This window comes from Glycine soja, chromosome 16 (assembly GCF_004193775.1).
Source record: "Glycine soja cultivar W05 chromosome 16, ASM419377v2, whole genome shotgun sequence".
NCBI lineage: Eukaryota > Viridiplantae > Streptophyta > Magnoliopsida > Fabales > Fabaceae > Glycine > Glycine soja.
The window spans coordinates 18,793,202-18,854,149 of NC_041017.1; the positions used below are offsets into that span (position 1 = coordinate 18,793,202).

The 60,948-nt window shown below is 34.1% G+C and overlaps 5 protein-coding genes, 1 long non-coding RNA gene and 1 pseudogene across 7 annotated transcripts; 3 read left to right on the plus strand and 4 right to left on the minus strand.

Annotated features, from left to right (window-relative positions):
• Positions 1-22,382: 22,382 nt before the first annotated feature.
• LOC114389826 lies at positions 22,383-23,127 on the plus strand (annotated as a pseudogene).
• A 6,776-nt stretch (positions 23,128-29,903) lies between these two features.
• Positions 29,904-31,192, minus strand: LOC114389236. The gene is made up of 5 exons (XR_003661728.1): positions 30,829-31,192; positions 30,674-30,739; positions 30,513-30,589; positions 30,156-30,356; positions 29,904-30,078 (listed from the first exon to the last, which is right to left on the minus strand). It is a non-coding gene; the product is annotated as an uncharacterized LOC114389236 (long non-coding RNA).
• Positions 31,193-31,644: 452 nt separating this feature from the next.
• LOC114389827 (protein MAIN-LIKE 1-like) lies at positions 31,645-33,120 on the plus strand. The gene is made up of 3 exons (XM_028350554.1): positions 31,645-31,797; positions 31,911-32,570; positions 32,674-33,120. Exons 1-3 carry the CDS (start codon positions 31,645-31,647, stop codon positions 33,118-33,120), a joined length of 1,260 nt encoding a protein of 419 aa, XP_028206355.1.
• Positions 33,121-34,443: 1,323 nt separating this feature from the next.
• Positions 34,444-40,742, minus strand: LOC114389123. Its single transcript, XM_028349724.1, has 5 exons — positions 40,635-40,742; positions 38,528-38,780; positions 38,134-38,236; positions 35,397-35,664; positions 34,444-34,853 (listed from the first exon to the last, which is right to left on the minus strand). The coding sequence occupies exons 3-5, from the start codon at positions 38,215-38,217 to the stop codon at positions 34,705-34,707; spliced, it is 501 nt and encodes a 166-aa protein (XP_028205525.1). The 5' UTR covers positions 38,218-38,236; positions 38,528-38,780; positions 40,635-40,742; the 3' UTR covers positions 34,444-34,704.
• Positions 40,743-40,848: 106 nt separating this feature from the next.
• On the plus strand, positions 40,849-42,585 carry LOC114389122 (protein trichome birefringence-like 3). Of its 2 annotated transcripts, none has more exons than XM_028349722.1 (4): positions 40,849-41,057; positions 41,182-41,434; positions 41,557-41,728; positions 41,947-42,585. In XM_028349722.1, the coding sequence occupies exons 1-4, from the start codon at positions 40,877-40,879 to the stop codon at positions 41,995-41,997; spliced, it is 657 nt and encodes a 218-aa protein (XP_028205523.1). In that variant the 5' UTR covers positions 40,849-40,876; the 3' UTR covers positions 41,998-42,585. The 2 variants fall into 2 exon arrangements, with proteins under 2 accessions (XP_028205523.1, XP_028205524.1); XM_028349723.1 differs by having other exon boundaries at positions 41,185-41,434.
• Positions 42,586-54,403: 11,818 nt separating this feature from the next.
• Positions 54,404-56,143, minus strand: LOC114389828. The gene is made up of 4 exons (XM_028350555.1): positions 55,601-56,143; positions 54,895-55,486; positions 54,465-54,823; positions 54,404-54,418 (listed from the first exon to the last, which is right to left on the minus strand). The coding sequence occupies exons 1-4, from the start codon at positions 56,111-56,113 to the stop codon at positions 54,404-54,406; spliced, it is 1,479 nt and encodes a 492-aa protein (XP_028206356.1). The 5' UTR covers positions 56,114-56,143.
• A 150-nt stretch (positions 56,144-56,293) lies between these two features.
• Positions 56,294-57,436, minus strand: LOC114389829 (U3 small nucleolar ribonucleoprotein protein MPP10-like). The gene is made up of 2 exons (XM_028350556.1): positions 56,918-57,436; positions 56,294-56,829 (listed from the first exon to the last, which is right to left on the minus strand). Exons 1-2 carry the CDS (start codon positions 57,354-57,356, stop codon positions 56,294-56,296), a joined length of 975 nt encoding a protein of 324 aa, XP_028206357.1. The 5' UTR covers positions 57,357-57,436.
• Between the last annotated feature and the right edge of the window lie 3,512 nt (positions 57,437-60,948).

Here is a 60,948-nt window from a genome sequence, read left to right on the forward strand (position 1 = left end):
TTGTCATATTTTCCTAGTTAACTGTGATTTATTATTTTTATCGTATCATGAATTGTGTCCGGCCTATAAATCATATATATGTGATTGCAATTAATAACATAATCAAATTCAAATTTAAAGCATGGGATAAGCATGATATTGTCTAACATATTTGTTATAGCTAATTGATGGAAACATAAATCTAACAAGGCATATTGCACTATGCCTTGCCCAACCTCCTTTCTTGGCCTGCTCTTCATTTTATACTAATTTTACTAAGCCCTAAATTAAATAGTGAACTTTTCTTCTAGCATTTGTATTTATATATAATCCATCTTAATGTTAAATCTTTAGAAAACAAGGAAAATGTATTTCTTTCCTTCTTTAGGTCTTTTATTTAATGTCAATGAGATAAGTCTCATAATGATAAGAGATTCAACCTATGAAACTTCCACATGTATGTTATTGATATCAATTAGATGTTACCAAGTATTGGGGATGTAAATTGTGTTGTATGGTTTTGCAAAGTGTCAATTGTAATGCATTCTATAGTTGTGTCTTCTCTACCTTCAAAATTTCCATAAACTTAATGTTTGTACAAGTGTTATGTTAAGATGTCCCACATTGTGTAGGAATATGGCTAAAGTAAATGGTCTTAAGGCTTGTTTAGTCCTCCCCTCTTGAGCTAAGTTATTGAAATTCACAAATTTTTTTGCAGGAGCTGCAAATAGAACAATGAAATTTTGGGATTTGGAAACCTTTGAAATGATTGGATATGATAGATGTGAGGTATCTAAACTTTGTGAATCTTTCTTATTCTTCTTGAAAGGAAATAATTATATTGATTTATGCCATAATTTGTGGGTGCATATGTATCAATTCTTCCTCTTTCATAAAATCTCTAGACATGTTTTATACTACTACTAAGTACTAACTTCCATGGTAACTCTTTGTCAACTTGTATGTTGGATCATCATTCTTGACACTTCTTTCCAATTTGTGGTGACATTGTTGTTAGTTGTAGATAACTTTTTGGTGAAAATTTATTAATGTAATTATGGACAAGAACATGTCTCCATTTTGTGCATTTGTCAGGGTTAAATTTTTATTTTTGTAACCTACAAATTGTTGTGTGTCTTGTCTTTATTATAAGCTTATATATTCTTAAAATGATCTGGTATTCTATATAGTATAATATACGTATCAAACTTATTGCTTTTGAAGCATACCTAATTGTCCACAATGCCAAACACGAGCACAAGTGTGGCATACACACATATTGTTTCATAAATAATAACTATGTTGCTTTTAATTTATATTACTTATAGTTCTTCATAGAATCTAAATCCACTTTTAGATCATCTAGTGGTGAAGCATCGCTATTAGAATCAAGCTATCTCTAAACTTTATTATGCTCATATTCCGAGCATCCAATGTCTATGCGCAAATAAGTTGTTTCTCAAAGTCATTTCTAAGATACTCTACTTTGATTCTTTGGCATTGCACTTTATCTTGCATTTCCCATAACTCATGTAGTTCTAGAGTAAATTCATGCGCGGCCTCTAGCACCCCTGTCTATGAAATTCTACTCATTATGTGATTCCAATCATTGCAAATTATGAAAACTAGTGGAGCATCAAATTGACTTGGAAAGAAAAAGGCAATGCCATCAGTTGTCTCTTCAAGTTCATTAGGAAGGCACCTTATGAGCCACTCATAGAAATTATTCACATGAGATTTTCGAGTCTTAACCCAATTGTTGAATTGATTGCACTAATTGAAAAACTCCTTTTCAACTTGTACAATTGCCTTACGACCTTCTTCTCATTGCAGACCCATGTTAATCTTTAGAGACTAATTTTTACTCTCCATGATAACTCCAAATTGTTTCTGGTGGCATTTCAGCATGGATTTCCACATTCTTATGAATCCATTAATCAATGCTGCAAGTTGAGGCTGCAATCGGTTATTCCTCAATTTATGTATTCTTCCTATTATAGTTTCAATAGTTATGATGCAAATATTGATTTTTTTTTTGCAACTTCCTTATTGATGCCCTAGTAGCATCAATTATACTTGATTTAACTCCTAGATTATCTAATGTTTTCAGTCTCTTGAACTTTATCTCATAAATAGCTTGTAACCTGTCTTCATCTTCAATTATACAATTTTTTCTTCCATGCATAAAGTTTCTCCAATGTGGACAAACGATTTTCTAGGTTTGTCTTGAAGTTTTTCCCATGTTCCCCACAATATGCTTGTTTCCATTGAATATTTAATCATGGTATACTTATATATTGTAAAATTTGCTTCAATGATATATTGAAAATTTTGAATTCTACTAATATAGTTATTGATTAACTGATATTTATGTCTCTAATTTGAAAGGTAATCAGTTGTTCATTCAATCAATTAAAAGCAAAAAGTGGCCATGAAATAAACAAAACAAATGCAGGGTGATAATGATGCTAACTCTAAAAAGGTATGTAATTAATGTTGTTAATGTGTTTCACTTAAGGATTTTATAATAATTTATCGTCATTTGATGATTGTAACAATGGTTTTTTTTTTTAGATACGCATAAGACATGTGGGTATACCAAAGAATTGGTTCACATAAATAGCAATTTGACCCCTGCTCAAAGGAAACGAATAAAGAGACTAATGTAGAGCCAGGGGATGTTTCAAATAAGAAGGATGACATGTGCCCTACTAATGTGGAGCATGAAGATGCTGAGCAAAGGGATGTTCCAAATGAAAAAGATGACATGGAGTGTACAACAAACTCGAATATCCATGTTAGTGATAATAATGTGAGACGATTGCCTATGATGATAAACAACAATTTTGCCAGTAAAGAAAACCAAATGACAAAATTATGGGACTACTACACCAAATACAAACGATTTTATAAGGACCAGTAAGAGTATGCTTCTTATTTCCAAACCTCATTTCTTGAACAATACTTAGTCATTGTCGGGGATGCTTGCCAATGAGTCAACAAGTTTTTTGGTGCCGTTGTCAAGGCCTTATTGGCAAGCATACCAAGTCGTTAAGTAGTATTCGATAAATAAGAGTTATCATTTCCACAAAGACTTGCACAATACTTAGCAAATATCACTAATTTTTACTACCTAAACAGACAAATAAAGAATGATGATTTGAACATAGCATTCAACCATAAAGATGAACCAGAACAAAGCTATAAGTTACAATATTTTTGGGATTTTTTATAAACACACAATAAAATGATATAAAATTCAAATGATGAAGGTTGTCGAGATTGGATTTCACCGAATCAAACTCTCTTTACACTAAAACATGATACTCAACTTGTAATCCAATGATAATACCAATCTCAATTCAAAGACAATATTCTAATCCTAATTTCTTAGGTGAAAAGACCTAAGTTTCTCCATTAAATGTCAATCCCTTGCACATTTAACAAAGAGACTTGCTTTAAGTTTAGTGACAAAAATAACCATTAACCACCATCTTATTCCTATCTCTGAGATTTAATGGGCATTTTACCACACTTTAAGATAAATAAGGTATTTTCCAATAACAATATCATCTAAAAATCAAGCTACTGGTGGCCAATACATAATAAGCATGAAGCATAGAAGTAAAAAGTTAACATTAAAGAACAAAATAAATATATAACACTATTTCAAAAGAAATACATGAGAGCATAAGGTTTGAATACAATATAACCCTAACAATGGAGGGTTTAGCTACCCATATCCATGAATAGCAAGCAAGAAAGATGGAAGAACAACGAAAGAAAAAAGTTGGAGAAGAAGAACTTTAGTAAAGGAGCTATTCTTACAAAGTGACAAACGTTCCCTAAAAAATGATCGTGAAAATCTATTTATATAGTCCCAAAAACCTACACTTAAGTGAGGGTTTGTTTAAGCCAAAAACTTCAAGCTTAAACATATAGTACGTTTGTGCAGTTCTGTCTGAATTCAGCTTAAGCCAAAAGCTATTTGGCTACAGTTGATTTTTCCTTGCAGTTTTTTTTCATCTTCTCCAAAAAGGAATTTCAATTTGGGCCCTCCAATACTAAATTATGTACATTTGAGCTGTAATTTCCACTTCAAGCTTTCACTGAACCTTGCTCCAATAATGCAATTCAATCCATTTCAAATTCCTACAAAATAATCCATCAATAAGCATATGAGATATAGCAAAGTGACAAGTTAAAGAGAGCAAACTATAAATTAAAAGTTTACATAAAAAGGGCATAAACAAAGTCCTAAATAAGAAAAAGATGAGATAATTGCCTAAATCCACATGTCTCAATTAAGTATTTTTGGAAATAATCAACTCCCCCAAACTTGAACTTTTCTTGTCCTTATGCAAAAGTAAAAAACTCACACTTTGACATAGGTTGAGATCCATCCTATCCTAACATATCTAACTCATTCATTTTTTAGAACCAAGATCATAAAAAAGGAATGGGACAAGGACTTAAATGATGTCTTCCTTAGGAGACCACAACAAAGATCCACAAGCTTAGAATTCAAGGAAAACAACAAGTGAGTAAGTGACAAATTGAACCTGTGATCAATGGTGAAATATATGTGTATTTAGATGTGTATATTAATTTGTGAGCCATGAACTGTGCAATCACACAACTGTAAGACCCTTTAAGGGTGATGAGTTTTTGCGCAATTAGTATTGTGATGGGATCCACTATGGGGACCCGACGAGTTTAATCACAAGTGCGACGAGATAAAATCATTGTGAGAACAATTGAGAAATCGTGTGTATTGCATAGTTCATAGGTAAAGTGTATATGATTCATGAGGTGTGATAACATACTACTTTGAGATTATACCATTGTGATTGAGATCAAATATATGTGATAAATTGAGTATGCATTGACTCGCAATACATATGTGCATTGGGATATTGTGTGCATTGAGTTGTGAACTATGAATCGTACAATCACACGACTATAGGACCCTTTAAGGGTGACGAGTTAATGTTAAGTCCCTTTAAGGGCGATGAGTTAATGCGCGAAAAGTATTATGATAGGAACCACTGTAGGGACCCAACGAGTTCAATCACAAGCGTGACGAGATAAAACTATTTTGAGAACAATTGAGGAGTCGTGTGTTTTGTACAGTTCATAGATAGAGTTTGTGTGCTAATATTTATGGGTCTTATCCTCACTTATATGGTACTCAACCTTCTAATTCCTATTTGATGTGAAACTTTACCTCACACTTGTCCTCCAACAATCTCCCCCTCAAGTGTGAGTTCACTACTAGAAAATATGTTTTTTACATCAGTTATTTAGGACTTTTAACATCGGTTATTAACTGATGTTGAAGATACCGACGTTGAAAATATTAACGTTAATATTGGTTTTCGAAAACTGATGTTAACAAAAAAATGATAATATCGATTTAAATAACCGATATTATATAATAAGAATTACACAAAAAAAGGTATCAATGTTCATAGCAGTGTTGGAAGTTGACATCGATTTTTGTACAAAAACCAATGTTAACGTTAATAGTTAATATCGGTTTTCTACAAAAACCAATGTTAACTAATACATTAACATCGATTTTCAACAAAAACCGATGTTAATGAACAACATAAATAGTTAACATCAATTTTTTAAAAAAATCGATGTTGTTATTAGGAATTTTTTTAATACACTATCTGTTTTTTCAATAAACCCAAAAATTAACTTACAAATATGAAATCAGATCACACAACACAACATATATCATTTGCATTATTTTTTGAAACATTTTTCGGCAGAAAGCTAGCTAGTAAACTATCAATTGTAAAAAATCAATTGATAACTATATATCAATAAAGAATTTATTAATAATCATGAATAAAGAATATTCAATTAATGTTAAAAGGTTACATCAATTGTAAAAAATGTAACGCAAGGTAGTAAACTAATTAATTAAACTAAAACTACAAAGTTGTCTAACATCCTAACTAAAATTACAAGCTAGTAAACTAAGTTTCATTTCTAACTTTGAGATAATAGTTTGCCCACTGGATGCGAAGCGCCTTCAATGTGTCTAATTCCAGTGGTCTAACATCATTAAAATATTGCATGATAAAATAAAACATAAGTTAATAATATAATACCAATGATAAGAAAATTAAATTTGTATGAAATAAACAATTACCATTTCCCAATTATTCCTGAAACTTCCTAAGATTATAGTTGACATCCAGTGCATCACGTAATAGCCACACTCAGTGCTTCCTTTTTGTTTATTACACTAAATACATAATGAAATTTAGATATTCAACGTTAACTACATATTAGTGTACACAGACATAAAATATATATAAGTAAAAACATTGTTTAAATTAATTACTTTAACAACAATCCACTTAGCACCTGCAGCTTTGGATTTAGGTTGTGGAGTATCGTTAAGTTCTTTCAAAGCACTGTTGAATACAAGGAACATGAAAATATTGATGTTGCTAACTAATACTAATGCAAATGTATTGAAAAACAACATTGACCTGTTAATTATTCCTTTCAGATAGTTGTCTGGCCTATTATGCAAGGAACAAAACCGGACAACAAGATTTTCCTTAGGCAAAATGATGACCATTTGCCAGTGTGCACTGTAGTGGAGACCAATATAGGTTATTTTAGTATTATACATTATTTAAATTCATTTATTTAGTTTTACTTACCCATTCAGGTAGGCTCCTAGGTAGACATCCCATTTTGAACTCTGCATCCAGTTCTTGATGTAACTTTCTGATTCAAACTGCGATTGCAAAGATTTTTGGATGCACTGTGGCTCAAGGAATCCATACACATCGGAATTCCCTAATCGCATACTTGTCTCAGTCAGATGCCTATTGTTGTTAACATAAATTAAATTATGTATGAATTTAAAACAATAACTTAGGTAATTAATAATAATCTAAATTGACTTACAGAATCCACAGCTGTATAACAGAGATGTTGAGACATTGACCACCGTGTGTTATTTCAGACAGATCTTCATGCTTTATGTACAAAGGGAAGTCTAAATTAAACAGCCCGAATAGGGAAGCATCCCACATAACCTGCAACGGCTTCAAAAAAAAGTTGTGGGATGGTCAATGTCATTAGATATAGGGGATCCTTGACCTCAAGATCCGGCCTATCTGTAGGTTTTGCTGGTCCCATAGCTCCCTGTTTATCCAACATAGTTAATTAACATAATTTAATTACATTGAACAATTCAATTGAAAAAAAGAAGCATATAATGAGAGTAAAATACCTATTCTGATAAACACTTGACGAGATGTGTCGACCAAACAAGGAAGGTGTTAAGTGTCTACCCCACTAAAATAACCTTGTCAGTGGGTACATGAATGGGAGCATCTGCATCTTTAACCTCCTCAACACCAACCTTCACTTGATCATGCAACAAAAGGATGTTGTGAACGACTGTGGATCCCTCATAAACTCTTCCTAAGGCAACTAGGCGAGGAGGATTTTCTTCGATGTACAATTTGAATTTGTCTGAGTCACCCGTGTCTGGATCGGTTGCAGAGGAATCAACACAACTCCTCAGCTGCCGAGTCACTTTTTCTGTGATCGACTCCTCTAGCTAGTCCTTGATTTGTTGAGTCAGCTGCTCTAGTTCTTCGGGAGCGATGGAGGAAGAAGTGCGGGAGGTCCGTTGAGCCGGTCCAAAGTATTGCTTGATGGTCACACCGGCTCCAGTAGCATGCACACGATCAGGGTGTTCTGGTCATCCAATGGCAGCAGTCAGGACATCCTGACGTCCATGGGGGACAAACGAACCTTGTGATGCCTGCTCCTCCAATGAATCCTGTACAGAACACATTTGCACGCCAAACATTGGGACAAAATAAACATAACTAATTACGATTATTAATTAAAAGTGACTTACAATCTTCTCAGCAATTTCCTTTGCTGCCTCAAACGTCATCTGGCCATTTTTTTTTGTGCGGGTCATCTTCCTCTTCACGTGTCATCTGATGGGAGATGAAGGATCAATCACAGCCTCAGTGCTTCTGGATTGAGTAGCTTCCTCCTGTTTTTTCTTTCTCTTCTCATCCATCAGCTTTTTTTCTAAATATTCATAACCCCCACGAGACAACACGTGGGGGACACTGTTTTGCTTCTGGATGACCTGTGCCTTTTTTCGCACATCCTGCAAAAATTAAACATTAATGAAACTCATGATTACAATGTATTATAAGAAGTGAATTTAAACTTGAAAAGAATGAAAATCACAATGTACATACCTCCCACGAGGGGTCTCTGCGGCTCTGACAAAATTGGGCCCATTTCTCCTTGTTAATGCCGTATTTTTCGCATACAGTGTCATCGACACTGTCCTTGTCGACTGCAAGTGCCCATTTTGACGTCAAGTCAAACTTAAACTGTCTCCACCACTCCCCCACAGTCTAAAGTATTTTCTTCTTTGTCCTAATGTTAGATGTTTCAGAGATATCAAATTCAGCCTGACAAACAATAAATTAGGTTTTATTGTTAATAAATGAAATTTTTTGGCTAATAAACAATATGCAAGATGAAAACTAAAATACCTGAATATCCTCCCATATCAAATCCTTCTGAGCAGCAGGGACTTGCTTCCAAGTCTCGTGTGTCACGTCGGCCTTCCCGGTCGCAAGATTGACGTGGACCACCGGTCTATCAACTCCAGCTGGTCTAGTCGCCAATGCACGTAGTCGTGTGGCTTTTCTTGTCCGTTTCAAAGTAGACGACGACTATGATGTTGCTTCTGTAGGAGGAGGAGTGGGAGGAGGAGAGTTGGATGGAGTAGCCATATGCCTACAGAGAAAAAAACATTACTTAATTAACATTATAAAAAAAACTGTAATTGGTTATGTAAATGAATGGACTCAAATCATTGCACGCATAATAAAAAAATTACATTAGACGATGTTAATTAATTCTACTTCATCATGATCATTACGATTAGCATGAACGTTGTTAGCTTCTTCTTCTTCGACGATGTTAGGCAACATTTGTATGGACAAAGGACTAACATAAGTCTCAATGTATGAATCATTATCTTTTACATTAACACCAATTGTTTTCCCGTGTAGAACTACTGACCACTTTTCATCACAAGGGTCTTGAACATAAAATACCTATTTTGCTTGTTCTGCCATGATGAAAGGGTCATTCTGGTAAGTGAGTTTCTTAAGATCTATCAACGTAAATCCCACATCATCAGTCTGCACGCCGGTGTTGTTGTCAACCCATTTACATTTGAAAACACAAGCAATAAATTTGACATAGTTAAGCTCCCAAATTTCTTCAATGAACCCAAAGTAAGGGATGGAAGCTACACAAGGATTGTCATCATGTACACTGGCAAAGTGTTGAGATTCAGCCCTTAGGGTGACCCCACTATTTTGCATTGTACTTTTCTCGTCTTGTGCTTTTGTATAAAAGGAATACTTGTTTATGTCATATCCTTGCCAAGTTATAACATTTCTTTTAGGCCCATCTGCTAGCTTTCTTAACGTTTCAGAAGTATTTTCATCAACAAAGATTGTATCTTTAAACCAATCAAGGAAAGTCTTGTTATGCTTTTTCAAGACCCAATTCTTTGACATTTTTTAATTACTTTCTTTGACTAAACCTTCATGCTGAAGTATGTATGGCAATACTTCATTATTGTTATTCAACACATACAAGTGAGCTTGTAACAAATGTTATACACTTGGAGTGATACATTGCAGTCCTCTTGAACCCTTACCGCTCACTCTGTCGTCATGCCGAGACTCAAGAAGCCCAACAGGTTTAGTCTTTTCAATGTACCCTGAACAAAATTCAAGGGCTTCTTCTGTAATGTACCTTTCAAAAATAGATGCTTCTGGACAATGTAGATTTTTCATATACCCTTTTAAGATCTTCATGTAATGCTCAATCGGGTACATCCACCGCAAAAAAATAGGACCACAACATTTGATTTCTCTAACCAGATGAACAATTTAGTGAAGCATGATGTCAAAGAAAGTAGGAGGAAAATACATCTCCAACTGGCACAGTATAATAGCAGCCTCGTTTTCCAGCTCATCTAACTTCACAGGATCAACAACCTTACTATATATGGCATTGAAGAAAAAGCACAGGCAAGTTATGGCTAACCTGACTTTGTTAGGCAAAATGTCTCGTATGGCCACCAGTAACAATTGTTGCATCAAGACGTGACAATCGTGAGACTTTAACCCTACCAACTTCAAATCCTTCAACTGCACAAGGCTCTTAATATTTGAAGAGTATCCTTGTGGGACTTTGACACGGCGCAGACATTGACAGAAACTAATCTTCTCCTTTCTGGACAAAGTATGACAAGCTGGAGGCAAATATATATTTTTACCATCAGACCTTGGATGCAATTGCGATCGTATACCCATCTCAGCTAGATCTTAACGAGTATTCAAACCATCTTTCGTCTTGCCTTGAATGTTAAGGAGTGTCCCAATGACACTATCACATACATTTTTCTCCACATGCATAACATCAATGCAATGTCTAATATCCAGATCAGACCAGCACGGAAGATCAAAGAAAATTGACCTCTTCTTCCATATGCAAGTCTTACTTTTTTCCTTCTTTTAGGTCTTTCCAAATGTAGTATTTAGGTGTTCAACTCGCTGGAAGACCTGCTCACTAGTCAACGGTATCGGCGTAGTTTCATGTTCTTGACTTCCATTAAATGCCTTTTACAATCGCCTGTAAGGGTGATGAGGTTTTAGAAAACACTGATGCCTAGTGTAGACTATTTTTCTACCATCTTTCAGTTGTATGTAGCTTGTGTCTTCTTCACAGATGGGGCATGCATGATGACCCTTAACACTGTAACCACTCAAATTCCCATATGCTGGAAAGTCATTAATGGTACAAAAAAGCATTGCACGCATTAGAAAAGTCTCATTTTGAAACCCATCAAACACTAAAACCCTCTCGTCCCACAACTTTGTCAGGTCTTTAATCAACGAACTTAGATAAACATCAATGTCATTTCCTGACTGTCTTGGGCCCGATATCATCATAGACAACATCATGTATTTTCGCTTCATGCACAACCAAGGAGGAAAATTGTAAATTACTAGTAGAATTGTCCATGAACTGTGTTGAGTGCTTAAATTTCCATATGGATTCATTCCATCACTGGCTAGTCCAAGCCTAAGATTTCTTTCCTCTTTGCTGAAATTCGGAAACAAATGATCTATCTTTTTCCACTGGGTGCAATCAGCCAGATGACGGACCATTCCATCGTAGTTTCTCCCATTTGCATGCCATGTAAGGTCTTTAGCATCATCTCCATTAGCAAAAAGATGTTTAAACCTTGGAACGATCGGCAAATACCACAACACCTTCGCTGGGGGACCCTTCTTTGAGTTTTCATCAGTATTACACTCCTCATCATCCTTGATTTTGTATTATGATACCCCACACCTAGGGCATTTGGACATTTGTTCTAATTCATGTCTGTAAAGTATGCAATCATTCGGGCAAGCGTGAATCTTTTGACACTCCATACCCATTGGACACAGTATCTTCTTCGCCTGATAGTAACTCTTAGGCAATGTGTTTTCCTCTGGAAGCAGATCATGCACTACTTGAAGCAGTGAACTAAAGCTTTTGTCACTCTAGCCATATCTGACATTCGCATTAACTTGACTTAACACCACCGACAACAATGTCAAGGAATTCTTGCACCCCAGATACAAAGGCTTCTTTGAATGACTTTGCAATGTATCATACATAGGGGCATGTGCTTGTTGAAAAGACTCTTGTCCAAGGTCACGAATCATATCCTCCAAGCGATCTCCCATTTCTACATCAAACGGTTCAAATTGGGACCCACTATGCATGTCTGTCAATTCACCATGCCATATCCACGTGGTGTAATTCTTCTTAATCCCATCACACAATAGAGGCTCCCGTATATCGTCCAGTATTTGTCGTCTTCCATTCAAACAATTGATGCAAGGACAATAATATTTTCTGTCCTCATCCGATCGACTTCTTTCGGAGGCAAATTGCAAGAATAGTTCGACACCTTCCTCATATGCAGGGCTCATGCGACTTTCATTCATCCAACTTCGATCCATCTAAATAATAACTCCGTGATACTCACAAAGTTATTCGATGCATGAAAATCTCACTTTTCTATTATAGGTGTAACCTTATCCCATTCAGGAAGACCTTTTTTAATGGTAGCTTCATACTTCAAGGTTAATTCTATTTTATTAAATTTGACAAAATTTTGGCAGCATTTCGGATTGGTCTCCAAGTACACGACATGAAATTGTTGAAATTAATTTCCTGATAATCAAGTATGCACTCAAAGAACAACTAGAAATGCATTGTACCGAAATTTCATCAAATTAAACAAAATAATGTTAACCTTAACGCATGAATCTACCATAAAAATATCAGTCTCCCCAAACTGTCCAAACAGACAATTCATGGTTGAATACAATGATTAATGCAAACTGTCCTCAAGAATCATTGCATTCAGTCTCAAACGCGAATCTAAGGTTCACTCATCATGAATACAATTTGTATAGCATATATCAGTTGTCATTAATGGAAGTGAACAAGTAATAAAAACATTAATTGGTAACAAACATTTGTACATGTGATGATGAGCAGCACAATCCAAATAGCAAGGCAACTAACTCTTCCTAGAGCAGAGCAATTTTGAGGCTATCACATTGGGAATCCATACTTTGATTTTCATTTGGTAGTTAATTTCAACAAAATGTTGAGTGTTATCTACAACTTTGATACTAAGCTGAAATCCATACTTTAATTTTTGTTTAATGAAAGAAAGATCAAGGTGGCTTTAAAGAGAAGAAAATTGATAGAAACATAAGAAGGGAGGGCGACCGTGGGAGGGAGACAGGGCTGGGGGAAGGAGAAGGCAGAGTACTTTCAGTATTTTTAAAAAAAGGTGTCAAGAGTTACTTCAACAGTTTATTTCATTGAATGTTGTTCTCACTTCTCACAACTAAATTCCTGGTTCTTTCAGCAGAGGTTATAAATTAAGTTATATGTCACTGTGTGTGACAAGTAAACACTTGAAATTTATTCAAGTGGGAGTAGGACAGCCCAATACTTCAGCCCAAGACCAAATCATTGCTCACAACAAGAGGAAATTTCAGCACCAAGACAAAACATGCATCCTTAGCTTAATGGGTCAGCTGTGGCTAAACAAAATGCAGAGAAAGTTGATTCAAATCTCCATGGTTCTAATCTACTCCTGGTATTGAGACACCAATTGCTTCAAATGCAGCCACTACTACCCACTACAGCCACTACTAGCTAGGAATTACGATTAAATATAGTGTTTCAGGTATACAACTTACAAAGTTGATGGATGTTGGATTATTCCACTTTAAGCTTTACTTATCCTAACTAATAATTGATGGACACCCATCACCTGCTATTAATCCTATCAATAGAACAAAGACTAATGAATTTCTACCCACTGCTTTTTACCATCATGCCACTCAAGGCTAGAATTGATTGAGGGGATAGTAAACACTTGTGAAAAATCAAATCATTCTAAAGCGTTGACATTTATCTCTGCTTGAAATGACGTGAGTGCAGATTTCAAGTGAGCACAAAACAGCACAACGAACATAAACTACAACCACTACTAGCTAGGAATTACGATTAAAAACAACGTAACAATGTGATTTACACATATACATGTATATATAAGCAATAGTAACAATGTGCTTTACCTGGAGTTGCTATAATCAAATAGCTTCCACAGCAAGGCCACTAAGCAATAGTAAATGATAACCTAAAAATAAAAAGCATATGCCAATTAGCCATGGGCCATACTGCCACAACAACAATATGTATCACATTTTGCAGAAAATAACCTTTGAGAACTAATGAGTAATGGCATTAGAAGAACTTAGAGCCAAACCTAGTTCAACTACAACAAAGTAATTCAGCTTATGCTCAACCAAACTATGTAACATTACTAATGCTCATATGACCAGATTGCATGGACAAACAACTACGTAATAACTTAGCCTACAGAATTGTGGAGTTCATATAAACTTCTCATTATTTATTAAAGTACCATAGTTAAATGAAAGACAAAACTCTACAAAAGTGATCATGTTCTCATTATGTCTTTACTATCAAGTTCTCAACTCAAATTATGATATGTGGATAGCAATAATTCAATGTGTGCATTTTCTCTAGTTTTTCAGGGCTTTATTTGGATTTTCTCTATCTTCAGGGAGCCATACATGCTAGTTATCAATTATGATTCGGAGCATGATCACTTTTGTAATATGTGCATACTACCTTTAGGAATGTTGAAAACTTGTCCTATGAGGCTTTCAACATATGAGATCCTAAAGGAATGTGGACTTCGAAATTCTAATATATGCATACTACCTTTAATTAGAAACACTAAACTATGTGTTTTATCCTTTTAATAAGAAAGAGTGAATTGTGGATTGGGTTTTAGATTCAATTTTAAAAAGCAACTCAATCCAATCCAAATTAAACTTATATGTGCATATATACTTTTTTAGACAAATTTTATCTCCATTTTCTCTCTACTATATATCTTTCTAATCAGTTTTCTGCATAATCAAGTGAAAAACACTACTATTCTTTCTACTTTCTATGGTATCCATGTACAATACTTGACTGTATAGGGGTGCAAACATGTTTATATGCTGACAAAATAGCATAGTTTTGCCACTATAGGACATGCAGTTTAGGTTATCCATATTCTACAAGGTAAAGGCAATATGGAATGTTGAACCAAATGCCTCACATAACACAAAGTTTAGCCAACTACATATCGCAAGTACAGAACAAACCCATGCTATACTACCATAGGTTTAGTGAAATGTTACAGAACAAATAAATAATTTTACCTGCAATGTTCCTTCTATGGATGAAAGAAATAACAACTACAATTCCTAAACTTGCAGCAACGGAGCTTCATCAACAACAACACAAATAATAATCACTAAGAACAAATGGGTAATTGTCAATAGGCTAACTCACCTCTGATATAGTGCAAATCAAAGGGCCTGAACCTAGTTTCAGGGTATCTAAACCTTCAAACAGTCAAAACAACAGCTTTCCTAAATAGATCAAATGCAGGTTGCGACCAACTAAGGGAAGTTAAAAGCTCAGTTTAAGGGAACTTATAACTAAGGGAAGTTAACAGAATGGCGAAGACTGTGGGGGTGGGGTGAGCAAAACTTACTTTGTTCAAACACAATGAAGTTTGTTCAAACATGAAGGTTGTTCAAGGAAACCAACAAAACTTACCAAAACACGAGGGTGGGGTGAGTGTCATGGCGACCACGACGGCCTGAGCGTGGCTATGCGAGACTCAGCGCCGGGGCTCAGGGACAATGCCAGTGACGACGACGGCCTGAGGGTGCCTTTGCGAGAATGAGGGTGGGGTGTCTGGGAGAAGCAAGAGGGTGGGTTTGCGAGAGATTGATGAGCACGAGAAGAGAAGGCTTTTGAGTTTGTAAATTTAATTAAAACTACAACATCGGTTTTTTAAAAGAAATCGATGTTAACATAGGATCGTTAACATCGGTTTTCACAAAACCGATGTAACCTACGTCATGTTAACATCGGTTTTTTAAAAATCGATGTTAATAAACTGATCTTACTTACAAGTATGCCACTGCATTTGTGTTAACATCGGTTTTTTTAAAACGGATGTTAACAATTACATGTTAACATCGGTTTTTTTAAAAATCGATGTTAATAATCTGGTCTTAATTACAAGTATGCCACCGTGTTTGTGTTAACATCGGTTTTGCCGAAAACTGATGTTAACCTATCGATGTTAAATGTATAATTTTTAGTAGTGGTTTCTTCCTTATGGTAGTCTTTCCTTCCAGCAAAAGCCACATTTATCCACGAGTATTTCATGGTGGCCCTTAAAGTTTAACCGTGGTTGTCCCGACCCGCCTAGCCATTACTGGTAACATGCTCTAGTACCTTACACCACCACAACACCTAGGCGACTCGCTGTTGGAACTCCATGCATGAACTTACCCACCAGGAAAGACTATTGATACTAGGGATCCCATGTCCATGGATCCACTACCAACTCCATTATACTTGTCCGAACTGATCACCATGTCGAACCATCAATTTTGATATCATTTGTTAGAAAATTGAGAAGGGTAAGCACTAAGAAGAATTACACAAATGAGCTATGAGCAACTACACAAATTAATTTGACACCACACTTCAATCCAAAACCTATCAGGCTTATAAGGCTTTTTAATAAGCCTAAGCCTGATCTATTTAATTTAATAGGCTTTTAAAAAAGCCTGAGCCTACCATTTTAATTAAATAGGCCAGTTCAGACCAGGCTTTATGTAGACCAGGTCGTACGCCCTTGTAGGCCGGCCTGGCCTATTCCCACCCCTATTAATTGGTACAAAACCATGGGTAAATTGCACCTGTGGAGAAAATATCTTGAGTTTCAATGTGTGTCTGTACGTGCTTGTTCATTCCATTGAATTGAACCAGTGGAAAATGATGATTGCACGTCAATTTATTATATTTTTCTAAATTAATAAAATAAAAAGAAATAAAGTTCTTATTTCTTTTCTTTTATTAGAACCACTTATGCTTCAATCTCAATCCTCTCCTCTTATCCTTTAATATAATTCTTTTTCCTTGTAAAAAATATATCTACTATCTACTATCTTTCTACAAACAAGGTTCTGCCTTGCCATCTGTCCTAATGTGGTGCTCCGATTTTTCGCCCAAAAATGTCAACATCAACCTTTGGTGACGTGTTGGCCTAGCAAATTTTTACATTTATGCTTTTTTTTAATAAAAAAAATTAAATGAGTTACTCGATGTGTTACCCATTATCAAAAAACGTAATTAAATGAGTTACTCGATGCGGTTCCAATTATCTCCGTTCAGAATTTGAAAACGCACAATTATCTCAATTGATAAAAAACGCACATTCTCTCTCCATTGTTTCCCATTCTCATTCTCTCTCTCATTTCTTTTTTTCCTACCCGTTCTTCACTCTCTCTCATTCCACTGTAATTGAAGACAATGCTTTGGTGTTGTTGTTCTCCAAATGTTGGACGAGAATGAGGGAATCCATCACTCTCCTATTTTTTTGGCCGAAAAACCGAAAGGTTGTTGCTTGGTTTGCCCATGGTTTCTCTCCCGTGAGGAAAATCCAAAGGCCGGAGCTTTTTTGATTGGTTTGGTAGTTGTTTGCTTGGGTTGGCCGGAAAATGATTTTTTCTGGGTTCTTTTCAAAACTATTCTTCTGCATTTTCGTTTTCTGTTTGCTTGGTTTGGCCGAAAAACCCAAAGGCTCTTACTTGTTTGTTTTCTCTTCCGAGAGGAAAACCCAAAGGCCGAAACTTTTTGGCTTGGTTTGGCAGTTCTTTACTTGGGTTGGCTAGAAAATGATTTTTGGATTCTTTTCAATTCTCTCTTCTCCCTCAGTACTCTCTCCCCAATTGGTATCTTTTTGTTCTCTCTTCTCTGTTCTCCTCTATTCTTTTTCTTTTCTTTTTTTTTGAAAATGATCTTCTGCCATTTTTGCTACAAGAGTTGTTGCTGATTTTTTGCAACAATATGATTCACAGAACGGTCTGGAAGAATAAAAGTGTCATTTTTATCTATTTTTTCTCGTTTTTTTTGTCTAGTTTTTATCTTCTTTTTTTTTGTTATTGATTCTTCTTCGCTTTTTGTTTCTCCTCTATTTTTTTTTTTTTTTTAAATGATCTTCTATCATTTTTGCTACAAGAGTTGTTGCTGATTTTTTGCAACAATATGATTCACATAGCGGTCTTGAAGAATAAAGGTAACATTTTTATCTATTTTTTTCTGTTTTTTTATGTCTAATTTTTTGTGGTCTGATTTTTTCTGGTTTGATTTTCGGCGGTGCCGAAGGTTACAACACTTTGCCCATGCAAGGGTTGCAATAATAGGATTCACAGGGTGGTATTGAAGAATAAAGTTGTCATTTTTATCTTTTTTTCCCCTTTTTTTTGTCTAATTTTTTGAGGTCTTGATGTTTTCCATATGAGAAATCAAGATTTCCACGGTGATAGTCTTTGGGGACTCCTCCGTTAATGCCAACTCGAGGTTACTACTCTGTTCTTTTTCGTTTTTTTAGAATATTATCTTCTGTCATTTTTGCTACAAGAGTTGTTGCTGATTTTTTGCAACAATATGATTCATAGGGCGGTCTTGAAGAATAAAGGTTGCATTTTTATCTAATTTTTTGTGGTATGATTTTGTGTGGTTTGATGGCTAACAGATGTGTTTATGGCTTTTCTTATAGTTGAGGATTCTAATGGGGCAATAGATCAAGAGGAGTTGAAAAAGTGTACGTTCAGTGGTGTTCTAATGGCTAACAATTGTGTTTATGGCTTTTCAGCGGTGTTCGTTCATCTCCACTTTTCTTCAACATCATCTTTCTGTTTGTTTTCATTTTTATATTTTTTACAATTGTTCGATTCTTTTGACGTTCCAGGGAGATCGATCGATTGATACCATCCCTTTGATTTTCCAATGTAATCATTGTCAATTTATTAATGTTTAATTAATAAGCATATTTTTTTCGTATTTTTGTTAATTTTCATTTCAAATGACAAATAAAGAAACTGTCACCCAAAGCGTTATCTGAAATATATTAGTTGTAATTTTAAAGATTTTTCCTCCACATTTTATGTTTATTGTGTCTATAGAATTGAAACTCAGATCTTGCAACATTTTAAAATTTCTAATTTGAATTTGAATTACTGTATCATTAAGGTTAATATAAAATACTTTAATTGTTATTATTAATTTATTTATTCAATTATTAACATGTAATTTGAATTATTATATCATTAAGGTTAATATATAATACTTTAACTGTTATTATTAATTTATTTATTCAATTAGTAACATGTAATCAATTAAAAATTTATTTAATTTATTCAATGTTGATGCTAATAGTAATAGTAAACATATTATTCCGATTGAAATGGATTTATAAGATCAGAATGTGAAGAACACTTAAATAGTTGAACCCAATCTAGGAAAAAAGTGAATGAGCACTAAATGGTCGAATGCTCATTTCTGAGTTCTAGCACTCAACTGCTATATTTATTTAATGTTGTACTCTACCAAAAAATCATTTTTCAAATGGGATTGAAATTATGGAGGCAAAATTTAAGATGTTATGCTAATGTTAGTAATAATTCACCATTCTTATGACTTTACAAAGGGTTTTACAATAGAAAATTAACTTTTTTTATTAGAAAAAAAACAACATTGTCTACCGTCCATCATAATAAAATAAATAATTAATAAAAATAATTTAAAAATATCAAAGCTAAAAAATTAACTTTTAAAATTTAATTTATTCAAACAAAACACGAGAGATGTAAGGATTTATTATCAAATTCGTCATCAAAATAATTCAAATTCGTAAATGTCAATCAACATTTATTAATTTTTTATCTTTTGCATTTAATTTGCTTCCGTTTCCCTTGAATGAATGATTCTTAGGCTATTTAGATTTTGCTGAGCTTTCACTACAATTTCTGGATTTCCAAAGATCATATTTTTAATTTATATTCATTTTCTATATTTGTTTCAACGATTATTGATGGATTTGCATTTTAAATCAAATGACCGAAATCAATTTGCATGAGAATAAATAATTATCAATATCAATACATTTAGTCATCATTATAATAAATTAATTTTATTTTTAAATTTAAATGTTAACATAACATTAATGTTTCAAACGAAAAATAAATAAATAATTAATAAATATAGTTTAAAAATGTTAAAGATAAAAATTAAACTATTACAGTTTAATTTATTCAAATAAAACACGGGAGATGTTTGGATTTGTTATTAAATTCGTCATCAAAATAAATTAAATTCGTCAATGTCAATCAGCATTTTTTTTTATCTTTTGCGTTTAATTTGCTTCAGTTTCCCTTGAATGAATATTTCTTGGGCTGTTTGGATTTTGTTGAGCTTTCACTTCAATTTCTGGATTTCAAAAGATCATATTTTTAATTTATATTCATTTTCTATATTTGTTTCAACTATTATTGATGAATTTGCTTTTTAAATTAAACTAGACTTTTGCTCGTGCCGATGCACAGACTCATACTCCTATTTGTAGGAAAAGTAGCATAAAGTAAGAATTTTAAGCTAACCTAATACTTTAGTGGGAGTGATATAATAACATGCATTCATCAGTTGCCTTGGTTTTGTCATGCTGCAACATAAAGAAATAAATGTATTATATATTTAATGTTTGTATAATTCAATATTGACATGTTGAATAAATAATTATCAATATCAGTACATTCCGGTTTTGATATGATTTTTTTTTCCTTTCTACGTGTGGCCAGTTTAAAATTTCTAATTTAAATTTGAATTATTGTATCATTAAGGTTAATATATAATACTTTAACTGTTATTATTAATTTCTTTATTCAATTATTACCATGTAATCAATTAATATTTATTTAAATTATTTTTTAAATTATTTTAATTGTTATTGTATCAAATCATCTTAACATACAATGATTCAACATCTAAAAAATAATGAATTTTGTTACATTTGTTAGCATATAATAATTGATTACTATATATAACAATTTATTAAATATTAATATACACGTAATTAATTGTTGAATCATCTTATGATATTTTTGTCATTATTACATTTGATTTATTGTATAATTAAATTCAATATAATAATATGTTACTATGAATATAAAAAAATTAATTGTATTTATTATTTATTATTTGGAATCAATCAAAATTAAAACATTATTGGTTGTATTCGTTATTTATTATTTTGAATCAATCAAATTATTTAAATTAATTAATTATAATTGAATTATTTACAGAATTAACATGAGGTTATCACATGTCATCTTCCCATTAAAAACTCTACTGGGACAGACTTTGGCACATATACGATTATATTACATCACTCCCACTAAAGCATATTCATATAAATTTACCACTTTTTTGGTTAGTATTGTTGTATAAAGTAGCAATGTCCAGCACGTTAAATGGGATGAGGAAGAGGACGAAGTTGACTCCACTTGAAGAGCTCTTTAATTATTTATGTTTGTTTTATTTTTATATATTATGGTTGTAACTTAATTACCTACGGGTAATGGATAATTTTTTTTTAACTTTCTGTTGAACATTGTTAACAAAACTACAAATATTATTATCTTATATTCTATGTTTGTGGATTCAATTTTTCTATGACATATTTATTATTTTGTTATATTCAATGTTTGTTGTTTCCAAATAATAGGGGCTGGGCTTTTGACAAAAGTCGGCACTTTAGTGAAAGTGGTTGTTCAGCTTTGCAGAACCAAGAGACAATGAAATGTAGAGCTTCATTTACTTGAAGTACATGTAAGTTATCTTTCTTTGTCTACTATGTGATTTTTATGTACTTAGAGTATACATTTACTATTGCAGACCATTGATCCAACGACAACACTCAGTAGTGTTTTCCTCTATGCAGATTAAAGTTGTGGAGTCAAGTTTATTGTTTGGGATCAGAGACTCTGATTGAAGATGGAACCTCATACATTTTTTATATAATTGTTTGTTCGTCAATATGTTATGTGTGTCTGTTATAGTACTTTGAATTGTAATTTCATTACCAGTGTTATCATATTACTATATATATGGTTATTTATTATTTTCTTAAATATACAAATTAATTTTTTAGAAATGTTCTTAAATATTAGTAATATCTAACATTTAAGAAATCTCAAATATGAGTGTGAGCCCGTGCATCGGCACGGGCAAAAGTCTAGTGCATTTTAAAATATCCATCTCTTTTTTCATAAATACTTAAGACTATATTACAATCTTTCTTTTCTTTTAGAAAAAGCAACATTAAAATTTTCTACCAAAACTTCCATTGAACTCATAACCCTCTTTGTTGATCTCCTTTTCTTTTCTTTAGTACGTTATTCATTGTATATACTACTTCCTTAATTTTTTTTTCTAATATAAATATATCTCATGGCAAACAAAAAGGATAAACTATAGATTGAATACTTTAATATTGTTTTTCATTAAAATTAAAATTTCAATCTTTAGAATTTACATACCAAAACTCAATATTAAAGTCGGTTAAACTATCGGGGTAAATTTTTAATTTTGACTTTACAATGTTAAAGATACATGTGTCATTTTCTTTTACTTTATCGAAGATAGATTGTGTTTAAGCTTATAAAATTACTATTAATGCTAAAGTCCTCTCTTTAATTATTTAACATATTTGCATATTTAAAAATTAATTTTTAAATATCTCATTAAACTGGAACAATAATAATATTAGTTAAAGAGACATGTTGGACTATGAATGAGGGAACCCGTCCACGATAATGCTCACCAGAAATGAAGACAGCTCTGCCACGGCCTCCGACCAAACCCACCGTCAAATTTTCGACCACTACGCGTCCAACACATTCATCCCCAACCACTTCCTACACGCGCCAATGCACTCCACCGCCACCACTGTCGCGACAACCACCGTAGATTTCACCCACAGCCACTTCAACCCGCAACCCCACCACCATAACCAGATGAACCACCACCAACATCACCACGCCTTCTTTGACCCACGCGCCTTCCATGACGCGTCGAACACCTCCTACCCCCACCCCCTTCCATGCTTTCACTTGACCCATTGCCTCACGTCAACACTATCGACTTGTCGGGTCTGGGCCTAGAAACGGGCCCGAGCCCTACAGACTTCTCCTTGTCCCCAAGTCTGAAGAAGTCGGTTGGCCCATGGACTTTGTCGGCTCACGAATTGGACTCAATATGGGAGGACGAACTTACTTCTCGTCCTCTGAGGATGACTTCGTGAGCCGGCTCTACCGTCGGTCTAGGCCCGTCGAACCCGGTTCAACTATCTTGTCGAACTCGCCACGGTGTCAGGCCGAGGGATGCAATGCTGATCTGTCGCAAGCCAAGCACTATCACCACCGCCACAAGGTGTGCGAGTTTCACTCCAAAGCCGCCACTATCATCGCCGCCGGCTTAACTCAACGATTATGCCAGTAATGCAGTAGGTTGTGCTGGTGCTAGTTTGTTCCTCACCGTTGAAAATTGCATCAATCATTGAGTTCAACTCCCTCAAGGGCGCTTTCATCTTTTTACACACCTACCTTTGGTTCTTGTCGTATAGCTATTTTATTTCACTTTGAACACAAAAAACACAATACTGACTAACCGGTTGAATTTTCAGTTTAAATTAAATGTTCATTAAATTGAAAGCCTTTTCAAATGACAGAAAGATCCTTAATTTTGATGACTATTTTTGGCTGAATTATCAATGCAAACATGCAGTTGCACAACACAATGTTGTTTTTTTTTTTCCACGAAAAATGTTACACCACATTTTTTTGAACACATGCAGTTGCACTCCATTCCTAGACATGCAATTTTCTAGCTTGCTCTACCAAGTTCTAAGGCTTTAAAGCATTTTCCAATGCTAAAAATCCTAACTATACATACAAATGGGTGATCAAGCCACAAGCATGTAAAAAAAAGCATAGATAGAAGCAATGAACACATAAAAACAATATTAAATAGATAGTGAAAGAATATTACATCAAGGGTTCAGCAAAACTTCCCAACCAAGAGGCTTAGCCTTCCATTACAAGAAATAGGCTCTCAATACAAGGAAGAACATAGTTTAGTGAAAGAAAATGGCAAAGAAGGGTTGAGGATGTTTCCTTCAACCTCTAAAACCCTAATCTCACTCCTCTAACCTAAGCTCTCTTAGAAGTTTGATTTCTGTCGCTTCAGCTTCTCCCTATGCTCTATTTTTCGACTCCTCTTTTACTTTCCGCCAACTTTAGTGTTTTAAAGGCTCCTTGGACGTTTCAGCTTTTGAAGGCTTGCTTATACAATCTTTTTACTAAATCCTTTTTAGATAGTTTTCAAATGTGTTTCAAATTGACATGCCTAAGTTTTTTTGCCAAATCCATCTCTCATCTTCTCTAGAAAGCAAACACAATACATTTTGTTTACTTAGATCTATCAAATTAATCTCATATAGATAGTTGTGTTGTCTGGTAGAAAAGGACTTGCATCTTATGTCTTAACTATACACTGGTCTTTGTTGAATGACACAATATAACCACTGTCGCAAAATTGACTTATGCTCAATAGGTTATAATTCAGACCTTCAACATATAAGACATTGTCTACGAAGGCTAGAGAAGGAATACCAATTTTACCTATACTTGTGATCTTCTCTTTACACATGCCTCCAAAGACAAATACTCCTCCTTCATTTGGCTTTAGGTTGAGCAACATAGACCTTTCCTCCGTCATCTGTCATGAGCAGTCACTGTCCAGGTACTAGCTTAAATCCTATCTTTTTCCTACCAAGATGTGTTCACTTGGAGGCTACGGATACCTAACGTGACCAGAGGTGTGGATCACTTTCTTAGGTATATCTATTATGCGCAGATGCTTGATTTTTTGCTTTTGTGTAGTTTTCAGTACTTTTGCTTATGTGTATATTTAGTCATCTATCTTGTTTTCAGATACAATTGTACCTAGGGGTTATACTTATTATTTTACCCAGGGAAAACACTTATGCATATTTATATATTTCGAATTTCGGATATATTTCATTTTTGTTATTCCACTTTAATTATATGAGTAGTAGGCTTCTAAGCGAAACTACGCTATGCTTTCTTTTCGAAAATATGAATGAGTCATTTTATTTATTACGCGATATCAACTTTAGAAAGTAACTAATGAAATGTTTTAAAAATTCACTAAAATTTGAGTTCATGTTTTCCTCCATTTTACATAATTGTGAAATTAAATGGATTAACACATTTTACAAAATAAAGAAATAAAATAATTAAGGTATAATTACAATCTTAAAAATTAGGGTATTACAAATTAATTTTTGAATTTTAAGCATAAATTATAAAAGGAAAGTAATTGGGTTACAAGGGAGTGTTAACCTCACATGGGATAAGATGTCTAAGAAGACAAGGAAAGTTGCTAAAAGAGTATTGGGCAAATTAAAAGGTTTTGGTTTGAGAGATAAGGAATCTTGCTAGTGGGATGAAGAGGTTCAAGATAAGGTTAAAAACAAAAAAAAAAACAAAAAAAATGCTTTAAAATCTTGCAATGGTGCAATAATGCTGAAAATTGGTTAGGAATGAGACAAAAAATGTAATAAGTGAAACACAATCAATTTAATTTTTAATTGTGTTAAATAACATTGTATCATTCATATAATCAACCATACGTGGTAAAATAAGAATTTATTGTTGTTACTATAATATGCTCGAGTCTATTAAAAGAAGAAAATAAACAATGTAAAACTTATAAGTTATATCTCATGCAGATAGTGAAGTTACTAAAAAAGGCCAATGATTTTTGTTTGTTTTTCTAAATTTATGTATTTGATTAACATTATAACACACACACACACATATAAGTTACCAAAAATATTTATATAAACTATTAATTTTATTTTAATTTCTTAAATAATTTTTCTAATAAAAATTTAAAATATAGTTTAAAATGACTTTATTTGTAAAATATTAATAAAATATATATTCAACGTTAAATTAACAAAATATCAACCAAAAAGTTTATCTCGATGGCGGAAACGGCACGATGGTGGTGGACACGGTCTCAATGGCGGCAATGGAAGCGGAGGATGGTGACGGCACGGCGCAAAACGGAGAACAAAGGAAGAAGAGGAAGAACGTGGGCTGTTGCAGCGAATGGATGAAACACATGGGGTTTATAAGATTTAAGTGAAGGGCATTTTTACCACTTCACTTAAATGAAGGGCGCACAAGCAATGGTGCTAGATGCACCTAGCAACGCCCATTAGATATTAACACAACAATGACATAGCTCATGAGACAAGTAAAGAAGGGCTGGAGTTAGGCTTTCTTGAATATAAGGTAAGCCCAATTTCTTTTATGGACCATATAGGTATGTCGCTTGACCCAATTTTGCGTTTTTCGGCTCTGTGTAAAGGGGTGGAGCTAGAAAAATTAAAAGGTTATGGGTAAATTATTAGCATGATTTTGAAAACAAATAATAATAATGAATTAATGATAATGATGATGACTATGATGGGGGAGTTTTCTTGTTTCTTCTTTATATACACTCGGAAGTTAGATATTAATTTTAAAAAATCAATATTGAAAGAATTGATGTTAAGAAAATATTTTAGGTAGATAATTAAGTATAATTGTTTTTTTAAGTATAAAAACACACACATCTAAAAGAAACTTCAGTTTTATACCGGGAATTAATTTTATTTAAAGAATATAAGCTTTTAACCATACTAGTGAGTTACTGTGTAATCAAAATTTGCCACGAATGTGATTTTGGAATGTCTAAAGTATTGACTAAACATCAAATAGAACTCATTTATTTGGTTGTTTTCCTTTTTCTGGGAAAGTTGTACAAGGATTCCCTCTACTTTGTAATCTTTTATGGTTTCTCACGTGTAGAATAAGTTCGTTCTTATGTACCCAAAAAGAAGAAAAAAAAATGTTTTAGCATTTCATTGATCTAATTAAGACATGCATTAACAAAATCTTAAGCATGGGCACTTCATTCCCATATCGGGTATAGGAAGACATTGGATTCGTCGTATCGAAATTAATTAAAAAAAAACGTTTACTAAACTTAGATATGATTCTAATTAAACTAAATGCAGTTTGAGATTTAGCTATGTTCACGTACTTGTATTTCATTTTTTTTCTAAAATGATAACTTTTTAGTTGAAAGTAGTATTTTTTTTTCCTCCTTTCTGATTGGTGGCATTTGGTAGAAGAAAAGTTTTTAGTTTCACAAGAATTTAAAGTTGAGAATGTTAGTTTCTCATATTTGATATTAAAAAAAATCACATAAACATTGTTTCCTACAGGGTTTTTTTTTTAAGTTTTCATGATGAAAAAGAACACAATACCCCCTTTTACCCATTCAATATGATTATATAAAGTTTTGAAAATATTCTCTTGTTAAATGAGATAAATAATTAAATTTTAGAATAGGAGGTATTAATAAATATGCTTAGTATGGTTATTATAATTTTAAAAATAAAAACGTTTTTTAACATATATTTTACTAATTTTTTAATATATTAAACGCTATAATTTTAAATGTTTTTTGTTTTTTCTTCTTTAAAATTTTTCAAGGCATAAATATTATTATTGCGCATTCAAGAAAAATATTAGTAAAAATTGAAAAAAAAGGTCCAAAGTAGAGACTTTAAAATATGATGTTAAAAGTAAATAAAAAAATATTAATAATAAAAAATATACTTTATTATTTTAAAATTTATAAAAAAAAATTATTTTTACAACAAAACTTATCCAAACCTATAATTTGACTAAATCAATTTTCAAATATATCTTATTTTACATATAAAAATGTTATAATAAATTATTTATAAATTTATTATTTGTATAATCCATTTTATCATATATTAGCCTTATAAATTTCTATAAAAATCCATATAAATCACTTAGAATAAACTAGAATACTACAATTTAAATATTTTACATAAGAAAAATATTACATAATTTACATAGGAAATGAAAATTACACAAATTTTAATTATTACAGAACAATTTAATTATTTTTTTACCAAAAAATTTAATTAGTCTTATTAAAATTAAATATTTTCTCAAAATAGAATGTTAGTGTGAATCATAAATCATTACAAATTCACTTCATATTTACTTACCAAACAAACACGAATCTTGATAAGCACTTGAACACTTTGAGTTCCCTAAAACTAATTCTAAATCCTACAATATCCTGTTACCGATTCCCTACTTCCTTTGTATGACAAATACTAAATGCATTTCATATTTTTAAGACATTAAATACATTTGTTTTTCATTTACAACTCTCTTAAGGTAATTGGAAGATTTGTAAGAGAAAGTGGACGAAAAGGATATTGCATTACTTATTCCCTAAATCGGTTTATTGTGAACAGGGTTATTTGCCTCGTTCGTACAACCAAACTAGTTTAGTTCCCACATATCTTATTCCCTAACTTAAGATACAGGTTTGGACCACCTCACCTGGAAATAAAGTAACAGGAAAAGCTAGTCACCCCCTAAAACTTCAATTGCATGAAGTGTTGGAATTATGCCGACACTTTAATTTTTCCTCTCTTTTCTACCACACCTTACTTTTCTGGAAACACTTTGTAAGATCACAATCCCTTTGGTTATATTGCTATCCTTTCCAGACTGTCCAACAAAATCTTTCTTGGTTAAACATGCGTACCAATGCAATTGTTCTACTCATTTTCTCACAAGGGGACCACAAAGAAATGTGAACATGGAAAACACATGGTTGCTGAATGCCTGATCGTCTTAGCTTATCAAAGTCAATGGTTAAGCTCAATTTAACAAACCCCTACCCCCTTTTTGTTTCCCTTAGGTATCCAATTTCAGAGGTAATTATGTTGGAGATACAACTGAAAACTAAAAGTAAACATCTCTCGTAAATTAGTCGCATGATCATAAATTAGTCGCTTCTACTCGACCCAATTCGTGTTTGTCCCCACCCACACACTCCAACTACCATCACTACTATTAGATTTGCATAAACCAAGCAATAACTACATAAGCCCCCGAGCATGAACATTCTTATCCATTGATTCTAAATTAAGTACTTGGTCGGAAGGTTGGAGGTGAGGTTGGGTTTAACACCATTGGATAATAAAGACATCACATTAGGCTCAGGAAGTTTAGAGGAAGAGTGTTGCTAGGTGCATCCAGCACTTTATATGAAAAGTCTTTTATGCCCCTGGGTTATTTTTTTTAAAAAACGTATGACTCTCTTTCTCCCGCTACTCTCTCTCTCCTCGCGCACCCAGCAGTTTCTTTTCTTTTTTTCTTCCTCGCACAAAGCCTCTTCTTCCTTGCATTCTTCTTCTTTCCCCCCACAAAGACATTCTTCTTTCTCGCATTCTTCTTCTTCTTCCTCGCAGAAAGGCATTTGTCATTCTTCTTCATCGCGCTACCATCTTCTTCTTCTTCCTCGGCCACAAACCACCGTGAAGGGAGCCGTGTTGCCGTGAAGAGGAGCCATGGACCACGAACCAGCGTCCACCGTCGAGCATCGTCAATGTCGGCCGTCGAGGTAAGCACCACTTTCCTTTCCGCCATTGATGTCGGAGTAGGGAAGCTTGGAGTTGTTTACGGATCAGGTGATCTGTAAGCATTTTCCAGATCAACTTGATCCATAAGAGGAAAATGCTTACGGATCACCTGATCCGTAAATAGCCACAACTTCATTTTACAAATTGTATCCTCTTTCAGGATGAATTAGATTGATTAGCATGAATTATGATTATATATAGATGTATCCTCTTTCAGGGAATTATTGAAATAGTATATATTGATTAGCATGAATTATGATTATATTGATTAGATTGATTAGCATGAATTATGATTATATATTGATTATCGAAATAGTATATATTGATTAGCATGAATTATGATTATATTGATTAGATTGATTAGCATGAATTATGATTATATATTGATTATCGAAATAGTATCCTCTTCTTCATTTAAAAAATTCCAAAAGATACCTAGTATGTGATGATTATACTAATCTTTAGGAACCACACATGGGGTAAAGAATTAGGTATAGGCTTAAGTTATGGCAGAAAAAGAAAAACAAGAAACTTAAATCTAGTGAAATGCATTTCGAACAAAGGTAAAGACTTAGCTTTTAAGTGAAGCTTGTGTTCAAGCAAATCCCACACTTCTTATTGGATTAATCGTCTAGAAGCACATCTATCTGAACCAACTACTCATTTCCTGAACAGAAAAGAAAGAGACAAAAAAGATCATTCATTATTATCAGCTTTAAATTGGTCACCTTGTATTCTTGTGTAGTGGTGAAATCCAAGAATCAAATTCATATAATAAAGATTGGTTAGAAGATATTGCTACCCTACAATTCTATTTGGCTCACTCCAGGATCTGATTGAAACCAATAGTCATCTTCCATCTGCAAATAAACACAATGACTAAACATTGTCTTCCTAGTTTATGGTTTTATCATTTACAGCTTCAAGTAATACATACTTCAAAATCCGTGGGAGTAATTTCTTGAATTCCAAATGCTTGTGAACCCTGCAAACTGAAACGCTCAGAAGGATATTTTTTTCATCATGTTGGCTTTCTAATAATCCCACACCCCTCTTTCTGATGGAATCACTATTCCATGATGGATCCATTAATTTCATCCGGTTGGCACTATCATCCTCAAACTTGCGGTCGTCCTTGCTTCAAAGATTAAAAATTATCAGTTATTGAAGACCCAAGAGAAAGAAGGAAAAAAATGACCTTAAGTCAACAAAGAGCAAAGATTTTAACAAAAGCAAACACAGATAACATAGTAATAAGGAAACTTTTGGCTTCAATGTTACAGCAAATAAGTACCTCAAGAGATACAAATTTATTGGTCCAATGGCACTTCGAACAATCATTTTGTACTGCCTTTGCCGAAAACCTAATTCCTGCTTATTTGAGTGAGAAATCGATTAAAAGCTTGTTATACCAAACAAGTTGCAACATTCATATTAGCAGAAGGTAGATCCCACCTCATCAGGATCAGGGACCTCGATGCAACTAGCTTTTGGAGCCTTGATTGCAATAATTTCTTGATTCTGTGAAAATAGTAGATAAAGGTAAGAAGTCATAATTGATAAACAGACTATAGCCTTATAAAATTTTAAATATTTACACAAAAAATCACCTGGAAGCAGGGAAGGCTAAGAATATCTTCCTTGATTAAAAAAAGGTACCTAATGATCAAGCAAGCTTACTATCAGGTACCTAAGAAGGTTATCATCTGTGAATATCTTCCTTAACTATATATGTATGTATCTCACTCTCTTATTTCTTAGCACTAGTTCCATCTCCCGTTGTTTATGGTTAACAATGTAACTACGATTGTGATAGAGATTGATATCAAATTTGGATGTTTTCACAATTATCATAGACACATGTTTCCAATTTCTTGCTAACTACTGAAAATAATAAGATCAATTCAATGTGAAGCAACATCAGATACAAAATAGCAGGTCTATCACAGATACTAACTATTGAAAATAATAAGATAAATTCAATTGTGATTGAACTCTGCATTCGAAAACTTGACAACCACATGTAATAGGTGATGAAGTTGGATATTCCATCTTCATTCAATGATTTCGAACACACAAGTGTGTGTGTGCTTATTGATTTAGTCAATGCTTTCAATGATTTCAATCATTTTCATTTGTCATCTGGCTTTGGTGGCTTTGTGAGACTCACGCATAAAATTTGAGAGAATGAAATGAGTGATGGATTTTGCGGTACTCATTTGCAGATCATGGTTAGGACTAGAGGATTAGGTCGTCCCTTAGGTCAGGTCACTGGCAGAGGTGTGGGCAGAGGAGATCGTGATGATTCCGATGATGCTCCGCAGCGTCGACGGCCTACTGCATCCGCACGGAGGCAGCGAGTTGCTATGACTGCGGATCACGTCGATGAGCCAGTCATCCATGCACCAGATGTTTAGGATGACCCGATGGAGGCACCAGCTGCTGTTGAGGACATTCCTGCAGACGTAGGCGCAGAGGCGGCTGAGGATCAGCCTCAGGGATTTCCGGGTGGTCCGAGCGACCCATCTGTGTTGACAGCGTATGCGGATCACGTTGCTTGCAGCGTATGGACGGGAGAGGTATTTATACTATTTAGTTTTAGTTACTTATAAATTATACTTTATGATTGAAATTAGTTTTCCTTTAAATAATAATTTTAACGAATTTTGTGTTCCTTTATACTTCAATTCAGGAGCATCCTGAATTGAAGCTATCCTCTCATGGGAGGAAGGTCCACAGTTTAGGCAGGCCTGTCCCTGCCATTGAGGGACTTATTGCTGGTACAGGACTAAGTCCTCTGATCGCGTGTTCGGTAGACACCGGCGATCGGGGACTTTTGTCCACGTTTGTAGAGCGATGGTACCGGGAGACGTCTAGTTTCCATCTCTCGGTGGGAGAGCTCACCATCACATTGGACGACGTCTCCTCTCTTCTCCATCTTCCCGTTATTGGCGACTTACACGCATTTGAGCCCTTGCACGTGGACGATGCGGTTCAAATGCTGGTGGACTTGTTGATGGTCTCTCCAGAGTCTGCTAGGGCTGAGACAGTCCAGTGTCGCGGACCGTACGTACGCCTGCAATGGGTACGTGATATATATCAGCGCCGATGCCAGGCAGGTCATTGGACAGCTATGGCTCGCGCATATCTTCTTCACCTACTGGGTTGCACTTTGTTTGCTAACAAGAGTGCAACCAATGTCCATGTTGTCTACTTGGAGGCCCTTCGTGACCTTAGTATAACAGAGAGGTACGCCTGGGGAGTGGCTGCTTTGGTTCATATGTACGACCAGCTGAGCGATGCATCTATGAGCCACAGTCGACAACTTGGCAGTTACATCACACTGGTGCAGGTAACAAATATGTTTTTCATTCATTCAGGCTAAACAATGTTCAACTTTAAATTTTGTTACACTTTCATTATTAATGTTTATAATTTGAATGTTACATCTGTAGTGCTGGATTTACGAGCACTTTCCCTCGGTTGCGGAGTCCACCGCTGATCAAGACTACGACAAGGCTTCTCCGCGTGCGTGCAGGTGGATCGCGACGAAGAAGACCGTGAAGAGCATTCGCACACCGTCATACAGGGAGCGCCTGGACCGACTCCGGATTTCGGATGTCTGTTGGATCCCTTATGGGGAGCATCGGGAGGTCCGGGACTTCCATGTCAGATCATGCTATTCTGGTCTCTTGCGCTGGGGGCCTGTTGTTGTTTATTACCGACCGGAGAGGGTCGTGTGGCAGTTTGGCTACACGCAGACCATTCCTGCTCCTCCTGTCGATTCATGGGTCTCGTATGATGATATACACGACATGTGGATGTACTACGAGGATCATATCGTACCTGCAGGTGAGGTGTGTGTTGTGCCAGGGGCATGTTCCAGTGACTACATCGACTAGTTCTTCCGCATCTCCCATCCTTTCATGACACCAGGTCACGCATTAGATCCTCTGCCTCATGGTCACGCCCCGCAGTCCCGAGTCGTCCCTCAGGCCCCGCAGACGGATATCCCTCGCGTGCCGGAGCCAGGAGCATCGTCGACATCTGCGGAGGAGCCCAAACATGCAGTGGTAAGTAATACTAATAATTTACGTCATTTACCTCAATATTTGCATAATAATTTGTGTAATTAGTTTGTTTTGTATGTAACAGGAAGTTTGTGATGACATTGCTGAGAGGTTGGAGCGTCATCTGAGTCTAGGGGTGGTCACGCCTGGCTCATCGACACATGAGGTGGTCGAAGAATGCCTTAGATTGGCCAGGAGTGTGATACAGGACCATCTAGTATACGTTAGGTGTAGACGCAGACGGCGCACTGATCAGGCGTAGTTTATGTACATATTTTACATTGATATTCCTTGTATATACAGATATTGTACATGAACTCATTTCATGAGTATTGTTGGTTTTATTTATTTTCATTACTAATGTTAGTTTTATTTATTTTCATTGATTGTGTATTCCATTTGTGTCTATATACACGTGTATTATTAAAATGGTCTAGTTAACTTAGTTTACCAACTAATAAAAAAATAATTTTAAATATAATTTTAAATATAATTGAAATAAAGAAGTTGAAAAGGGTGTAAAAAAAAAATTAAACAAAAAATGGACATCATTCATTATCTAAGATCTTATATAACGAACTAATATTTTTAAATTCTCTTATAATTACTATTTTCCCACTTATACTAATGATCATGGAAAAAAATGTATTATAAAGTAGTTAGTATTTTAATTTTTAATATAATACTAATTATTTTTTTTATATTCTTTATAATAATAATAATGATATGATTAATTCTTTACAATATTATCTTTTATGTATTTATTATTTTTATTAATATGAATAAAATAACCTTAAACAATAATTATAATGAGACTGAGTAAGTATTTTAATATCATCTTCTAAACAAATTTATTCTAAAAAAATATATTAAAAAATTAATTATTTATAATAAATCAATATTTATAAATATATTATAATTAATAAAATAAAAAAAATAGATTTAATTATATTATAAATAAATATACTGTATCTTTAAAGTATATTATAATTATTTTTCCTCTTACGGATCAAGTTGATCCGTAAGAGACTTCCAGATCAACTTGATCCGTAAGTTGATCCGTAGGAGGAAAACCAAGCAAGGGCAATTTTGCCATTTTTTAAGAATAAGGCCCAAGTTGGTATAGCTTATTTTTGAAAAAAAATAATATGAGAGTTTGTAAAAATAAATGGTTATTTCTTTAAAAAAAAAGTTAAAACCAACCATGCTCTGAATGTGTAACAATTGCTCCATTTCTAGGATTGAATGTAGCAGCCATAGTATAAACATGGGAACTTTTTACACAATCACAGCAACAGAATAGATAAGCCTCAGCCTAAATGCCTCAAGAAAGACTTCCAGAAAACACTTGCCATTTTCCACCCAGTTGATACTGCCACCACAAGGTTTCTCACTAAATAGTCAGCTCAAAGCATCTTACTTTGGCTTGTCGTTTAGGGATACAAGTGATTTGAGCACTCCAGGACTTATCTTGTCTGCAAGAACACCTGCCTCTGATATAATGTAAGATTTTTCCTTCACAATGCTCTGTAGTCTCTTTGACTCAAAGTCAAGCTGCGTTTGATCTGTACATAATTACATGGTCAGTAAAAAGGAAAAATCAACTAATTGTTATCAGAAATTAGTTTTTCAATAAAGCAAGAACTCATAGCATAGCTATATTCAAACTGAGGACAGTCCCAATATTAATAATAACGATCATTAAAGAATAGGAATGCAGATAGTCAGTCTCATCAGAACTTCTACCCAAACTATAAAGTTGGTGCATAATAATGATCATCCATACTAAATCATTTGCTTATCTAACTAAGTACATATTCTTTGTTCCAGCCTTCCAGGATGAAAAATCAATTATAAAAATCATCAGAATGACCCCATTGCACTGTAGAAAATATGGTAGGATTTAGGGGTTATGGCCAAACATTACTACCATAGAATGACCCCAAAAATACAGAAGTAATGAGCAATAGCTAAGCAAGCATTATGCCCCAGCACATGAAAAAAATAACAAACATGGGTAAACATTTAAATACATTTTCTTGCTTTTTTTTCAAATTAGTATTTTCTTTTTAATCTTTACATGATAGGATGGACAACAATGAAAAAACCTGTTTCCAATATAGTATGAGCCGCATGAAATGGAATTCTGGCAAACAGATCAGTTCCTGGAAACATCATCCACGTCTGCTCAGAAGAGTCATGTTTGCCACAGGTGGTGCAAACCTCTTGCACCAAAGGTCTTGAGCTGGACCCTGCAACTCCCTTCATTATTGATTCAAAAGGAGATGGAACACTGCTCTTTGTTGTTCGAGCCCTTTTCCTTAATGCAGTAAGTGCTTCTCTATTCCCATTTCTCAATCTATCGTTCTCAACCAGCTGTACTTTTACCAAAAGGGACAATTGCATAGCAACTTAATTTCATAGAAAAGATATTAAAAACATCCAGTAGGAAAAAAAAAGGCTTTATTGGCATAATAAACAGGATTTTTTCGTTGAAACTATGGTATTGAATTGATTGCTCTTTAGGGCATAGCATATTAATAAGGAAATTACTTTGGGATTAAGTAATTAATTACTTTGTGTATCCAAACAGAATGCATTAGTCATTAGGCACTTTGGTTGCTTCTTTGTAGCTTTTGGTATGGAATTGATTGAGTTCAGGTTTTATTTATAGTTATTAATCCTAGTAGAAACACAGGGCAGCATACACCAAAAATGCCATAGTAAGATAGTTGATAGTAGGATGGGCACTATAGCAAAGATAATGGGGAAAAAAAAAGATATAACACCAAAGACATCTAATCTTTTTTTTTTTTTTATCAGCCAAAATAATCTATTTGAATTAATTGAGTACCAGAGGTACTAAAGGTACAAATTACAGATTACAATTCTGCTGTAGTTCAAATCAAGCAAAGATATCTAATCTAAGAGTACTATCTACCACGGACAAAGCCAAAGTTTCATAGTTTAGGAGTGTTAGTTGCCCAACTACTTTGGTTGATAGGTCGAGATTAAATAGTTTTTGTCATTCAAGGGTGAGTTTAAATAAGCTTTTTTGAAAGGAAAAAAAAAACTATTATAATTTAGTTTTTCAAAAGCTAGTAAGCTACTCTTTCTAACTTTATAGAGAGGCACTAGAGCAGGGTTTTTTTTAGACTAGCTTTATCTCTAAAAAAAATTATAATTACCATAAAATCTTTAAACAACAATTCAGCCTTTTTACCACTAGGTGGGGTTGGCTACATACATTGATCAAACAATGTTATGTTTTGCAGTAAATCTTATTTGATATAGACAAACGGTTAACCTTTGAATCTTCATTAATTGTTTTGCCTGCAGTTTTTCTCCATACATACCCAAACCACCTACATGTATACTTACTGGGATTTAAAAAAAAATATTTTCAAATTACAAAACATTTTTACATTTAAAATGCACCATTTTCTTAAAAAGTGTACAAATGAATGGGTTGTAAGTTTGGGTTTCCTTTCCAGACAAGCTGAAAGCTTAGCAAGCTTTCAACATGGAGGGAGGAGGGGGAGGGATAAGAACATAGTTAAATGAAAAGTACTAGCAGGTCATGTAATTAAAAACATATAATTCGAGGTTAAGGGCATAAGAGTCTTGTGCAAAAGTGCAAGTGAGCCATTCTAAGTAATTTGCTTAGTCCCTCTCCTCCCCCCAACTTCCCCAGCTGTCTACCCCTAAAAAATCTTATCATTCAAGAAAGGTGACAACAGTCACCATACTAGTTTTTTTGACACAATATTTGTGAATGGATTTGGCATTCTAAGGAGGTTATATTCACATTTTAAAATGTTAAGAAACATTGGTATTTTTTTATAGTAGAATTAGATGTTTTCACAGGATTTAGATTTGGTCCATTCAAGTTTATAAACTTAAATTGTATGATTAAAAGGGAAAAATGCAACTTAACATAAGGTTTGGGTCAGCGATTCAGTCACTGAACTTTAAAAAGGTATGTGCAGAATAACTCCTCTATTAATTTTCCATCAAAATTTGACAGATTCAGTCACACATATAACATGTGATGTGAGTAATATGTTTCCAACATTAACCCTAGAAAAAAAATACAAATTGGCACCCTATAATTTGAATCATGTGTGACTTAGCAGAAATACACCATTTTAAAGTCCTATAATTAAGATTAAGTTACATGATTCAAACATCAAGGTGCTAATTTACATTTTTTTCTTAGCTGCGAGTTTGTCAAATTTTAATGGAAAAATTATCATAGAGGTTGTTTTAAACCCATTGAAAAAACTTAAGGGTCAAAATACACCTTTTTAATGTTTCGAGACTAAGTTGTACAGGACGCAAATCTCCAGGTTCGTACTTTCCCTTGATTAACATGCTACAAAACTATTTCATCTTGAAGACATTAGACATCATTGAAATGTGAAGAACTGCATAACAGACTCTGGTTATATTGATTCACTAATGAGATGAACAGGATATTTTCACCATAAAAACAGGTGTAAAAGAAATATATTGGAAGAACATGGGCGATAAGGAATGGAAAAGTGGAGATATTAGATGAGAGGAAGGTGTGTCAAATTCAGCCTTATCATGTTCCCAAGAGAATATTTGAATGCAGCAATAGATTCTATTATCCTAACACACATACTTCATACCAACCAAGCAAAAAGTTACAGCTGAACCAAATAATAATTATAAACTTGACCATGTGCTTTCTAGTTACGTCACCAACTATTGTCCTCAATGTAGCAATAGAAGCTAGAATTTACTCTTTTTTAATGAATTTTTTACTTATTATGTATCCAAGTCTTTGTAAAAGCATTAATCACCATCAATTTGAATTACCTGATGTCGGGCTAAAAGAATATGCTCAGCTTCCACTTCCAGTTCTGTTAATTTCTTTTGGAACTGTTTCATGTTCTCATCCATATTTGAAGAAAAGAAACTCCTGTAAAATTGTAAAGAAAATATTATCTAGAGAAATTTGCACAAAGTATTGTCAGCAACAACAAGCATTCAGTTGAATCCAAATGGAAAAATAATGCTATTTGTTTATATATGAACTAAGAAAAGGACAAGGGAGGGAGGGAAAGGTCGTGGGTTCAATTCCCTCCACTAACAAAAAACTAACAATTCACAACTAACATTTGTTGATCCCAAAAAAAAAAATGAGTTATGAAATGGAACTGAAAACCAAATATAAGGATGAAGGAATAGTCTACAAACCAGTGTTACTTACAATTCGTTGATTTCTGCTTATGCTAAAGCGAGTTTGTAAAGCCAAGATCATGGGTGGCTTTCATCACTATGTAATTAATTTCAAAGTTGTTAGAGCCTCCAATATTAGGGTTGGTTCATTCATTGCTGCTTTGCTACTTCTCTGGAAGGTATTCTCACGTTCTGCCCTCCAACTTTCCCACAGAAACAGCTCACACTTCACACTCTTCACACCCCACTTTGTTAAACCATGATCTTCAATTCTTCATAATTACCTGCTCTTGAAAATGAATAATTTTGTATGTGACAAGTGGTGTGTATACTCGATTAGACCAATAAAAATTGGCTAGCATGCATGTTACTACTACTTATTAAAGGGATTCATTTTTCTTGTCAGTGACTTCACCCATATTGAATGGATTAATTTGGCACGTTTTGAAATTACTAAGATCTGCACAAGGAAAGTATGGGGACTCATTTTTTCTTATATAGTGTATTATTTATAACAGAAAAAATGTTATAACTTCATCATGTATTGAAATTTATAAGCTGAAATATTCTGAATCAGGCAATTAATTATTATTTTCTGATATAGTAAAATAAATCAGCCATCCCCTCAATTTCAAAGTGAAAAACATTATCTAAGAAGAGTTATTTGGCAAATCACTAAATCATGTATAGAAACAAATTTCTATTCCAATACGGTCAAATTCAGCTATGTAAGTTTCCCTTTCAAGGTAACTTTCAAGTACATTCAAATAGTGTATCTCACCTACATTAAGTCTCCTACGCAATTCAACCCCTAACCCTCTATTTCTTTTTAAGAACTTTACTTAATCAATTACAACTTTGTTTGTTTGCTTTATTTTCATACCTTTTTCTCTCTGTCTTACTTCATCTTAATTAAATTGGATCAATTATGTCACTCTTGTAACTACTTATTTTTTCCTCTCTCTCTCTCTCTCTGTCCCTAAAACTCAATTGAGTACATTTGAACCATCTCTTCTCCTTTTTGCATAAAGGTAAAAGTTCTGAAGAAATCATACAGCACTACAAAGAGTAACATAAATATCAATTTCTACTAAAAAGAAAACACAAGGTCTTTTCTACCCAATTTTTCTAGCATTTAAATATTGACGTCCAAATCTAGCTAGCAAGGATTTGGAAGGAATAGAATAGCAAAAAGGTGAGAAGGAACAATTTTTCAAGATTCCTCTAAAACCACAAAAGGACAAATGGACATACCGGGAGCCAATGAAGAAAAAATGTTGCCCATGCAACTAATAGTTGCTATCAAAAAAGAAAAGGATAAGTTGAGTATTGAAATAAGAACATATTGGAAGCTATCATGTCCCACTCAATATTGGAACAACCTTGCATAAATCGATATATTGTGTGTATAGTGGAAGAACAAGATTGCTGGACTTATTATGTGCTACAGACAAAGGCATGTTTGGGTAAAGAGGAATCACATCCAAACGTGGTTTGTGATCTTAAGTCTTAACATTCTTGTTTGGTAGCTGTTTGTGTAGAGAACAATATTCAATTGGTGAACATGATTCCTCCTTTTAAATGGAGAATGATAGAGATTCATGATTATATTAGGTGTATAATTTTACTCAAATACCATAACGACTTGATTTAATGTCATCGTAATATAAAAATTTCAGATAATGACTTTTTATAAAATATCCATATAATTTAAAGGGTTCCCTTTTTCAATGCTTATACAAATTCAAATTTTCAAAACAAATTATATTATAAATCTAACTCAATCTTTCATTTGCATGAATTCTGATTTACATTGCAAATACTAGTAAGGGATTCATCAACTCCTATACAATAGATCTATGTGTGAGGCATACACAATGCTTATTCCGTACATAAAAAAGTAGTGCCCAAAAAATGGAGTAAGGCACAATTTAGTAAAATAATCATTTGGGACCAGCATCTACTTGATGGTGTAAACAGAACTACTGATTATTGAATATTCAAGGAGTCATAAGAGTGAGAGACAAAAACTTGACAAGAATAGTATATTTCCCACCAAATGAATATTCTACAGGGTCTACTTGATGATGCAGAAACTAGAAAACATGATGTATGGCTAAATGCATAGCTTCCTCTACCTGGCCAAATTGTATGAGGTGCCAAAGATGTTAGCCTTTCAACCCATTCCTTAACCTCCAGTATCTTTTTAGCATTTTTTAGTCATGCCAAGGTATACTATGCTTTAACTTCACTCCTACTCAAAAAATGCATAAAACCTCCCCCTCTAAACCTTTTGTACAATGTCATCATCATTCTGTTGTGTTGAGCACCACTTCATTAACTCTTTCTTCCCACCGTTAAGCTCCACTACTCATCCCCCATGATTCCTTCAGGAATAATGAAGTATCCCAGAGGAAAGCTTCCTCTTCCCATCATTGTCATCACAACATGTGTTCTTGTTTTTGTGGCTATCTTGTATGTAGAGAGGCTCAGTTTCCTCTCTTCCAAGTCCATTTTCAAGTTCAAACCATGTCCTAGAAAAACCACCAAAACAAAGTCTAGTAAGTCTGCTTTACATAAACCACAACATCTATCTCACCTTATCTCATATTATATTCCTTTTTATGTTTTTTGTTTCTCAATATGATTCTAATGCAATGATATCTCATATTATGATTGTCCTAGTAGGTGACAAAAAAGCAGATGAGGAGGTTGGGGTTGTGAATGCATCAACATGGATTGATGACAGGTTTGATTTTGACCCTGAGGAGTGCAATGTTGCAAATGGGAAATGGGTGTTTAACCATTCAATAAAGCCTCTCTACTCTGACATAAGCTGTCCATACATAGATAGACAATTTTCTTGTGTCAAGAATGGGAGGAATGATTCTGACTATCACCATTGGGAGTGGCAGCCAGAAGATTGCACCTTGCCACGGTAAGTTCCACACTCCAACATGCCAATTGTAATTGAAGAATTTGTTTTATGTATACTTTTTGGTCATAGATATGTATGTTTAGTTTATAAAACCTACATTCTAAAATGACTATTTTTGGCAGTTTCAACCCAGAGCTAACCCTCAGAAAGCTTCAAGGGAAAAGGCTGCTATTTGTGGGGGATTCACTGCAAAGAAACCAATGGGAATCTTTTGTCTGCTTGGTAGAATGGGTCATACCTCATAAGCATAAATCTATGCAACTAGGAAGAGTTCATTCAGTCTTCACAGCCAAGGTATTGATACATGCGTTGAATATATTATGGTCAAAGATGTTGACTCAACTCAATCAGCTCTTAAAAACAATACTTAGATGCAGTTTTCGATGTTGTTTTCCAATTAAAATTAGAATTTTACCTCGGTGATCTGATTGGAAAACAATAACAAAAGCACATGAAATTGCATAAGTTTCTAACTTTGAAGTTATGCTCTTGGTTGGTAATTGGTATTGCAGCATATTGGTGGCGAATGTTTGGGTCACAAACTCCAAATTTGCAAAAGCTAGCTATTAAAATTTTGAGTTTGACTTGCAATGCTTCAGGATGTGAAAGAAATTGGAGTGAGTTTGAGCAAGTAATTGTGACAAAACTCTAACTATACTTTCTAATTTTATTTAATTTTGATGATCATGTTTTTGTTCATGTTATTGCCTTCACTAACTTGACTAGATGAAGAAGATGGGGCTTTATTGGCCATTGGATATTCTTCAATACGTAGGACTTGAGTGGGGATATGTTGAGATTGGGTGGTATGAGATTGTGATTGAGGTAGAGGAGGAGGTTGAGGTTGAGATTGAGTAGATTGGGTGGTATGAGATTGAGATTGAGGTGAAAGTTGAGTAGGTCGAGGTTGACTTCGAGATCGGGTTCGAGGGCGGGTTTGAGGTTGAGATTGAGTGAGTTGAGGAGGAGGTTGGGATTGAGTGAATTGAGTTCGAGGTCGAGTTTGAGATCGGGTTCGAGGTTGGTCATTGAAGCAAGCCTGTGACATGTTTAACATTGTAACAGCAGCAGACAACTCTGATGTATTTTTACACCTTGGTGACACTGAATGCACTTCAACATCATTATTAATATGAGGAAGTTTCTCTCCATGGGATGTCCAAAACCAATATCTGGGTGTAAACCCTTTTTTAATAATGTGAACATTTACTTCTTCTGGGGTTAAATGCTTTGCATTTTTACATAACTTACAAGGACATCTTATTACACCTTCATTCAAAAGTCAATGAAACAAAGGCATTAAGGCAACGGTGAAGTTTCAACTTAAGAAAGTTCTTTTGTATGGGTGTTGCTGTTGGAAAATGCGCAATGGAGGAGAAGCAGATATTCCAGAATTAATGTCAACTCATTGTCAATTTCCTTGTTTCATTATTCAAGAAAAACTGGCAAAATGTAAGTTTGGAGTCCTCGTATTACAATTTTAAATATTTGGGTACTAAAGTCTTAAGAGTCCAAATTAACCCATTAAAATATATTGAATTTGGTCTCATTTTACCTATTTTCCATTCACTCTCAGGCCTCAGCATAAAAAGACCTTAAATGTAAGACAATGAATCATGGTGTAGTGGTTTGCATTAATCTCAGCATGTTCAACTCGTGTTATCGATTACTGCCAAATGCTGAGATCACAAGAGTACTAGGCAACTAACTGCTTGTATATGCATGTTGGAGTTTAATTATTAGCCAAATTTAGAGAGGGTTCTGCCAAATTATAGTACTACTAGTGAGTTTGGATTAGATATTTTATGAGAAATAATCAATTGATTTTTCATGGTAAAAGTAAAACAATAAATAGTTATTTTTACTTTTTTACGGTATTACTATAATTTTATAATTGATTCTTTGGTGTTATTCAAATACACTGGTACTCTAGTAGCTATTTATACTCATTCAATTTGATTGGACGCTAATCCTGGGAGCCAAGGTAGAAAAGCCGAGTTAAACATAACTTCAATTTTGTACAGTCATATTCTTGGCTTTAGCAGAATCTTGAGAATCAACTATACTGTAACTAGTATTTTTATCTAACTACTGACTACGTTCGTGTTGTTTTTTTGGTAAATAAAGTTCTTTTGATACATTGGGTAAATTTCTCTATCTGATGTAGTTTTACAAACTATTTTTTCAGATGGGCTTATTTTTAAATAATTTTCGGGAGAGGGCAATTTTATACGTAAAATGCATGCATGCAGGACCCAAACCGCCAGAACCACTGGCGAGTTTGGTGTCCGTGAGCAAATCGCCATTGACACTGGCGATACGAGCATGTAGTGACCAACTACCCACTTCGAATGGCGACATGCGCAGAGTTTCGTCAACATAGGGAACCGCCAGTCAAACTGACGAGTTCCATGGACTGAGGGGTGCAGGCCTTGGTACGCAGCAGCTCAGGCCGTGGCAGAGCTTCGTGAAGTCGCGTCAAGGGTGTAGAGCAAATCGCCAATGAGGATGGCGATTTGCGTTTGACAGGAATCGCCAGCATGGCTGGCGGTTTGCTTGATTTCAAATTTTTGCTCTCCTTCCATTATAAAAGAGGAAGCTCCCGAGAGTGCACCTGCGCTTCCTTCTTCCTTCCATTGCTTTATTCTTCTTCATAAGTTCTCCCATTACACTGTTGCTTTCTTGTTATTTTGTTCCAGTTTTTTGTTTTTGGTAAGTATTTTTGAATGGTAAATATTTATTGTGTTATATATATATATATATATATGAATGGTAAATATTTTGTTTATGTTTGTAGGGCTGTGCTTTATTCTTGAAGTGGTTTCACTCCTTGTACGTGGTTCCTATTACGTGATTTCTGTGTTTGGTAAGTGGTTTTTAACTTGATAACTTTAGTTGATAGGTTAATATTATTTAAGTTAGGTTTTATAAATTATATGTTATTAGTTGTGTTATATATATAGATATATGTTAGGTTAGTTATAGTTAAATTGATAATATTATTTTGTTTAAATTTTGTAAATTACCATGGTATTAATTGTTTTATATATACATATGCTATGTTTGTTGATGTTAGATGGAATTTTTAAATTTTAAGTAGTACATTAAAATATTAATATTATTTGTGTTAGATATATATGTTACAAATTTGAGTTGGTATATTATGATTTGTACGTTAGTTGTAGTTGATTTATTATTATGATTTTGTTAAGATTTTTTAAATTTGTATGTTATTATTTGTGATAAAATTATTTGTACGTTAATTTTAGTTGTTATGTTATTATTATTTGATTTAGATTTATTAGGTTTGTATGATATTATTTGTATTTTATATATGGTATTTTAGGTTTAGTTAGAATGTGAATATTTTTTAATTGACTTATTTATAGTTTTTATTGAAATATATATATATACACACACACACACACGTTGTTTAAATTTTTTATTCCATGAAATTTTTTTGATTTAATACCATTTTTTGTGTATAATATTTTTATTTAATTTAAATTTTAATAATTGGAAAAAAAATATGGTCATTTAATTAAATTTATGTAGTTATTTTAATATTTAATTTTGTTATTTGTAGAGTATTTTAGGTAGTATTTTAAGTTTTTTGTGTAAAATTTATGTATGTGTAACAATTTTTAATTTTATTATGTATTTTAATTTGGTCATTTATTTAAATTTTTGTAGCTATTTGATTTTTAATTTTGTTATTTGTAGAATATTTTAGGTAGTATTTTAAGTTTATTTGTATACAATTTATGTACGTGTTTAAATTTTTAATTTTGTTATGTATTTTAATTTGGTCATTTATTTAAATTTTGTAGTTATTTAATTTTTAATTTTGTTATTTGTAGACTATTTTAGGTAGTATTTTAACTTTATTTGTGTAAAATTTATGTACGTGTTTAAATTTTTAATTTTGTTATGTATTTTAATTTGGTAATTTATTTAAATTTGTGTAGGTATGTAATTTTTAATTTTTGTTATTTGTAGAGTATTTTAGGTAGTATTTTAAGTATTTTTCTGTTAAATTTATGTACGTGTAACAAATTTTAATTTTCTTATGTATTTTAATTTGGTCATTTATTTCAATTTGTGTAGGTATGTAATTTTTAATTTTGTTATTTGTAGAGTATTTTAGGTAGTATTTTAAGTTTTTTTTGTGTTAAATTTTTGTACGTGTAACAAATTTATGTATTTTAATTTGGTCGTTTATTTAAATTTGTGTAGCTATTAAATTTGTAATTTTGTTATTTGTAGAGTATTTTAGAACATTTATTTAAATTTGTGTAGCTATTAAATTTGTAATTTTGTTATTTGTAGACTATTTTAGAACATCTATTTAAATTTGTGTACGTATTGTTATTTTTAATTTTGTTATTTGTTCAAATTGATATATTTTGTTATTTATTCAGATTTTAATTATGTGGTATGTATATTTAATTGATTTTTTGTAAATGTTGTTAATTTTTTTAATGTAAAATTTTTGTTGTCAATTTTTTGTATTATATTTTACTTTACAGTATCAATGACATCTTCGTCGTCATCTTCATCTAGTATACACATTAAGTCTGGTCCAATAGATGGAGACGTTTTATGGCTGCAACCTAAACATGTTTCCGAACATGTTTGGAATGGGGAACCAGATAGGAAATTACATACCAGACGAGCTGTGCCCATCTATCAAGGACAAGAAGAAATACCAGAGGAAATTATTCCTCTGCTTCGCCAATCTGGATTTTATTGGATAATGAAGATGGGGTACCTAAAAATTAATTCTTCATTAATTACAGTCTTGATTGAAAGATTGAGGCCCGAGACACACACGTTTCACTTGAGATGCGGAGAGGCTACGATTACTCTTCAAGATGTGTCAGTCTTGTTAGGTCTTCATACTGAGGGGGCACCATTAATTGGTCAGACTAATCTTGATTGGGCTGAATTGTGTGAAGAATTATTGGGAGTCAGACCACAGGAAGGTGAACTTCAAGGCAGTGTGGTCAAATTAAGTTGGTTGGCTCACCATTTTTCAGAAATAAATATCCATGACGGTAACGTAGAACAATTACAAAGGTTTACCCGTGCATGGATCCTCAGATTCATTGGAGAAGTTCTATTTGTTGACAAAAGTAGCAGTAAAGTTTCCCTAAGGTACCTCCAATTTTTACGGGAATTTGAACAGTGCAGCACGTATGTATGGGGACCTGCCGTGCTTGCTTATTTATACAGAGAGATGTGCAGCGCCACCAATTACAAAATAAAATCAATCGGAGGTATGTGCATCTTAATCCAAATGTGGGCATGGGAACGCTGCACGATTTTGGCTCCAAAGAGAACTCCTCCTATAATAGAAAACAAACCACTCGGACACAGGTTAGTTGTTTAAAAAAATCATTTGAAAATAATCAATAATGTAATGCGTCAGCACTAATTATTTCATATTTTTTTTGTAGGTGGCTACGACGTGGAAACCAACATATTGGCAATGATGATCTAATAGTTTTCCGTCGCAAATTGGATATCATGAAACGACATGAGGTAACAAGATCATTATGTATTCGTTAAATAATAAATAAAATGTCATGGTTTAAGATAAATTAACAATTGTGTTATTGTATGCAGTTTCTGTGGGAGCCTTACACAGCAACTGTTATGTCGATGTTGCCTCCCATTTGTTTGGTTGGCAGTGTGGCGTGGTGCGCAGTGGTGCCACTCATTTGTTTCCATGTTGTAGAGTGGCACCAATCGGATAGAGTGTTGCGACAATTTGAAATGCAACAACCTATTCCGGAGTCTCCTTCGCAACCACAGAATATCCATGGGCTAACGCTGAAAGGCAAACAAGATGAAAATTGGTTCCAGCTTTTGGCCTCATTTATCAGTCAGTGGAATAATCGAGTTGAGTTTAGGGTCGACGTTTATCCTCGACAAGAGGGCCTATTGAGTTTTAACTCGGATTACATGGTCTGGTATAGGTGAAAAACAAAAATGTTTGTCGACCCAAACAATGCAAACACGACTACATTGGTATTTATTTCTTTTTAATTATTTAACTTCAATTTATTTTTTAAAGCATCAACATTAATTTGCTTACCCTAATAATTGCAGGGTGAAGTTCCCGAGACATTGCAGTATATGGTGTCACCACAAGGGCGAAACACATGGACAGTTGATGATCTCGTGCCATATGTAGAAAAGTTAGCGATTTTATCCCAAGAGCAAGAAAGGATCACTGACCCTGTGGCACATGGTCCAGCATCAGAGCGTCGATTTCCCCTACAACAGTTTCACATACTTCAGTCAAGTGTTGAAACTCGAGGTTTTGACAGACGAAGGGGGATTGTTCAAGCGAAAGATTTTTCCCAACAAATGGAGCAGTATGGCCATGGAATGTATTACACGCCACCAACATTTTCTCAGTATCCTTCGCAGATGTATCAGTATCCTTTCAAAGGTCATGACACTGATATGTCTGCAAGCGAACATTCGTTTGGTGGTGTTGCGGAAACACATCCTCATTTTTCATGGCCGACCATGACCCCTTCGCAGCAACATGATGCCCTAATGGCAACACCTAATGCCCCATTAGGTCCACAATGGGATGTACCCGGAGCAATACCTGATATGGATGACTTATTAGGTGTTGATTTGCGTCACGAGTTTTTTGCAGAGGCTGAGCAACAAGGGCGGAGACAGCGCGCAAGAAGAAATCTGGATCGTCAAGCCCGAAGGTGGGATCGACCATGTGGCACATCCTCGCGCCATCACGGACACCATAATGACTGATTTTGATGTCTCTATTTAAAATTTGTGTTGTATCTTTGTAATTTGAATTTCAAACTTAATTTATGGTATCTCATACTACTTGTTATGGAATTTGTTATGGAATTGCATTTTCAATGACCATTTGTTATGGAATCACCATCGCGGACACCATAATGACTATTTTTATGTCGCGCATCAAACTAGAATAATAAATAAAGTCATAAAGAAAAATTAAAGTAGACAAATCAAATTAAGTAATAGTAGTAATCATAATGACTATTTTTATGTCGCGCATCAAACTAAGTATATGGTTTAGGTTTAGGGTTAGTGGTTAGGGTTTAGGGTTAGTGGTTTAGGTTTAGGGGTAGTGGTTAGGGTCTATGTTTAGTGGTTAAGGGTTTAGGGTTGGTGGTTATGGTTTAGGGTTAGTGGTTAGGGTTTAGGGTTAGTGGTTTAGGTTTAGGGTTAGTGTCTAGGGTTAGTGGTTAGGGTTTAGGGTTAGTGTTTAGGGTTTTAGGTTTAGTGGTTTAGGTTTAGGGTTTAGGGTTAGTGGTTAGTGGTTAGGGTTAGTGGTTTAGGTTTAGGGCTGGTGGTTAGGGTTTAGAATTAGTGGTTTAGGTTCATGGTTAGTGGTTAGGGTTTACGTTTAGTAGTTTAGGTTTAGGGGTTAGGGTTTTAGGGTCTAGGTTTAGGGTTGGTGGGTATGGATTTGGTTTAGGTTGAGGTTTATGGTTAGTGGGTACGGTTTTGGTTTAGGGTTTTATGTTTATGGTTTTAACTAACGAATTCATTGAACCCCACAAATAAGTAATGTACAAAAGGCAAAATGTTTTTAACTACCGAATTCATTGAACCCCAGAAATTCAATACATTGAACAAAACGTAAACAAATACAAGTCACTCGACTAACATACATAAATCAACGATTTGAAAAACTCCCACGCTCAGATTGCATTGGACAGCGACGCCTGTTATGCCCTTCGGCTCCACATTTACTACATTTTGGTCGGTGATCAGATGATTCGACCCAATCCATCTCATTTCTTATCCTTGTTGATTTTGGCCGACCTTTCGCACGAATTGTAGTTGGGTCAAGGATAAGTGTCCATGCATCATCAGAAGGAGGAATAGCCGCTTCATTCCCAAGAGGCCACCATTGTGCAGAGTAAGCTTTTAAGATGTGCTCGTTTGTATAAACAACATCTATATATTGGTAGTAGTTCATGCTCACGTAACCACAAGCTGTAATAATGTGTGAACATGGATAATGAAGCGCAGAATACCTTCCGCATTGACAATGATGACCATTCAAGTTAACTGCCCACTTTTGTCTGCCACGTTGCGTTATAGGGTTGAAGCTCTCCTCTACTTCAAACCTTGTGGAGTGGATATCATACACGCGAACGATGTGCGTACAAGCTTCTTCTTGATTTTTCCTCAATTCTTTAACAAGCTTTGAACAATATATTTGGCCTTCATTTAACTGTCTTTGGGCTTGGCGGCCACGCTCAACAAAGTACTTTCGACACCTACTATACGTTGATTTCACCAATGCTGTAATGGGAATGTTGCGACAATCCTTTAAAACCTTATTGATACATTCTGAGAGGTTCATTGTCATGTGGCCATATCGACGTCCTTCTCTATCGTAAGCCATCGTCCATTTTTCCTTTGAGATGCGATCAATCCATGTTGCTATGGCTGGACTCAGTTCACGAAATTTTTCTAAATTTTGATCAAAAATGTGCTTGCAAGGAGTGTAGGCTGCATAAAATTAGTTATCAATAACAATTTTAAGTATAAATGAAAGTAAAATAAACGTGACCATCAAATATGAAATCTTACCCAATTTCTTCAACATTTCTTTTTGTTTGGCACTATTGAATTTTCGATTGAAGTTGCTTGCTATGTGTCGCACGCAATAGACATGATAACCGTGGGGAGGTTGCCAGCCAAGTGCTTCATTAGCGACAACGAACTTTATACTCGCGTGTCGATCGGATAACAGACAAATACCATTTTTATCTGTGACATGTTCACGCAAGTGTGCCAAAAACCATGACCACACTGTCAACGTCTCACCTTCGACCACCGTGAATGCTAGAGGAAGGACACCACCATTTTCATCTTGTGATGTGGCCATTAAGAGGGTCCCACGGTATTTGTCGTACAAATGTGTGCCGTCAACTTGTATGATTGGCTTACAGTACTTGAAAGCCTATTTGCATTGGCCAAAAGTCCAAAAAACTCTATGAAATTGGCGTTGTTTGCGACTAACCGTATTTCCAACGATAAAATCGTCATGTAGTATTTGAAAATACAATCCAGGAGAATGATTTTGCATGTGTGTTAGCCACGACGAAAGTTTCGCATGACTCATCCCAATCGCCATATTCAATAGCAATGGCTTTTTGTTTCACCAACCAAGCATTTTTGTACGACACCTTGTACGCAAATTGACTGTTAATCCTCTCTTGAATCAATGAAATTTTTATCGATGGATCTTCTTTGATCATGCCTGTCAATAGAATAACAAAATTTAAATGACAATTAAGGCTAAACAATAACATAATATGAACATAAAGTACGTACCTACTACACAAGTGGCAATTAAATATGAATAAAGTTTCTCGTGATCTTGGGTCATGGTCATAATGAGACATGTGTGTGGTCCACCCCATTGAGTGACTTTCCATGAATCAGTTTTTTTAGATAGAATTGCCCTCATGTAGAAAGGGTAAGGACAATCTGCATTTTTATTCAAGCAACAAACCACATACTTGTCCCATTTGCTTTCAACCACTTGAAAACTTTGATGCACCTTCATAACATATTGTTTGACTGCATTCTTGACCACATCTTTACTATCAAATTTCATGCCAACATATAATTTTTGGCCAACATTAAAACTGGATGGCATCTCCAAACCACAAATGTCATCCTCATCAGAATGACTCCAGTTGATATTATTATAATGCAAAGCATCATTCCAAAATGGATTTTGAATTCCTTGTACACCTTATAGTCCAAAAAAAATTCAAATCATACTTATTTGGCATTAAATACAATTGTCGTGAAATAATAAATGTATTGAAGTATTTTTTAAGATGAAATTATACTTTCTGTTGGGTGAACAATTCTTACTAGTGGAATCATCTCGGTGACTTCATTGTCTATATCAGATATACCGTCAACACTGTCATCTTCGTCTAAAGACTCTTCAACGTATGAGTTAGACACAAGATAATCATCATCATCATCATCATCTTCGTCAAGATGTAAATTGCTCATATTTGTTGGCGCGCGGTTGTGTGTCATCATTAGATAAATAATTTCCACATGATGTAACCGAATTTGCAGAATGAAACATTGAACCACGAGCCACATCCTTTTCTATGTACAATTCTAGAACTGACATTTCTTGTTGTTTAAAACTTTCCAGCATCGTTTCAACGTCTTCGTCATCGCAAATTTGCAAGACAATATATTTTCCTGACACTAAAAATCTACAATTGATAGCAGAAATAATTTCATTATTTTGTAATTTTACATTGTCTCCAATTTTTTTCTTCAAAGCATTGAAACTAATTCCACGTTTAATCTGAATCGCTTTTTTACTGCCTTCAAATATTACACCATCATTATCTTCATATACCCTTCCATTGATAACCGAATTCATCGTGTACCTACAAAAAGAATATTTTAATTAATTAATCATAATAAATTCAAAATAGTAAAATGTAATCACAAAAATTTTCTTCAACACAATTTGACATTAAAATTTTCTTCTATAAAAAATTTATTAACTTGAAATATTTTGGATGGTAAACACTTAAAAAAAAATACGATTCCAAAGGTAGTAACTTTAAAGCCCAAATAAACCATAAACAAAGTTAGTATTATTTATAAATAATTAATTTTCACAACAATAACTTCAAAATACGTACTTCAAATAAATATAATGGGAAAAAAATTTAATTTTAAATACCGTTCAAGTTGAATGCAAATAAATTTTTAAGACACACCAACAAATCATGAACATCAACCTTATCTAATTAAAAAATGAATATAACTTTATATTAAAATAAATTTCCACACTCAAAATACTTACTTCAAATAATTATGATGTTACAAATTTTTTTACTTTTACACACTTTTGACAATACATGCTTCATTAATTTTTAACACACTAACAAACTATCAAAACCAACTTAATCTAATTAAAAATATACTCAAAATTCCATATTTACCAAATTTTTCCGGGACTCAAATATTTTCTTTAAATAAATATCATCACATATTTCTTCTATATTATACACACAAACAAGCATGTAAAATATAAAACTAATTTAATTAAAAAATTATTAAAAACTATAAATTCAAACTGGTCTAAAAAATTACTTCAAAAATATTTTATAATATAATTTATTTTATTGAAATTTACGAACCTCATTCACAAATTTAACCCTCAAGAACCAAATTTCAAACCAATTAAAAATTTGCTGACAAATTTCTTCTATTTTTTATACACAAACAATGAGTGAATAGACAATTTAGTCCCTGAGATTGTAACCACTTTGCATATTAGTCCCTGACTTAAATTTTAATTCATAATAGTCCCTAACTTTACATAAGTTTTGCAAAATAGTCTCTGTCGTTAAATTCTCAGGTGACGGCGTTAGTGAGGTGTATAAGTGGCAATTCAGTGCCATGTAGATTGTCCAACGTGGCACTGAGGTCTGCATCTATAAATTGTCTCTCACATGCAAGGTTGCTTCTTCTTCCCCAAAAAAATTAGGGTTTACGAAGCTGCTGGTTGCTTCTTCTTCTTCTTCTTCTTCTTCTTCCCACGTTGAGTTGCTTCTTCTTCTTCTACTCTGAGGCTCAGTCCCTGCTGCTTGTTCACTTGATTTGTCCATGTCTGCAAGTGGCAGTTGTTGTGCATTTTCTGGTAGTTTCATTCGGCAATGCCACCATGGAAGACGTGCAGCTATTCGAACTGCAAGAACAAGGAGGAACCCAGGAAGGTTATTCTATACTTGTGCATTACCCCAAACAGACCCAGATAACTGTCAATTTTTTCAATGGGTTGAAGAAGAAAACCAACTTTCTAATTCGTCTTCTGTCTCAAGAGAAACAATGGTAGTGGCTGATTTGAGGCTACAAATTGAAGCTTTGCAGAAGAAAATGAGAAATTTAACAAACATTGTGTTGTTAGGTTTTTCATTTTTAATTGTAATGTTAGTTTTAGGGGGAATGTATTTTAGGTAAAATGTGTAATAGCAGCTTTTGATATTGTAATTGTTGTTTTGCTGAAGAATTTGTAGTAGGAAGTAGCTTTTGTAGTGTAATAGCAGCTTTTGTTGCTACTATCAATTGTTGTTTTGCTGAAGAATTTGTAATAGGAAGTAGCTTTTGTAGTGTAATAGCAGCTTTTGTTGCTACTGTCAATTATCCATTTCAATTAAATATAATTTGTTGGTGAAATTTATTGCTAAAATTTGCAGTTTATTAAATATAATTTAATAAAAGAAAGAGAATTAGGTAATAAGAAGCAGCTCATAATGTATGTTGGGATGGATTGTACTACTCCAACTCCAAATCCAACACAGTGTATAATTTATAAAAGAAAGAGAAGAAACATGACTTTAGATCAATTTCACATAATATTTGACATCCCAAAGCATGGTAGTTAGAAGCAATTGTTCAGTAGGCCATAATGTTTACATCATTTCACATGCCAGTGAAGCTTTCAAAATATACAACTACACATCATAATATCAAAATGCAACAAAAAATGCTTCTTCAGTTTTCTTCATCAGCAACCTTCAAAATGCGCAACAAAAAATGGGTCTTCAGCAACCTTCAGCAACCTTCAAAATGCAACAAAAAATGCTTCTTCAGTTTTCTGCATCATCTTTATCAGCAACCTTCCTTTGTTTGGCTCTTGTTATGGTTAGCTTATTCCTTGCTATTGGTGGAACAATAGTTGCAGGGACCTACATGTAAATGTCAAACATGAATAATTGTAATATATAAAAATGGAGTGCTGCAACAAATTAGGTTGAGATAAAACTACTTTGTTGTGACAAATATTTACCATCAACTCCATGTCACTATCTTGTGACAAATGAGGCTGAGATAAATTAATCTCCACCTGATCTTGTTGAACATGAGCAGCAGCTTCTTCAGCCTCATTCAAAGCTTGTTCATCTTGAGATAATAGGTGGTCATCCTCATTTGAAGTTGATGGTGCAACATATTTATTTGGCCTAACAGGAACTCCAATATTTTTACAGCTTCTAATGTTATGATTGGTTTGGCCACACCTTCCACATGTAAACTCAGCCAATTTCCTCTTTAGCTTATGTCCTGTGACATTGTCCTCATCTACAGATCTCCTTCTATTTTTCTTTGGCCTTCCTCTTTGGACCCTTTTATGTGGTGGAACAGGGTGTGTATACTGTGTCTGGGCCCAATATTGTGGTCCTTGGACTGGTTCAATAAAATGCTGGTATGTCTTATTATAAGCTTCTATTGACAGCCACTCATGACACATGTCCTCAGGCTTCCCTCCTTTGTGAGTTATTGTTGCAATGGCATGTCGGCATGGCATCCCTACATCAAAGTTGTAAAATCAGCACACATGTAGGTTAGGAATGAAAAAAAAAAACTATAAAGAACACAACCTGTTAGTTGCCATACTCCACAAGTGCATGTCCATTCACCTAAATTGACCTCAACCTTATTCCCCCACATGTGGACCTCATATCTCAGGCCCATGTTATCACCACACCAAATGGGAGTCCATTGATTAGCAAAATGGAATTCTTTTTCTAGTCTTTTATACTGCACTGGACATAATGGTCCAGGTTTTCCAGAAAGTTTAACCTTGCGGGCAGCCATGGTTCTCATGATATAACTTCTAATTTCTTCAAGCATTGTGATAATAGGCTTGCATCTATACTGCAGAATTCTGGAATTGAATACCTCACAAGTGTTGTTGCATATATTGTCCACCTTGGGTATTGTACTGAAGTGGGCTTTTGTCCATGCTTGTTTGGGCCATTTATTCAAATACTCCCAAGCCTGGTAGTTGATTGTCTTCAAATGGGCCATATGGCCTTCAAACTCAGCAACAGTAGTGGATTTTGCACATTGCCACACAATTCCTTTAAGTTCCTTGCTTTTCCATTGCTTTGTAAAATTTTTCCAAAGATGCAAGACACAAAATCTATGAGGTGCACCAGGCATGACTTCCTGTAAAGCTGGAATAAGTCCCTGAAAAATTGCAACAAAGTAGTAAATACTTCTGGACTAGTCCCTAACTTATGTCATTAACTTCAATTAAATACCTAACTTATGATAACAATTGCAAATCACACCATGTCATACCTTTTGCATGTCTGACATGAAATTCCACCCATTCTGTATGTAATCCCCAAGATCTTCATGCAACAAAGTTAAAAACCATTTCCAATTGTCTTTGTTCTCAATGTCCACAACAGCATAAGCAATAACATAGATGTGGTTATTGCCATCAAGCCCAACAGCAGAGAGCAAGTTTCCTCCAAATGCACTCTTTAGGAAACATCCATCTAGACCTATGAATGGTCTACATCCAGCAACAAACCCCTTCTTACAGCCAGCAAGACAAATATATAGCCTCTGAAATTGTGGTGGACCTTCTGGACTTGGCACTGTGTTGATCTTAACTGTTGATCCAGGATTGCTCCTCAACAATTCATGTGCATAATCAAATACTTTGGCATATTGTTTCCTCTCATTCCCTTCCACTAATTGCTTTGCTTCTTTCATGGCTCTCCACATCTTTGTAACTTCAATGTGCACTCCAAACTCTTGCTTGAAATATTCCAAAGCTTCAACACATTTAAGGGTTGGCTGCATTCTGAGTTTGCCCTCAAGTTTACTGACCACCCACTGTCTATTTGCTTGTTTGTTGTTCACTTCTCTGCAGCAATTATGGTTATGCTTAAATGTCTTTATCTGAAAAGAGTTTCTAACTTCATTCTTTGCACAGTAGATTTCCCAATCACAAAATGCCTTCTTGCATTTTGCTCTAGCCCTCTATTTATCATTCTTCTTCCACTTGAACTCCCTGCCCATCAATATGCTATACTCCCTCAAGGCAGATTTAAATTCATCTAGAGTACCAAACTTCATCCCTAATTCCAACTTCTGTTCACCAACTCCACTACTTTGACTATATTGAGGATAAACTTCAACATCCTCATCTTCATCATCACTACTAATGGGGATATTAAGCTCCTCTGAATGATAACCATCTGTCTCAACTTCAGCTTCAACTTCATTCAACATACAAGAGAAATTTATAAACCACTCAGCATCTGTCTCATCACTGTCAACTTCCTTTTCCTCCTCACTATCAGCAACATCTCTCTCTTCACCATCAGCATCTCTCTCCTCACCAGCTTCAGCATCCCTCTGCTCACTACCATCTCTTTGCTCACCAGCATCAGTATTCCTCTGCTCACTACCATCTCTTTGCTCACCAGCATCAATATCCCTCTGCTCACCACCATCCCTCTGCTTACCAGCATCCATCTGCTCACCAGCATCTCTCTGCTCTCCAGCACCAACATCTGCATCAATGGTGATAAAGTAAAAATTAATCATATTAATTAATTATGGTAACCATGTCGGACCAAGTACAGATGAATTAAAACTTACCTTCCTCATGGCCAGCAACAGGTACATCATCTAAATCATCCTCATTCTCAACAGCTTTTCGAATTGGATCACATTCCAAGTACAACATCTGTGGGACTTCTTCTAAAATTGGATCTACTTCATGATGAAAATAAACATTTATCTCATTCTCATTTTCAAAAGCATCCCTAACTAAGTGTAATATATCTCCATCAGTTGTACAACTCCTTAACCCATGATTAAAATCTAAGTCTTTATCAATCAACCAAAAACATTCTCCTATATTACTATACTTCTTACAAGCTTTCACCAGATCATATAAGATAAATGCATTCAGGCAATCTGCAGATATATCCTCCCAAACGTCAAATTCTCCGCCTATATATTCAACCTTTCCATCACTGGCACGTGGAGTGAATCTTCCTCCATGGTGCAATACTAAAGTTATATTATCATTCATTCTACACAATCAGAAACCGCAAACATGGTCAGATATTAGGAAATAAAAAAACCTACCTCAAAAAGCGCGAAGACATTGACATTGTCAAAAAGCGCGAAGACACAATCAAAAACCAAAAACATTGTCATCTATAAAAACAGAACATCATAAACGAAAATAATAAAGGATCATAAACCTCCCTACGAAGCGCGAAGACAATGTAGATGAAACCCCTCGAACATATAAAACCCCAAATCAAACCACCAAAACAATGCAAACGAATTGAATGAAACCACCAACCTGACAAAAAGCGCGAACCCTCAATGACGAGAATGCAGGGGAGGGAAGAGGCAAACAGTTAAAAAACCCTACAGCAGTAAGACAGTGAAAGGGAAAATGAGTTTACTTCATTTTTGATTTCTTTTTAACCTAATTTTTCAATTCAGTCCTTGCCTTGCCACATAATATTGCTGACTTGGACTCAAACCTGCCACATTGGATGCTTACGTTTGCCAAATAGACATTTGACTAACGGAGGAAATTAGATTTTAACAGCAGGGACTTATTTGCATAACGGAGGTAAAGTTAGGGACTATTATGAATTAAAATTTAAGTCAGGGACTAATATGCAAAGTGGTTACAATCTCAAGGACTAAATTGCCTATTCACTCCACAAACAATCATATAAAATATAAAACTAATTTAATTAAAAATTTCATAAAACTATACATTCAAACTGCTACAAAAAATTACTTAAAAAAAGAATTATAATACAAATTATTTTACTGGAATTACGAAATAAAAATATATAACTAATTTAATTAAAAAATTAATCAAAACTATACCTTCTAACTGCTATTAAAAATTAGTTAAAAAAAATTATAACACAAATTATTAATTTCAAAACTACAAACCTAATTCAAATATTTAAGCTCAAGAAACAAATTTAAAACCTTACGCGGATATCCCTAAACACTCAGAAAACTCAAAGCTACTTGTGCATTTAGAAAACTCAAAGCTGTGATTGTGAGCGTGTAGCTGAAAGAATTTTTCGCATATATAGGCACTAAATCGCCAACAGAGATGACTATTTTCTCTACCCCAACTCGCTAGGAGGAGTTGCAACTTGCACTCAAATCGCCAATGGCAGTTGCAACTCCCTTTTCTCTTAAAAAGCTACCCTATCAATGTGCCTACGCCTGACTGCAAGCCTGCACCTCCTGCAAAGCAAAACCGCCAGTTTGACTGGTGGTTTACGAAACCATCACCAGACTCGCCAGCAGAGGTGGCGAGTTCCACCAGCCATCAACTCGCCAACACGAGTGGCGGTTTCCCTGCCACGTGGGCTTTGCGCAGCAAACTCGCCATTGGCAATGGCGGTTTGCTTGTAACTCCATGCATTTTACGTGAAAAAGTGCCCCCTCCCGGAAATTATTTGAAAACCCCATCTGGGAAAATGGTTTGTAAAACTACCCGAGATGGGGAAATTTGCCTACATAGTTGCAGAAAGTGACTAATCCGGAAATGTTACAAAGAGGGTTGAAATTTTTTTTCTCTTCCTATATAATTGTTTAAATATCTAATTTTTAATAAATAATAATTTTTTTAAAATTAATATATTTACACATAAAATTGATTTTTTTTTACATTAAATGATGATAATCTTAATTGTTATTATGATAACAATACACACATAATTAGTTTTACAAAATTATATATTATTATCACTTTAATCATTGTGATAAAATAACAAACATAAATAATTTTACACAATTTTATATTAATTAATATTAATCATTATTATCATAACAACATACAAAATTAATTTTATACTAATTAACTTATATGTGTATAGAAAAAAAGTTGTAAGAGAGGGGACTCCAACCCCTCCTCACCCCTTCTAGATTCGTCCTTGTAGACTTATACTATGCTCATTAATTAGATATTTCAAAAAATAAATATTAGGTGAATATTTCACTTGAAAAAAAGAGTGGAACTATTTTTCTAAATGGTACTTGGGTGAAGAAAGTGAAAAGTATATATATGGCGTGTTACTTTTTTTATTCATAAGAATGAAAGAAAATATTAAGAAAATTATAATAATTCACATTCTTTGTTCAACCAATTAAGTTAAAATCCTTTTTAATTTGGGGTGTTATGAGTTTGTTTAGATGTAATCTTCTAAAACACTTCTAAGAAAAAAGTAAGAGAAAAAGAAAACAATTTTTTCTATAAGTTAAGATGAGTTATTCATTAACTAATTATTAACTAATTTATAAATATCTTCTCATCCTTCAGAGGAGTTGAGCTACAAATTAGTTAATAATTAATTAATAAATAACTGATTTTAATTTGTAGAGAAATTTATTTTCTTTTCTTCCTGTTTTTTTATGCTAGAATTTACCCAAAGGGGAAAGAGACTCTATGTCTAAAAGATGTCTAGGTGTTTTCTTATATCAATTCCAACTTGTATATACCAGCACTCTCGCATTGGGTCTGTGCTAATAAAATCCAATTTCCCAATTTTTGTCTTTCTTTGATCTGTTATCACTTAGAAGTTAGAACAATAACACATGGACGGTTTTATATATCTAAAACGGCAGTTGCAATTTATACTCCTTCCATTTACTAATACACTCTCCTTTTTATTTCTTACAATTTCCCCCTAAAATACCCTTGTTCCACAAATGACACTCCTCCGTCATGTCAGTATGTCCCATTAAAATTGCTCTCTCCTTGTAACGGTTTTGAGACCACCTCCTATTCAACAAATTTACCTCTACCTTCGTTTTATGCACACTCCCATTATTGTGATTTGCAATTTCCCTACCTATTCACGAAAGCATCCTCAGTACACTTATATTTAAGTTCAAGCTCACCCAATCACTCACTAGCTTACAATTCAAAAACCCAAACAACAAAATATCTTATCTCTTACATAAACAAAAAAGTCTCAAATAAAGAAATAATGCCTACCTTGATTGTCGTGCTCTCATTTTGACTACTATTCTCATAATAATCAAAATCAAGATCTTGTTCTAGAAGCACAATGATTGAAAAAAGTTGAGTAAGAGAGTGAGTCTTTGTGATTGAAGGAACCTTATTTGTCTTTTGATTATTTTCTGGAATGGGATTATTTTGTGTTAAAAAATTATAAAATCAGAAAATGGAGTGTATTAGTAAATGGGAAAAGTGTAAATCGCAACTGCCTTCTAACATTCTCCCTTGTCCAAGACCCATTTGGGCTTGAAGCATGGACAAATGCACATACCCAGCTATATAGTGGGCCGTTAAAGGCTTAGTCCGTTGCCGCCACCGCTACAACGAGAGCAAAGCTTCGTAGCATAGCAGCAGCCAGCAGCACTGGGAGTTCCAATTTCGGCTTCTACGGCTCGCGTCACCCAAGCTTCTGGTAACATTCCATTCTTTTCACTGCACACAATCTTGGTTTTATGCCTAGTGATCGTTCTGACTCAGTGATTTTGTCCTTATAGAATCGTTTCATGTTTTTAACTGTTCTAGAATGTTACTATATGCTACTGTTTCTTTTCTTTATTATTCTAGTTGGAATGAATGCTTCAATTGTTGTTTTAACCTTTTTTCTTTGCAAGCT

What these genes read in the sequence shown, in the direction of transcription:
- LOC114389827 (XM_028350554.1), top strand. Translation starts at nt 31,645, where the DNA reads ATGGAGGCACCAGCTGCTGTTGAGGACATTCCTGCAGACGTAGGCGCA. An exon ending in GCAGCGTATGGACGGGAGAG is followed by an intron (nt 31,798 to 31,910) that starts GTATTTATACTA and finishes ACTTCAATTCAG; the next exon opens with GAGCATCCTGAATTGAAGCT. An exon ending in GTTACATCACACTGGTGCAG is followed by an intron (nt 32,571 to 32,673) that starts GTAACAAATATG and finishes TTACATCTGTAG; the next exon opens with TGCTGGATTTACGAGCACTT.
- LOC114389123 (XM_028349724.1), bottom strand. Translation starts at nt 38,217, where the DNA reads ATGGATGAGAACATGAAACAGTTCCAAAAGAAATTAACAGAACTGGAA. An exon ending in TTCTTTTAGCCCGACATCAG is followed by an intron (nt 35,665 to 38,133) that starts GTAATTCAAATT and finishes GTAAAAGTACAG; the next exon opens with CTGGTTGAGAACGATAGATT. An exon ending in TCATACTATATTGGAAACAG is followed by an intron (nt 34,854 to 35,396) that starts GTTTTTTCATTG and finishes AATTATGTACAG; the next exon opens with ATCAAACGCAGCTTGACTTT.
- LOC114389122 (XM_028349722.1), top strand. Translation starts at nt 40,877, where the DNA reads ATGATTCCTTCAGGAATAATGAAGTATCCCAGAGGAAAGCTTCCTCTT. An exon ending in AACCACCAAAACAAAGTCTA is followed by an intron (nt 41,058 to 41,181) that starts GTAAGTCTGCTT and finishes TGATTGTCCTAG; the next exon opens with TAGGTGACAAAAAAGCAGAT. An exon ending in ATTCAGTCTTCACAGCCAAG is followed by an intron (nt 41,729 to 41,946) that starts GTATTGATACAT and finishes TTGGTATTGCAG; the next exon opens with CATATTGGTGGCGAATGTTT.
- LOC114389828 (XM_028350555.1), bottom strand. Translation starts at nt 56,113, where the DNA reads ATGCAGCCAACCCTTAAATGTGTTGAAGCTTTGGAATATTTCAAGCAA. An exon ending in TCATGTCAGACATGCAAAAG is followed by an intron (nt 55,487 to 55,600) that starts GTATGACATGGT and finishes GCAATTTTTCAG; the next exon opens with GGACTTATTCCAGCTTTACA. An exon ending in TGGAGTATGGCAACTAACAG is followed by an intron (nt 54,824 to 54,894) that starts GTTGTGTTCTTT and finishes ACTTTGATGTAG; the next exon opens with GGATGCCATGCCGACATGCC.
- LOC114389829 (XM_028350556.1), bottom strand. Translation starts at nt 57,356, where the DNA reads ATGAATGATAATATAACTTTAGTATTGCACCATGGAGGAAGATTCACT. An exon ending in TGTTGCTGGCCATGAGGAAG is followed by an intron (nt 56,830 to 56,917) that starts GTAAGTTTTAAT and finishes CCATTGATGCAG; the next exon opens with ATGTTGGTGCTGGAGAGCAG.